Source organism: Ranitomeya variabilis, chromosome 1, assembly GCF_051348905.1.
Source record: "Ranitomeya variabilis isolate aRanVar5 chromosome 1, aRanVar5.hap1, whole genome shotgun sequence".
In the NCBI taxonomy this organism is placed as follows: Eukaryota; Metazoa; Chordata; class Amphibia; order Anura; family Dendrobatidae; genus Ranitomeya; species Ranitomeya variabilis.
The window spans coordinates 1,048,119,671-1,048,191,759 of record NC_135232.1 but is presented as its reverse complement, the minus strand read 5'-3'; the positions used below and the strand labels follow the sequence as shown (position 1 = coordinate 1,048,191,759).

The window sequence follows — 72,089 nt, the reverse complement described above, 5'->3', positions numbered from 1 at the left end:
CTGTCAAGAGTGCCTGTGGAGACTCCAGTGGGGGATCTTGATGAGCAACTCGAAGAGGAGGAAACCCCAGACTTTAATAAGTTTAAGCCCCCAATGGTTGCAGCCCAGTCAAGAAGGGAGGCCTGCGCATTAATCCGGTCCCTGGGGAGAACCAATGAGGAATGGGGACACGTTCAGGATGAAGACGAAGGGCTGAGACAGATGAAATGGTGGGTAACGCAAAAGTGGAAGCCTGGCAAACAAGAGAGAGATGATCTGGACTCTGAAATGAGGAGTGTGTTGCACCAGTGGGATAGACTGGAAGTGCGAGAGTCAGTGCTATATCGTAAGAGGCAACAGCCAAAAGATATGGAAGTAAGGTGGCAAGTGGTCATCCCAGGAAGAATGGCTCAAGAAGTAGCTAAAGAAGCCCACGAATTCGGAGCGCACTTCGGCCCCACAAAGACCTACCAATCGTTACAGCGGTATGTGTATTGCCCCCGGTTGGAGCTTGTGGTGGAAGAGGTTTGCCGGCAATGTCGAGTTTGTGACCTCATTAAGAGTACTGAACAGAGAGCACCCATCCAGACCATACAAACTAAGGAACCGCTAGAAGTCTTGATGATCGACTATCTCCTCATGGGACACTCGGCCCAGGGGCTGCAATACTGTTTGGTGATGACCGATCATTTCTCTAAGTTCGCAGTAGTCACTCCAACTAGAGATCAGACTGTGGAATCGGCGGCGCGAGCCATCTGTCAAGACTTCATCCGGGTGTATGGGTGCCCAAAGCGCATCCACTCCGACCAAGGCGCATGTTTCCAAGGCAAGGTGATGGAAGAATTGTATCGCATGTATGGCATCGAGCGGTCCCGGACCACCCCTTGCCACCCTCAAGGCAACGGAGCTTGTGAATACTTCAACAGAACCTTACTTCAAATGCTGAGAACGTTGGAGGAGGATAAGAAGGCGTGCTGGCCAGACTATCTGCCAGAATTGGTCTGGACCTACAACAATCGGGTCCACTCCACCACGGGTTATACCCCCTATCTACTGTTGTTTGGAAGAGCTGGACGAGAGATCATTAAGCTGAATTTGGAACAGCCAGAGGAGCTGATGGAGCGAACTATCACCTCATGGGTGAAAGAGCATCAGCAATGATTGCAAACGATACGGCGGGTGGCGGGTCAGCAACTGCAAGAAAAAGAACATACAGACCGCAAACCAACTCAAGGGTTACCGCTCCAACCTGGAGACCGAGTATTAGTCAGAGAGAAATGCCCTAAGGGAAAACTAAGTGAGAGATGGGAAGTACAGCCGTACAAGGTTATCGAGCAAGTGTATGCTAACGGCCCTGTCTACAAGGTACAGATTGAGAATGGGGCATCCGCCCCTAGAGTACTTCACAGAAATATGCTGCGGCCTTGCTGGTCTAAGGTCTGTTCTACGCCATTGTCGCCTGAAGGCGCCACTCCACTTCCTGAATCTGTCATGCCTGATGGTGAAATCGATGATGAGTGGTGGACCGTCCCTGACACAGTAGGGGGTCCTCAGCCGCACAGAGACGGTAATCCCATGGATGTACCAGTACCGCCATGCGAGGAAGAGACCAGACAAGAGCTCACAATGTCTCCTGCAACAAGTGTTCCTCTGGAAGATAGTCAAGCCTTGCCTGACAGCCAAGAGCTTCGGAGATCCCAGAGGTCTAATGCAGGGGTTCCACCAGTCCGATATGTAGAACAGTGTGCTCTGACTGTTTTTTACAACTTTATTGCCTCCTCTATAGGTGCTGTTTCCGCATTGAACGTTCCTCCATTACACTTTGACCCTGATGCTGTGATGGCCGAGGACGACCATCATTAAGAAGGGAGGCATGTAAGAGGGTGGTGCTGTTATGGACAGTAAGGAACATGCTGTCACTTTAAGAGGCTGCACCCCCTTGTCTGGCGTGATGGAATGTTCTGCTTCCCCCTGCATTAGTCGGCATGATGGACTAGTCTGGCAGAGTGCAGGTGTGGAGCTGTAGCAGCGTGTGTGACCTGAGGCTTCTGCAGAGAGGACTTTTTCGTGCTGATAAAGCTGCTAGAGAGAACTGTTTGCTACAAGAAAGGTCCCAGGCTGGGACAGAGTGTACTTGTGAAATTTGCAGGACTTTTCCGGGTTACAGCAAAGGTGGCTTTTCTGTGCTAGTTTGTGAAGCCACGAAGATACTGAGAAAGGGACTTACAGTTTCCGGGAGCATCCCTAGGATCCAGAAGCAAGGAGAAGACCACGCTTCACGGAGCTGACAGAAAGCCGTGCGCACCACCGTATAGACTGCTGGGGGCCCCCCTGGGTAGGCTTCGGTAGTCAGTACATGGCAGCCATGTGGCCTGCTTAGTAAGGGCCAGGGAGGTTATACGTAGAGTAGCATCATTATTTGTGTATTGTTTAAAGTTGCTTGTGAAATAAATTCTGAGTCTGTAATTGTTGGAGCACCGTGCTATTTTACGGACAAGATAACTCATGTACATTGTCTTTTGCTATTGTAAACCCCTGTTTGCATCTTCTTCGTTCCTTTCATTCCTTGCCTCCCAATAAATCTACCCTTTGTTGTTTGCACCTCATCTTGTGTACAGTAGTCTTCCTGCACAGTGGTGGTCTCCCGGCCATCGCTTCACTGGCATACATGTGCCAAGGTGAAGAAAGTTGTCCACTAAATACAAAAACAATATGAAATAACATTACCTTAAGACATGTCGTATATAAAGTGCAGGAGTGCAGGTGGATAACACAGGAGACTGACGTGCGTTTCACCACCTTGGCTTCATTAGGAGGCGTGGTTAATTAAAAGGGCAGGGAGTAATTATGAATTGGAGTGAGGACCATTAGCGAATTGGCGCACAGCCCAGCATGATGCCCCTTCCTCGTGCCGGTGGGTGCCGCTGCACGCTGCAAATGATGGGAAGGAGGACACACGTCATCCAATCCCATCACCACGGCAACGCGCACGGCCTACGACACCACAGCAGTACAGCACATGCGTGAGGTGCCTCTGTGCATAGTGTTTATAAAACATACCACTGTTGCGCATCCAGCACGATGCTCCTTCCCCGTGCCGGGACGCGGCGGCGCATGCTGCGAGTGACAGGAGGGAGGACACACGTCATCCTCTCCCATCACCATGGCAGGGCGCACGACCCATGATGACACAGTGGCATGGCAGCGCGTGCGTGAGGCGCATCAACGTGTAATATGGATAAGAAATACCATTAATGTCATGAAAATTAACCAATATTGCAGGAGATGAGTCAGCATCCTAGGTAAGCTATGAATAAGATACAAAAATACTACTAAATATGTCAGAATTCCCATATAATGAAAAAGGTAAAAATAATATGGTCACTCAAAGGTATAATTCAAATAATAAAGGGGTGCCAATTATATATAACTAACAATAAATCTGGGAATACTCAAAAGTTAACAGAATACGAAGAAAAAGAGTAAATAGCATACCAAAATTACCAAAGTGTATTTCTACAAAGGAAAGACAATTAGATTAAATACAGAATGATAAGAATATAATTAGGTGCGATAGGGAGGAGCCATCCATATGATGTAGTCTTGAACAAGTTTTAAATCCACAGAAATCCTGTTTGGCAGCAGAAGAATAGGCGCTGATTAGAGATTGAGGGGTCCATGGAAGTAAGGAGTGACAACACATGAAGGTCGACGTGGAGTCACGAAATAGGGGAAAATCTGAAACAATTTGAAAAGTACAAACAATAAGAAACATTTCTAAACAGTGTGCCCATTGAAATAAAAACTTGAAACTGATGGCTTCATTAAGACCTCTCGGTGATACCGTGTCTAAAGTGACCATCCAGCGTGTTTCTTTTTGTTTGAGATTCCCGCCATGAAGGCCTATGTAAACATGGTCGATACCACAAACTGCAAACCCCTTAATGTTACAGTTGTGGGTCTCAAAAAAAATGATTGGGGATTGATTTTAGCAGATGTGGCTCCGAACATTTGACTGTATTTTTAATATCTCTGATGTGCTCTTGCACTCATATTTTAAAAGGTCTTGTCGTCATAACAATGTAAATGCGACCACAGGGGCAGCTGCATGATAGAAAACTGCCTCTGTGTTACATGTGTAACACACTGTGTATTTACAGGCTGAGCAGTCACCACAGGGAAAGCAACCCCATGGGGGGCCTCGACTGCTAGTGAGGAAGTTATTATTTTTAGGAGGGACATAATGGCTGTTCCATAATACTGTATGTCATCTAATGTACAAGATTTACGCCAAGTGATGGAGGGGTAGGGGGTTAATTGATGGTGTTAGTCTTTGTTAAAAGGACAGACCAATGTTTTTTTTAAATATGTTATTGATCTGGCCCAGTTAGAGTTACAGGTGCTAATAAATCTGGGTGTGGAGTCCAAGGTCCTAGTTCTGGTTTTGGTCAAATTAATAAGAAGAGTAGATCTTTTAGTATTAATTGCTCGCACATAGCCCTTATTGATGTCATTTGTGCAGTTGTTTTGCTGAAAATATCTGTGCTGATGGTTCCATCAGCAAATTTAAGAATTAAGAGATCCAAGAAGTCAATTTGAGTCTCACATTATTTCCAGGTAAGTTTGATATTCATTTTAGTAGTATTAAGATGGTTGAGGAATGCATCAAGTTGCGACATGGGGCCTTGCCAGATGAAAAGGACATCATCGATATAGCGTAACCACGAGACAATGGAGCCATGGCCAGGTGTGTCAAGGACCGTATCCCTCTCCCACAGCCCCAGGAAAAAGTTGGTCCTTGTGGACCTTGGGATGCAAATAAAGGGTGGGAATAATAGGATGCTCTGGTAATAGGGCCTCCCTCATTTTATTAGAAATGGTGGAGCATTCCACACCCTCATCAAGAAGATGGCTCAAATCCTTTTGAGATGAGGGTAGGGGTATGGTATCCAATTTAATTTTCTGTAAGAATCAGGGGCCAGATCACCTCATTGCAACCCTTGTCCGCACACTTAAGGTACCGTCACATTAAGCGACGCTGCAGCGATATAGACAACGATGCCGATCGCTGCAGCGTCGCTGTTTCGTCGTTGTGTGGTCGCTGGAGAGCTGTCACACAGACAGCTCTCCAGCGACCAACGATGCCGAAGTCCCCGGGTAACCAGGGTAAACATCGGGTTACTAAGCGCAGGGCCGCGCTTAGTAACTCGATGTTTACCCTGGTTACCAGTGTAAATGTAAAAAAAACCAAACACTACATACTTACATTCCGGTGTCTGTCGGGTCCCCCGGCATCCGCTTCCCTGCACTGTGTAAGCGCCGGCCCTAAAGCAGAGCGGTGACGTCACCGCTGTGCTCTGCTTTACGGCTGGCACTGACACAGTGCAGGGAAGCGGACGCCGGGGGACCCGACAGACACCGGCCAGCGCACTGCTGAGGAGTGAGGTGAGATCAGAAGACACGCCCACACAGTGTGCAGAAGAGTGGGCGTGTCTACAACACAGGGATGGCCGCACGGCATTTGTACACGTTAGTACAGTGCCACTAGCCTTCTTCTAGGCAGCAAAGGGCCGGGCGTCCCGCAACTGCTGCCGGGGGGACCGGCCCGCAACTGCTGCTGGGGGAACAGGCCTGGGGGGCACTTGCCCCTCTGCCACCCGGCCCAGCCTGCCCCTGAACACAGCTCCGGAACTGCACTCATTTCCTCTCTTTGTGTTTTCCTCCTTGTCTTAAGCCCATTTTTTCTGCTTTCCATACAATTATAGCAAATTTCTCCTCTCTTCCCTGCAGAGTTGTGTGAAACACTCTCCCTGTTGCTATCTCTAAAAATGTGAGACGGGATGAGGAGCACTGAAAAAGCTGTCTAAACTGAGCAGGAGCTTGGATTAATTTGTGTCTGTTTTGCAGATCACTTAATCAGGGGTGAACCTAGCCTCTCTGCTGCCTGAGGCGAACGGAAAAATGGCGCCCCCCCACACACACACACACAGTCCCTGCCTCACTGCCTGTGCACACTCATCCCTCCACTGGACCCGGTAATCACCGCTCGCAGTAGCATACCGGCAGAGGTGTATCTTGGGTTTCTGGCACCAGGGACAAGAATTCATTTTGGTGCCCCCCCCCCCTCCGCCAAGGACATATGCGATTTGCACACTCAGTCATGTGCCCACGAGCCGCTCTCCCTAATGCTCTCAATGTTCAGTGAAAAACTGAGAGAAGCAGAAGAGAAGCTCGTTGTCACAGGACCATGAGTATGAAAATCACATATGAGTGAAGTGTCCATGTGACAACTACTGGAACCTGCACAGCTGAATCCTGACATCGCAGCTTCTGAATTCTCACAACGCATGCACTGCACACTTTTAGGATTTTCCCTTGCCGGTGGACGGTCATGTCAGCGCAAGCATGTGATTTGTATACTTCTGACCACATTCCGACCAGACGTGCCCGGCCTCGCTCAGTTCATTTTCATTTACTGAGGCCACACATGTCTAGTCAGCACATGACCGCATGTACAGTGGGGCAAAAAAGTATTTAGTCAGTCAGCAATAGTGCAAGTTCCACCACTTAAAAAGATGAGAGGCGTCTGTAATTTACATCATAGGTAGACCTCAACTATGGGAGACAAACTGAGAAAAAAAAATCCAGAAAATCACATTGTCTGTTTTTTTATCATTTTATTTGCATATTATGGTGGAAAATAAGTATTTGGTCAGAAACAAACAATCAAGATTTCTGGCTCTCACAGACCTGTAACTTCTTCTTTAAGAGTCTCCTCTTTCCTCCACTCATTACCTGTAGTAATGGCACCTGTTTAAACTTGTTATCAGTATAAAAAGACACCTGTTCACACCCTCAAACAGTCTGACTCCAAACTCCACTATGGTGAAGACCAAAGAGCTGTCAAAGGACACCAGAAACAAAATTGTAGCCCTGCACCAGGCTGGGAAGACTGAATCTGCAATAGCCAACCAGCTTGGAGTGAAGAAATCAACAGTGGGAGCAATAATTAGAAAATGGAAGACATTCAAGACCACTGATAATCTCCCTCGATCTGGGGCTCCACGCAAAATCCCACCCCGTGGGGTCAGAATGATCACAAGAACGGTGAGCAAAAATCCCAGAACCACGCGGGGGGACCTAGTGAATGAACTGCAGAGAGCTGGGACCAATGTAACAAGGCCTACCATAAGTAACACACTACGCCACCATGGACTCAGATCCTGCAGTGCCAGACGTGTCCCACTGCTTAAGCCAGTACATGTCCGGGCCCGTCTGAAGTTTGCTAGAGAGCATTTGGATGATCCAGAGGAGTTTTGGGAGAATGTCCTATGGTCTGATGAAACCAAACTGGAACTGTTTGGTAGAAACACAACTTGTCGTGTTTGGAGGAAAAAGAATACTGAGTTGCATCCATCAAACACCATACCTAATGTAAAGCATGGTGGTGGAAACATCATGCTTTGGGGCTGTTTCTCTACAAAGGGGCCAGGACGACTGATCCGGGTACATGAAAGAATGAATGGGGCCATGTATCGTGAGATTTTGAGTGCAAACCTCCTTCCATCAGCAAGGGCATTGAAGATGAAACGTGGCTGGGTCTTTCAACATGACAATGATCCAAAGCACACCGCCAGGGCAATGAAGGAGTGACTTCGTAAGAAGCATTTCAAGGTCCTGGAGTGGCCTAGCAGTCTCCAGATCTCAACCCTATAGAAAACCTTTGGAGGGAGTTGAAAGTCCGTGTTGCCAAGCGAAAAGCCAAAAACATCACTGCTCTAGAGGAGATCTGCATGGAGGAATGGGCCAACATACCAACAACAGTGTGTGGCAACCTTGTGAAGACTTACAGAAAACGTTTGACCTCTGTCATTGCCAACAAAGGATATATTACAAAGTATTGAGATGAAATTTTGTTTCTGACCAAATACTTATTTTCCACCATAATATGCAAATAAAATGATAAAAAAACAGACAATGTGATTTTCTGGATTTTTTTTTCTCAGTTTGTCTCCCATAGTTGAGGTCTACCTATGATGTAAATTACAGACGCCTCTCATCTTTTTAAGTGGTGGAACTTGCACTATTGCTGACTGACTAAATACTTTTTTGCCCCACTGTATGTAAATCCCCAGCATGAGAGAATCCTAACAGCGTGCAGTGCGCACTGTGAGAAGTCAGAAGTCTGCAGTCACAAAGAATGCAGTCTCCTCTCCAAATCCCACATCACCATTTGTGCACTTCACCCCATGCCATCCCACCTCCTCCTCAACCTCACCACCATTCTTATCCCAGCCCTTGCTCATCTCTTCATTCTATCATTCACCTCTGGTACCTCCCTTCTTCTTTCAAACATGCCATGATCGCACCTATCCTGAAGAAACTATCCCTTGATCCAACCTCTACATCCAGCTATCATCCAATATTGCTGCTCCCATTCGCCTCCAAACTCCTCAAACAGCATGTCCATGCTAAACTTTCCTCCAAACTTGAATCTAACTCACTCTTTGACAGCCTGCAATCTGGCTTCCATCCATACCAGTCCACCAAAACTGCCCTTTATCTTCTAGGTTTCACATTCTGATGTTACCACAGAAGAAAACAAACTACCGTATATACTCGTGTATAAGCTGAGATTTTCAGCACATTGTGTTGTGCTGAAAACACCCCCCTCGGCTTATACCCGAGTCATGGTCCAGAAAGCCGAAGGGGGAGGGGAGCAGTGGAGCAGCAACAGGAGCTGGCAGCTGTGACATCAAACTCACCCTCCTCGTGCCGTCACTGAACGTCTCTGCATCTCTGTTGTCCAGTTGCGGCAGCGCTTCCTGTGCTGAGTGGTCACGTGGTACCACTCATTAAGGTAATGAATATGCCCGTGTCTCCACTCCCATAGGCATGGCATGCATATTCATTACCTTAATGAGCGGTACCATGTGACCACTCAGCACAGGAGAGGAGAGCTGCCGGCACAAGGACGAGGAGGGTGAGTATGATGGGGAAGACGAGGGAGGATGGGGGAGGTCCAGCCATGCATGCAAGGAAGGGGGAGGACAGTGTGAGCCCAGCCATGCATACAAGGATGGGGGGAGCCCAGCCATACATACATGATGGGGGAGGACAGGGGAAGCCCAGCCAAGCATACAGGGATGGAGGAAGCCCAGCCATGCATACAAGGATGGGGGAGTCCAGCCATGCATACAAGGATAGGGGATCCCAGACATGCATACATGATGGGGGAGGAAGGAGGAGGACGAGAGAAGCCTAGCCATGTATATAAGGATGGGGAAGGATGGGGGAAGCCCAGCCATGCATACAATGACTGGGGGAGCCCAGCCATGCATACAAGGACGGGGGAGCCCAGCCATGCATACATGATGGGAGAAGTCCAGCCATGCATACAAGGATGGGGTAAGCCCAGCCATGCATACAAGGACAAGTGGTGCCGAGCCATGCATACAAGGATGGGGGAGGACGGGGGAGCCCAGCCATGCATACAGTGACGGGACGGGGAGCCACAGAGAGCAGGACTGGGATGAGGGGACAATGCATTCCTGGCTTATACTCGAGTCAATAAGCTTACCCAGTTTTCCGAGGCAAAATTAGGTGCCTCGGCTTATACTCGGGTCGGCTTATACTCGAGTATATACGGTATGAACAAGCCATTTCTTTATTGATAGTAAAATGTTCCTAGATTTTAAAACTTTTTCCAGTGACTTCATTGTTGATTTGCCCAAAGCTATTCTATTCTCCTATTGACTTCCAGTGTCTTCGCTTTATCTTGAGTAACCATTGATTCAAGTAGGTTGAAGTCCTTTCCAACTTCCAGCTCATTACTGTCCATCTCAAATGTGTCCCGGTCGTACCTGGCAGTAGTCAATATCTTTGTCTTCTTTGTGTTGAGAAGCAGTCCCATGTTCGAGCTGTCCATCGTGACACTCCATAATACAATAAGTCTTTCATTCCATCTACGCTTGTTGCTGTCAATGTTGTATTGTTTGTGTATTTAAGATTTTTGATGATTCGTCCAGAAATTTTTATTCTGTCTTCTTTTTTGGCAAATCCAGCCTTCCTGAAAATAGCTTCTGCATATAAATTGAAGAGGAACTGTGACAGGATGCAGCCTGACGAATCTCTTCTCTAAACCATCCTGTGTCAAAGTGTTTCATTCGGAATGTCACTTCTTGTTCGATGTAAAAGTTGCTAATGAGGCTGATCAGATGTTTGGCACACCCATATACTTCATGGTATTCCATAGTTTCCGGTGATCAACACTGTTGAAGGCTTTTCTGTAGTCAATGAAGAAAAAATAGATATCTTTTTAGTATTCTTTGGCCTTTTCCATTATCCATCTAATGTTAGCAATCACATCTCCTGTTCGTCTGCCTTTTCTGAAAGCTGATTGTTCCACTGACAGCTCAAAGTAAGGTTGTAACTGTCTTTAGTAATATTTTGCTGGCATGAGGTATGAGCGCAATAGTCCAATAGTTTTCACAGTAGGTAGCATCTCCCTTCTTTGGAATAGTGATAAATACCGATCTTGACCAGTCCTTGGGTGATTTACCAGTTGTCCATATCTGATGACATGGGCATGTGATGTCACCAGTTGCTGCTTCAGAAGACTTTATTAACTCTATTGCAATAGTCTCACATTCTGGCACTTTGTTGTTTGACAGAACCTTTATCATAGCCATGCCTTCGTCTTTCAGGGTATTCAGCTCTCTATCATTTCCAGGATCAGTTTCTGTCCACATGACTGAGGCGTTCTTGTAGAAGTACTCCATGTACTCTTTCCATCTTTCCTTTATCTGTTCTTCCTCAGTTAGTTTGTTTCTGTTGGTGTCTTTCAACATGCCCACTCTTGGTTGAAACCTTCGTTGTATCTCTTTGATCTTTAGGTATGCCTTACTTGTCTTGCCTGTCAGATATTTGCTTTCTATCTCTGTACATATCTTTTGGTAATAAATTTCTTAGTCTGCTCCATTGCACTTCAGGACAGGTCTTTCTAATCTACTATATAATTGTCTAAGGGTCACTTCCGTCTTTCTGTCCTTCTGTCCTTCTGTCTTTCTGTCACGGATATTCATTGGTCGCGGCCTCTGTCTGTCATGGAATCCAAGTCGCTGATTGGTCTAGCCAGCTGCCTGTCATGGCTGCCGCGACCAATCAGCGGCGGCCACAGTCCGGTTAGTCCCTCCCTTTTCCCCTGCAGTCAGTGCCCGGCACCCGCTCCATACTCCCCTCCAGTCACTGCTCACACAGGGTTAATGCCGGCGGTAACAGACCGCTCTGTTACCGCCACTATTAACCCTGTGTGACCAAGTTTTTACTATTGATGCTGCCTATGCAGCATCAATAGTACAAACATCTAATGTTTAAAAATAATTAAAAAAATAAAAAATCATTATATACTCACCTTTTCCGCTCCTCGCGATGCTCCGGTGACCGCTCCATGCAAGCGGCAGGTTCCGGTGGCAAGGATGGTCTGCGAGAAGGACCTGCCATGACGTCACGGTCATGTGACCGCGACGTCATCACAGGTCCTGCGCGCCTGCGCGAGAAGGAGGTGACAGGACTACAAGGGGAGGGGAGGACTACAAGGGGAGTATATGTTTATGCTGGGCAATATACTACGTAGCTGTGCAATATAGTACGTGACTGGCCAATATACTACGTGGCTCTGTGCTGTATACTACGTCGCTGTGCAATATACTACGTGGCTCTGTGCTGTATACTACGTCACTGGGCAATATACTATGAAACTGGGTAATATACTACGTGGCTGGGCAATATACTACGTAACTGGGTAATATACTACGTGGCTGGGCAATATACTACATCACTGGGCAATATACTACGTAACTGGGCAATATACTACGTGGCTCTGTGCTGTATACTATGTCACTGTGCAATATACTACGTCACTGTGCAATATACTACGTGGTTGGGCAATATACTACGTGGCTGGGCAATATGCTACGTAGCTGGGCAATATACTATGTGACTGGCCAATATGCCACGTGGCTGGGCAATATACTACATGGCTCTGTGCTGTATACTACGTCACTGGGCAATATACTACGTGGCTGGCCAATATACTACGTGGGCTGGGCAATATACTACATGGGCTGGGCAATATACTACGTTGGCTGGGCAATATACTACGTGGGCTGGGCAATATACTACATTGGCTGGGCAATATACTACGTGGACATGCATATTCTAGAATACCCGATACGTTAGAATCGGGCCACCATCTAGTAATACTTATATTTTTCAAAGGATCCTTGCAGCATTTTACCACACATACCTATTATGTTTGCACAATGCTGTATCTCTTTAGCATAAAACAAAGCCAACTAAACCATGCAAAGTAAAATTAAAGCCCTTTTTTGTGATTTTACAAAATTGCTATATGATAGTTAGGGATGGGGCATTAAAATGAAACAATACAAGTAGCAAAGCAATAATCTATAGATATGGTGTCGCACACTGGGGTCATAGCCACCAGAAGTGATGGATGCTATTTTGAAACCTTTTAAATGATGATGTCACTATTGACACCTGTCTTTAGGAGGTCATACTGTTGTGGTTGAAGCATCAGCCTCTTTTGGGTGCCGACAGTATGACACAGCTGGCACAGAATCCATATAGTGACAGTGCACGGCTACCAATCATATAAGGCAGCCAACAGAAGGGGTTAGAAAAGAGAGCAATGCTCTGTGTTCAAAAGAGTTGTCTGGGATCAAGAACAAAAAGAGTCCAATGGGGGTATAATGGAATAATAGTAAGGTAGGTAGGGAGGAAAAAACAAATTAGGGCCAGAAAAATTTTTTGAAGATAAAAATAAATTTTATTGAGACAAAGTGGTAAAAAGTGGCACTAAAAGCAAGAGAGTGCCTGCACTCATGTATAAAGCATAATGATGCACAGAAGTTATAATAAATATACTTACACAAGTACTGTGAAACAAAACGTCTTCAGCCAGATGAAAGATAACACAATCTGAAATTATGGAAAAAAAAAGTATGGATGTTATATATATACACACTTGTGGTAACCAACCAATTGCATCATTAAGGTGCACTGCAGATGTATAAGTAAATATACTGTATGTGCACAACACTCAAGAATGCAAGGTTATATCAGATGCAAAGGATATATGCAGGTGTCCGAAAGACAATAAGGTGGTTCATCAGAGATGGACATGTAAAATGTGCCTGAGAAAAGAGGATGATCAGATGGACCAAAGATAGCAGAGAAAGTAGTTGGAAGAAGGGGGGGAGAGGGGATGGAGAGAGGTGAAAGAGACTATGGGCACAGAGGTTATGCAGCTGTCTGACAAAGGTAGGTAAGTAATGACATATATAGTTGTAGCGCCCCCACTGCCGCAGGGCCGAGGGGTACCCGGTACCGGGCCTCTGTGTCTCGGTTCTGGGGTTGTCACAGTGGCTAGACCCAGTCCGTGACCCTGCTGAGGGGCGTCCAATGAAAGTTAAGAGAGATAATGATGTGCGGTGCAGGGTGCGATGAATAACGAGGACACAGAGTTGCAGTCTCTTTACCTCTTTACTGAAGGTCTCGAGGTACTCAATCCAGAGCGCTGTTAACAGGGCTGTCTGAGACCAGCCGGTCCGAAGGCACATCCGGAGCTCCCTTAACAGGTGGGAATCAGTGCCTACCTTCTAGCGCCTGTGTGTTGTAGTCCTTCCCTGCTGAGCACCCCGGGATAGTCCTCACAACTGCTGTGTCTGTCTCTGATGTTCGTTCTCTCCGTCCCCCAGATGATATGGTTAGGACGCACCCGTATGACGGGGTAGGCCTGGAGTTCTTCCGGGACCCTAGAGTCGCCCCTCTCCCACAGCTGCCTCGGTTGTCTGCTTAGGTGTTTAAGTGAGACAGCCAACCTATAATTGGCTGTCCTGCCGTAGTTTGAAGTAATGCTTAAAGTCTCTTACTTGCTCGGCGTTCCGGCCACCGACTTTTTGCGCCTCAGAAGGATGTTGCCTAGATCTTACAGCACGACTCCTTCTGGTCCTATCGCCTCTTTGCTGTATTCCCGTTTCTTACTTCTTGTCCTTTCTTAGAAATCTGCCAGGATCCCATCCCTGACAGGTCCTCTCACTAGCTCTTCCCAGTTACTTCTCCCTGTCTCCTGTCCAACCCCCAGTTTTACCAGAGTGTGAGGAGTGGCCTACTAGATAGAACCACTCCCCCTGGTGGCCGGAGTGTGAAGTGTAATGTGTGTGATACCTGGTCAGGTGAACTCCTTTAGTGCAATCAGACGTAACATCACTCCCCTTAGTGGCAGAGCGACATTACTCCAACGACCAGGACTCTGGGGCGCTGCACTGTTAATACAGGAGACAGCTGTGTAAGGTGCCCACAGCTAATAGGCTAAGTAGGGCCCCACTGATAACAGTGATAGCAGGCGCCGCTGTGGGGAGAATTAGTCTCTCATCAGCCGGCGCCTGTGCTTAAAGTGAAAAAAAATGTAAAAAAAATAAAACATGTTAAACAAGGAAATACATATTCAAACAAAACTGCAAAGCACATTATACTCACCTAATCTCAAATCCCCGATGCCCATGTCTCCTATAAACAATCAAAAATAATAAACAACCATATACTCTCCTGTCCGCCGTGGTCCACATAATCCAGAATGTCTCATGGCGATCTCACTTGTAGAACAGTCACTTCGGGAGATGTAACTGTCCTAACCGGCCGCCGGCTACACACTGACAGGAGCATCATCGCTCCCGCAGTGTATAGCACTGAGCTGTCATGAGAGAAGTCACACAAGTTCATCAGCAGATGAGCCCCGGTGATCTCACTTACAGCACCTCTGCGAGATCACCCGGGCTCATCACCTAATGAACTCCAGTGAGCTTTCTCACCGCAGCTCAGCGCTACACACTGCAGGAGTAATTTCACACTCCTGTGTCAGTGTGTGTCTTCTTGGCAAACAGGTGAGGAGATGTTGGCTTCAGTGGATTTTGTGATGACAAGAGTATAGTATAATTTAGAGTCAATAAAGAAGTCTGTGTCATTATTTCAATTAAAGGATTTTATTCTGGGTGTGTGTGTTTATACAATATACCTATGGGGTTAGTAAGGGGGGAGTCTTATAAATGCCTCTCCATTACTAACCTCTGAGCTTGATGTCACCTGAGAATACAAAGGTGACATCAACCCACTTGCCATCACACCAGGGCACGTGGGAAGAGTGAGGCTAAGTGCCAGTATTGGTGCATCTTATAGATGCGCCTTTTCTTGGGGCGGATGAGAGCTGATGTTTTTAGTCTGAGAGGGGGCCAATATCCATGGCCCCTTCCTAGGCTATTAATATCAGCCTGCAGATGTGCGCCTAGCCTTTGTTGGTTAGACTTTATGGTAGGACCCTACATCAATTTTCTTCTTGGGTCCCCCTGTAAACTAGCCAGTAAAGGCTAAGCAAACAGCTGTGAGTTGATACAAATAGCTTGGGAACTATTATGGTGATTGGCTCCTTCCCAAAATATTAACATCAGCCCTCAGCCATCGCTTTTCCTCTGCTGGATATGAAAATTACACAGGAGTCCACGCAATTTTTTTTTCCATTTTTTTAAATGAACAGGCAGGTTCCTGCCTATGTAGGTTCATTATGTTAACGTTGCTTGTGACAATATGTGTTTGTGTTTATTTAACTCTTTTCTTAAGGCCCCGTCTCACATAGCGATTTACCAACGATCACGACCAGCGATACGACCTGGCCGCGTGATCGTTGGTAAGTCGTTGTGTGGTCGCTGGGGAGCTGTCACACAGACCGCTCTCCCCAGCGACCAACGATCAGGGGAACGACTTCGGCATCGTTGAAACTGTCTTCAACGATGCCGAAGTCCCCCTGCAGCACCCGGGTAACCAGGGTAAACATCGGGTTACTAAGCGCAGGGCCGCACTTAGTAACCCGATGTTTACCCTGGTTACCAAAAAAAACAAACAGTACATACTCGCCTTTCGGTGTCCAGGTCCCTTGCTGTCTGCTTCCTGCTCTGACTGAGATCCGGCCGTACAGTGAGAGCAGAGCGCAGCGGTGACGTCAGCGGTGCTGCGCTCTGCTCTCACTGTACGGCCGCACTCAGTCAGAGCAGGAAGCAGACGGCGAGGGACCTGGACACCGAAAGGCGAGTATGTAGTGTTTGTTTTTTTGGGTAACCAGGGTAAACATCGGGTTACTAAGCGCGGCCCTGCGCTTAGTAACCCGATGTTTACCCTTGTTACCAGTGAAGACATCGCTGGATCGGTGTCACACACACCGATTCAGCGATGTCAGCGGGACCTCAACGACCAAAAAAAGGTCCAGGCCATTCCAACACGACCAGCGATCTCACAGCAGGGGCCTGATCGCTGGTACGTGTCACACATAGGGAGATCGCTACTGAGGTCGCTGTTGCGTCACAAAACTTGTGACTCAGCAGCGATCTCGCTAGCGATCTCGCTATGTGAGACGGGGCCTTTACTGGTTTAGTAATTAGGGTGTCTGGGTGACACATCTTGATTACTAAACCTAGTGCTTGGTCAGGCCCTAATCTCATTACCTTGATGCCACTGCATCAGATTGAAAAAGAAGGTCTTTGTACCTTAGCACATCTTGGCCATTTTCTTGGGGTCCAAAATATTTATTTTATAATCAAATTCTTGTTAAACTTCTTATGTTTAGATAAATGTATTCTACTTGTCTGAATAAGTTTTACTGAACTTGAGGACATACAGATCTGAACTATGTGGCAGAAAAACAACACCCACTAAAACCATTACCCAGAAATTATAGCTTCCTTATCTCCTCCGTGTTACCCAACACTCTGGGATTAAGATGTGGCCAAGATACTAGCAAAAAAAGTTTTCTTTGGATGTCTGGTAAATGTGTCAGATAATGTAAAAGGCTTATTTTAGCATCAGTAACTTCCAGGAGATAGGTCATTATTTGGTTATCCATTAACTACAGGGAAGCTGATGTTAATGATGTTATTACTGGAGGCTTGGACAAGACTTCCAGGGGGAATTTCACCTTCCTCCTTCAATGTTTGCTTTCTTCTGATTCCTGGATCTTCCATGATACAGTATTAAGAGGTTTTTCCTTTTCTTTCTAGCACAGAGAATGTTTCCTTATTAAAGCTGACATTCATTTACATTCTCTGTTATCATTTTTCTTCCTAGATCTATTACAGGCCTAGCACACAGTAAGAGGATAAATGTGGAGGTTCAACACAAGTCAATGATAGAGAATTTCTACCAAACTTATTCTGCCGCACTGCTCCCTGTGGAGTATTTCCTCTGCAGAATCTGCATGTGTTGACGCCCCCTCCTATAACTGCTCAAGGGAGTTAAGTAGTCTTTATGTGGTTTCTTATATGTGATTCATACTTACAGTAGCATACTGCAAACTTCTAAATTCTTACAGCGCGTGCACTGCACACTTTCAGGATTCTCTGGTGCTGGTGCCGGGATGGGAGTGGGCTCTCATATGTGTGCAATTTGCATAATTCTGGCCACATTTCAACTAGACATATTGAGCAAGGCTACGCATGTCTAGTTGGCACATCACAGCATGTATGCAAATTGCATACTTGTGGTTAAATGACCTCTCGCTCTAACTGCAGCACCAGAGAATGCTGACAGCATGCGGTGTGTGTGCTGTGAAGATTCAGAGGTCTACAGTCACAATTTTGGACAAGCACTTTAATGTTACTAACATAAGTAAAACTGTAGTAATCCTTAAGTTGTCAGATGGCACAACACTTTATTAACATAACCATGTAACATAACCATGTAACATTCCCATAGAATGTAAGTCCGCAAGGACAGGGTTCTCTCCCCTCTGTACCAGTGTGTCACTGTAAACCTGTTTACTGTAAATGATAGCTATAACCCTGTATGTAACCCCTTTCTCATGTACAGCACCATGGAATTAATGGTGCTATATAAATAAATAATAATAATAAATAATAATAATAATGTATCATATAATCTTACAAGTTATGGTTTGTTATATGTGTACAGGATCAGAACCAATAACAGCACAATAATACATCACCAAAACCATTAGCAGTATAGAAACATAGCATTACAACTCCCATCAGAACAGAAATACACTAGAACCCTCATCAGTAGAGAAATACATCACAAGAACCTACAAAAGTACATGAATACATCACCAGAACGACCATCAGTACATGAATATATCACAAGAACCAACATCAGTACAGGAATGCATCACCAGAACCACCTATCAGTACATTAATAAATCTCCAGAACCACCATCAGTACATGAATACAGCACCAGAACCACCATTAGAACATGAATACATCACCCGAAGCTCTATTAATACATGAAAACATCATCAAGAAGAGACAGACAGTGGGCAGGGAATATGAAGTGAGGCAGGAGAACTATAAGATCAGTGCCTGCCCACTGCACTTGCAACTCATTAGCATGCAATTTCAATTATGGATTTCTCTAAAACAGCAAAATGGACTTCTACAATCAAGATAAGGATGTATTCAGCATTAAAGCACAAGGGTAGATTTATGCAACATATCTGACCCAAAAATCTGTATGTGTAACATACAGGTTTTTCTGTGGACTTTGTTGGTGATTTGAAATTGTCATACATTTCACCCTTTGCATTGGTAAAATCAGTAGTGAAACCCACACAAAAAATAGATATTTGAAGTTCTGTGAAATTTTGATATTGTAGTAATTAAGCTGTGAATATTCTACACATAAATCTAAGGCAAATATGGAACATGCACACATACCCTAAGGGTATATTCCCTCATAACGTACTTGAAAAGTATTAGATAAGTAGATGAGATTTCAGAAACCCCTTCCGTAAAATATATTGATTTTTAAAGGTAATTCCTAAATTAACATGGTATTTGAATTTATCCAGTTGAATTCAGAAGGCTGTTAAGCTACATGGTATAAATGTGACTATATACTCTAGGCCTGGTTTATGTTGTGTGTTACATTCAGTTTATTATGATTTTATGATTTATCTGATTTATGCATCTACAGATTGGAGGATTGCTCATGCTCATGCACAGATCTCTATGAATGGCAAATGAACAGACATAAATATGGGCCTATCGATGTCAGTAGATAAATATACAACCACACCTACATTTACCTTTCTGTCGCCGTGTGCCCCAGATCAGATGAGGGCCACATTTTAGCATATGTATATACCTATATATGGAGCAAGTTAGTCTAGGTCTAGTAGTACCCTATGCGCCCATCCATATTTGATCATGTTTGATTAAAGTCCCTCTAATCAAACTACATGAGATCCTTTAGTTAATGCAGATACAGTACACTCTTTATAAAAAATATATACAAAGAAAATTTTTAGACTTAAACAAAAACATTGCAGAAAGTTATAGACATAGACACCAACATTTTTTTTTACTCATTTAAAAAAAAAAAAAAAAAAAGCTCTTTCAAAGGTTACAGAGGAGAAAACTAGGACACTGCAGGGATTTACCGGATGTCAGGTCAGTAGGAGAGAATGATGAGTAATATGTAAAAAATGTTAGGCGCTACAAAAAAAGTTAACACCATCATGCAACCACTAAGTATTAACTGTCATGTTTAGTATATTATGTAGTTATAATTCTGCCATTAGAGGGACTTAGAGAATGTGTATAGTCAGATATTCCTGTAATTTCTCTACAGGGCCCCATACACATTCAATATATGGAGGTCTCCCAACTCTCCCCTGACAGATAAAATTGTGGGAGAAAAGGCTTATGTCTGATTTCAGACTGATGATTTTTTTTTGTTCTCTAAAAGATAAGTCTCTGCCAGAGATGTTTAGCAGCGGCTCTCTCATAGACAGCCCAAGAACGCTAAGCAGTGCAAGCGCCATTGTGTTAGGCAAAGTCTAGCAAGATAGCTGCCGATCTAACGATCAGCTGAACCGAACTTATTTAAGTGTATGGGGGGCTTAACTTTTGTAGCGGACAGAACCTGCCTGGCATGCTCTCTTCTTATCCTGCTTATCTTATCTTCCTCAGCTGCCACAGACTAGTTTGGATAAATGTGGAGGTCAGACACCCAGTTTTCAGATATTTAGAATAATGCGATCAGCAGTCCAAAATTGGACATGCGCAATCAACATCTCTCCCGACCGTCAGTCGGCTGGAGCTTCCATACACATTAGACCGTTGGACGAGCCCGTCGATATTTGCAGGTTGGGATGACATTAGTCTAATATGTATAGACGGGTGCTTTAGCTTGCAGCTTTTGAACCCCAATGCAAATCTTCAAAAGCCCCCCTAATTATCGTGGGTCTTTAATAGTACTGGTCTTCTCATATGGACCAAAATGAATCTTTTGGGCATCTCAAGGTTCCAGAGCCTGAAAGCAACTGCAACTTATGCACTCACTGTCCTTACATTCCTGGCACCATTGGAAAGGAGTATACTTCTGGACACTTGGCAACTTTTAAATTAGTGCACAGACTAAAAAAAACTTTTCCCTTTTCTACGTTCTTCAAAAAAACATCTAGTGTTACCTCTTTTAGGGTTTCCTCCCTAAGCTGTTTTGGAAGTTTTACTACAAATACAGCTCTGGCAAAGATTAACCCCTTTCTGCCATTGGACGTACTATTCCATCCATGTGGGGCGGGCCCTATTTCCCAAGGACGGAATAGTACGTCCAGCGCGATCGGTGGCGCTCACGGGGGGAGCGCGGCCGATCGCGGCCGGGTGTCAGCTGACTATTGCAGCTGACATCCGGCACTATGTGCCAGGAGCGGTCACGGACCGCCCCCGGCACATTAACCCCCGGCACACCACGATCAAACATGTTCGCAGTGTTCCGGCGGTACAGGGAAGCATCGCGCAGGGAGGGGGCTCCCTGCGTGCTTCCCTGAGACGATCGGTACAAGGCGATGTGCTCACCTTGTACCGAGCGTCTCCTCCCTGCAAGCCCCGGATCCAAAATGGCCGCGGGGCTGCATCCGGGTCCTGCAGGGAGGTGGCTTCACTGTGCCTGCTCAGAGCAGGCGCCGTCAAGCCTCCCTACTGTGCACGTCAGATCGCCGATCTGACACAGTGCACAGCAAAGTGTCAGATCGGCGATCTGTCACTTTACTGTGATGCCCCCCCTGGGGCAATGTAAAAATGTAAAAAAAGAAAAAAAAATTACATGTGCAAAAAAAAAAAAAAATCCTAAATAAATAATTTAAAGAAAAATATATTGTTCTAATAAATACATTCCTTTAGCTAAATTAAAAAAAAAACAATAAGAGTACACATATTTAGTATCACTGCGTCCGTAACGACCCGACCTATAAAACTGTCCCACTAGTTAACCCCTTCAGTGAACAACGTAAAAAAAAAAAACCGAGGCAAAAAACAACGCTTTATTATCATACTGCCGAACAAAAAGTGGAATAACACGCGATCAAAAAGACGAATATAAATAACCATGGTACTGCTGAAAACGTCATCTTGTCCTGCAAAAAATGAGTCGCCATACAGCATCATCAGCGAAAAAAATAAAAAAGTTATAGTCCTCAGAATAAAGCGATGCAAAAATAATTATTTTTTCTATAAAATAGTTTTTATCGTAAAAAAGCGCCAAAACATAAAAAAATGATATAAATGAGGTATCGCTGTAATCGTACTGACCCGAAGAATAAAACTGCTTTATCCATTTTACCAAACGCGGAACGGTATAAACGCTCCCCCAAAAAGAAATTCATGAATAGCTGGTTTTTGGTCCTTCTGCCTCACAAAAATTGGAATAAAAAGCGATCAAAAAATGTCACGTGCCCGAAAATGATACAAATAAAAACGTCAACTCGTCCCGCAAAAAACAAGACCTCACATGACTCTGTGGACCAAAATATGGAAAAATTATAGCACTCAAAATGTGGTAACGCAAAAAACATTTTTTGCAATAAAAAGAGTCTTTTAGTGTGTGACGGGTGCCAATCAAAAATCCGCTAGAAAATGTGCTATAAATAGTAAATCAAACCCCCCTTCATCACCCCCTTAGTTACAAAAAATTTAAAAAATGTATTTATTTCCATTTTCCCATTAGGGTTAGGGCTAGGGTTACGGCTAGGGTTAGGGTTAGGGCTAGGGTTAGGGTTAGGGTTGGGGCTAAAATTAGGGTTGGGGCTAAAGTTAGGGTTGGGGCTAAAGTTAGGGTTGGGGTTTGGATTACATTTACGGTTGGGAATAGGGTTGGGATTAGGGTTAGGGGTGTGTCAGGGTTAGGGGTGTGGTTATGGTTACAGTTGAGACGGGTTAGGGGTGTGTTTGGATTAGGGTTTCCATTAGAATTGGGGGTTTCCACTGTTTAGGCACATCAGGGGCTCTCCAAATGTGACATTGCGCCCGATCTCAATTCCAGCCAATTCTGCGTTGAAAAAGTAAAACAGTGCTCCTTCCCTTCCGAGCTCTCCCGTGTGCACAAACAGGGGTTTACCCCAACATATGGGGTATCAGTGTACTCAGGACACATTGGACAACTACTTTTGGGGTCCAATTTCTCCTGTTACCCTTGGGAAAATACAAAACTGGGGGCTAAAAATAATTTTTGTGTAAAAAAAAAATATTTTTTTATTTTCACGGCTCTGCGTTATAAACTGTAGTGAAACACTTGGGGGTTCAAATTTCTCACAACACATCTAGATAAGTTCCTTGGGGGGTCTAGTTTCCAATATGGGGTCACTTGTGGGGGGTTTCTACGGTTTAGGTACATTAGAGGCTCTGCAAATGCAACGTGACGCCTGCAGACCATTCCATCTAAGTCTGCATTCCAAATGGCGCTCCTTCCCTTCCGAGCTCTCCCATGCACCCAAACGGTGGTTCCTCCCCACATATGGGGTATCAGCGTACTCAGGACAAATTGGACAACAACGTTTGCGGTCCAATTTCTCCTGCTACCCTTGGGAAAATACAAAACTGGGGGCTAAAAAATAATTTTTGTAGGGAAAAAAAGAATTTTTATTTTCACGGCTCTGCGTTATAAACTGTAGTGAAACACTTGGGGGTTCAAAGCTCTCACAACATATCTAGATGAATTCCTTAGGGGGTCTACTTTCCAAAATGGTGTCACTTGTGGGGGGTTTCAATGTTTAGGCATATCAGTGGCTCTCCAAACGCAACATGGTGTCCCATCTCAATTCCAGTCAATTTTGCATTGAAAAGTCAAATGGCGCTCCTTCCCTTCCGAGCTCTGCCATGCGCCCAAACAGTGGTTTACCCCCACATATGAGGTATCAGCGTACTAAGGACAAATTGGACAACAACTTTTGGGGTCCAATTTCTTCTCTTACCCTTGGAAAAATAAAAAATTGGGGGAGAAAAAAATCATTTTTGTGAAAAATATGATTTTTTATTTTTACGGCTCTGCATTATAAACTTCTGTGAAGCACTTGGTGGGTCAAAGTGCTCACCACACATCTAGATAAGTTCCTTAGGGGGTCCACTTTCCAAAATGGTGTAACTTGTGGGGGGTTTCAATGTTTAGGCACATCAGGGGCTCTCCAAACGCAACATGGCGTCCCATCTCAATTCCAGTCAATTTTGCATTGAAAAGTCAAATGGCGCTCCTTCCCTTCCGAGCTCTGCCATGCGCCCAAACAGTGGTTTACCCCCACATATGGGGTAACGGCGTACTCAGTACAAATTGTACAACAACTTTTGGGGTCCATTTTCTCCTGATACCCTTGGTAAAATAAAACAAATTGGAGCTGAATTAAATTTTTTTGTGTAAAAAAGTTAAATGTTCATTTTTATTTAAACATTCCAAAAATTCCTGTGAAACACCTGAAGGGTTAATAAACTTCTTGAATGTGGTTTTGAGCACCTTGAGGGGTGCAGTTTTTAGAATGGTGTCACACTTGGGTATTTTCCATCATATAGACCCCTCAAAATGACTTCAAATGAGATGTGGTCCCTAAAAAAAAATGGTGTTGTAAAAATGAGAAATTGCTGGTCAAATTTTAACCCTTACAACTCCCTAACAAAAAAAAATTTTAGTTCCAAAATTGTGCTGATGTAAAGTAGACATGTGGGAAATGTTACTTATTAAGTATTTTGTGTGACATATCTCTGTGAGTTAATTGTATAAAACTTCAAAGGTGGAAAATTGCAAAATTTTCAAAATTTTCACCAAATTTCCATTTTTTTCACAAATAAACGCAGGTAATATCAAAGAAATTTTACCACTAACATGAAGTACAATATGTCACGAGAAAACAATGTCAGAATCACCATGATCCGTTGAAACGTTCCAGAGTTATAACCTCATAAAGGGACAGTGGTCAGAATTGTAAAAATTGGCCCGGTAATTAACATGCAAACCACCCTTGGAGGTAAAGGGGTTAAGAGACCACCACATCAAAACTGTCATGGACAGCTCAATCTCCAGACCTGAACCCCATTGAAAACCTCTGGAATGTAATCAAGAGGATGATGGATAGTCACAAGCCATCAAACAAAGAACAACTGCTTAAATGTTTGTGCCAGAAGCAGTGTGAAAGACTGGTGGAAAGCATGCCAAGACGCATGAAAGCTGTGATTAAAAATCATGGTTATGCCACAAAATGTTGATTTCTGAACTCTTCCTGAGTTAAAACATTAGTATTGTTGTTTCTAAATGATTATGAACTTGTTTTCTTTGCATTATTTGAGGTCTGAAAGCCCTGTTTTTTTGTTTTTTAAATGTTGACCATTTTTCTTTGTCAGAAACAAAATACTAAATTTATTGCTTGGAAATTTGCAGACATGTTATCAGAAGCTTATAGAATAAAAGAACAATTTACATTTTACTCAAAAATATATCTATAAAGAGAAAAATCAGACAAGCTGAACAATTTTGCAGTGGTCTCTTAATTTTTGCCAGAGCTGTATATCAATAGTTGAGTCCGTTTCAAGTTCTCAATCTGAGTTCCATACATTTCGTTTGTTATGAGCAGAATAGAGGCATTAAGGTTCTGTTGCACTAATGCTGCAATCTTTTGGTTTTACGGGGATAGAACAACTATATAGTGTCTGTACATGGAATTTCTTAAAGCCATGGCCAGTGAATGGCAAACTATACTAAGGTGAATGCTCTGCGGGGTGTTCATCTATGAGCCAAAGAACACCTAGTAGAGCGGGACAATTTTCCCACACATTGCCTCCTGTTTATATAATGTTCAGCTCCAGGCTTAGGGAAACTGTTTAGTCAGATGTGTGTCCTACTGTTAATGTGACTGCTCAGAAACCTCCAAGTATATACAGAGTCAGCACATCCAGGTTGGTAATAGGGCTTTACCCTGGACACTGCTGCCAGTTTGTTTATTTAATAGGGCTTTGAGGTGCATGTGAAATTCCCCTGGCGCCCATAAATGTCAGGTCGGCTATTATCTCTAAAGCATGAGTTCTCCTGCCAGTAATTTACACAAAGGATGATCACTGGTAATTTAATTTGGAAAATACTCTACTGTATGTACCTCTAACAAAACAGACAAATATCTATTTTTAGACTTTAAGACAATCCAAACTAAATATGAAAAAAGAGAAAAGTATAAAACACAATCTTTTCTGGAAGTGACCATAGAAATAAAATTCTGTTCATGATCAGATGTTACATGTTGCACTTAATTGTAGATATTAAGAACCTTGAAAAAAGAATAACATATAAGCATATCCAATATACGTTACAAATAATATACTATAGATTACATTGGTCACCAGACGCACACATTATTTTACTGCAAGTTAGAGAAATTTGCAATTTAATTTGCACAAATTGCCTAAAATTTCACACATTGCAGAAGAACACTTCAGCCAGAGTAGGCAGACATGACATTCAGTGCAGCCAAGTGGGCTTCTCTATAATTCTCTCTCTATATATATATAGCCACACACACATACATGTATATATATATATTGCATAGTCTCCTTTATTATTTATATTGCCATCCCTTATTATACAGTGCCCTTTCTTGTTATGTACAGTACCGTTCCTTACATATTGGATTATATAGAACCCTGTTTTTTATTACATACCATCCTGTCTTGTTAGCTGTATAATGCAATGATGGCTGATGGAGCATGGGAAAGCTTCTTTTCTAATGGAGGAGCTGATGGACTGGTCGCCTGGTCACCGGCTCCTCCATCAGCAGTCATTTTATATCTAAAAACAGAGGGGACTATGTAATAAAAGAGGGAGCTGTGAATAACAAAATTAACAAGAATACACTATGTAAGAGACAGTACTGTACATAACAGCAGAGGAAGTTATATACTAAGGGATGGCACCATATATAACTAGAGATGATGGTCAGTAATAAAGGACAGTGTTATACATAATAAAAAAGGAAACTATGTAACTAAGGACGGCGCTATACATAATAAGTGAGTACACTATATACTAAGGGACTGTGTTATACATAATAAGTAGGTACATTCTATACTAAGGAACTGTGGTAGACATAATAAACGATAATAATGTCTTTCTCCACCTCCCCCTGTTCCTAAGTCCATTATAAGTCCCTGTTCCTCCTGTCCCAATCCACCACGCCCCTCATTGTCCTCCTCCCCCCGCATCCCATTATTCTCCTCTCCCCCACCCCATTATTGCCCTCTCCACCACCTTCATCATTGCTTTCTCCCCCACCACCCCATATCATTGCCCATTTCACCACCTTCATCATTTCCTCCTCCCCCACCACCCCCATTATTGCCCTTTCCACCACCATCATTGTCCTTTCCATCACCATCACCATCATTGCATTCTCCCCCACCACCCCATCATTGTTCTTTCCACCACCTCCATCATTTCTTTTCCCCCACCACCCCATCATTGCCCTTTCCACCACCTCCATCATTTCTATTTTCCCCACCACCCCATCATTGCCCTTTCCACCACCTCCATCATTTCCTCCTCCCCCTCCACCCCCAATATTGCCCTTTCCACCACCACCATCATTGTTCATTCCACCACCTCCATCATTGCTTTCTCCCCTACCACCCCATCATTACCTCATCATTACCCTCTCCATCACCCCATCATTGCCCTTTCCACCACTTCCATCACAGCCTTCTCCTCAACTACCCCATCATTGCCTCCTTACCCACCACTCCCATCAGTCTTTTTCACTCCCACCATCATTGCCCCCCCACCCCCATCATTGCCTTCTCCCCACCTCCATCATTTCCTCCTCCCCCACCAGCCCCATCATTGCCCTTTCTACCACATCCATCATTTCCTCCCCCTTCCACCCCCCCATCATTGGCCATTCCACCACCTCCATCATTTCCTCCTCCCCCACCATCCCCATCATTGCCTTTTCTGCCACATCCATCATTTTGTCCTCCCCCACAATCCCCATCCTTGCCCATTCCACCACTTCCATCATTTCCTTCTCCCCCACCATCCCCATCACTCCCCTCTTCATCACCCCATCATTGCCTTCTCCCCATCAGCCCCATCATTGCCCTCTCCTCCCCATACACACATACAGACTCACAAAACACCATTGACCTCTCTGCACATTCCTATGCACCACTACACATGTACGCATGCACACACATACTCACAACACATGTACACACACAGCACCTCTCACCTTTCCTCACTCTCTGCCGCAGCATCACCATCACCATCGCCTTCCTCTCTCTGGCACAGCCAGCCGCTGAATGATGATGTCATCCAGCAGTGCTACTGCTTGTGTGAGAGGAAGCGTGGGCAGGAAGCAGGACAGATCGCTGCAGCTCCGCTGTTATTTTCTCTTGTATCCAGCAGAGCTGCATGGATCTCTCCCTGCCCGCTGCCAGGGGCCAGATTGCCCTTATTATTAGACACCCTGCAGGCCCCCCCCCTCCTGGACACAGTGCAGCCGCACAGGCTGCACATGCAATATGTCCGCCCATGGAACTATCCATGACAAACATAGATAGCCCTTGTACGAGAAAAATTGTTGTCGGAATGAGTTCTTGGATGTGATTGCTTTGAAGAGGGAGGACTAGAACTCTAGTGCCACCTATGAAGAGTTTGAAAGTGATGATAATGTCTGTAAAGCGCTGTGGAACTATTGGCACTATATAAGTGATTACAATAAATAAAGGGGTTGGATACAGTCTCAGGTGACCTCAAAGTGTCATACATGTCTTTTTAGGGCAAGTGAAGACTTTAAATATCAAATGATTTGCTCATCTCTGAAATCCCATACTTTTGCCTCCGCCAGCCCCCCCCAGCTGACACTCCAGTGATTCTTGGCGGTCTCTGCTCACTTCCAGAAGTATCATCCATTGCTATCCTTGATGATTGTGCTCCCATCCCCATGTACGTCACATGACCATTGAGCCTGATGTAGAATAAAACCTGTTACTTCTGTATCTTATATTATTTCCTCCTTTTGACCATTTTTCTTAAAACCTCTTTAAGATGAAGAAACAGAAAAGAGCACACAAGGGAGTATACAGTATAGCATCAAACTAATTACATAGCGTGAAACATCTAATTATCAGTCCAGGAAACTGTTCATCTATCTTCCACCATGGCCTGAACTAAAGCCTGGCTTCTAGTTACAAGATAAATAGTGAATGTTTTATGGGTAAAACAGAGTTTCTTTGATAAAGTCCAGGGATAAGTCATTTGAGATACCATTAGTAGCCATATGGAGGCCATGTCGTGCTGAGACTCCTGGTGATTAAGGTGTCTCTAACCAGAATCCAGAGGTCCTAATGATAAAAATAAGAAGAGACAGGGGCCAAAAACAAACATAGTGATGCCTCTAATGTGAGCATCAAAAAGTGTTGACAACAAGCAGTAATTTATCCTGTACCCAAACAGTAGAACACCGAGCAAGTAGAAAGTTATTAGGTTGGCATCTAGTCAATCTATTAATTCCATTTGCCCGTGTTGTCAGTCTGGAAACTGTATCTGCCTGGACTCATAATAAACTCATCAACACCTTGGCTGATGATCCAACTTCTTTAGAGCCAAGGCTTACACCTCATTTACAAAATAAATAATTTGTAGTCTTTTCAGAGATGAATGCACCACAGTTTCTTCAGTCAACCTTGCAGTGGTGCAGATAGACCAAAAACTGGTGAAACATCTGCTCTTCTCAGGGTTCTTGAAGTGCTTGTAATATAAGGAGAAGAAAGATGAACACCAGCAACTTAAGGTACCTTCACACGAAACGATATCGCTAGCGATCCGTGACGTTGCAGCGTCCTGGCTAGCGATATCGTTTCGTTTGACACGCAGCAGCGATCAGGATCCTGCTGTGATGTCGCTGGTCGCTGAATAAAGTCCAGAACTTTATTTGGTCGTCCGATCGCCGTGTATCGTTGTGTTTGAAAGCAAACGCAACGATACCAGCGATATTTTACACTGGTAACCAGGGTAAACATCGGGTTGCTAAGCGCAGGGCCGCGCTTAGTAACCCGATGTTTACCCTGGTTACCAGCGTAAAAGTAAAAAAAACAAACAGTACATGCTCACCTGCGCGTCCCCCAGCCTCTACTTCCTGACACTGACTGAGCTCCGGCCCTAAAGTGAAAGTGAAAGCACAGCGGTGACGTCACCGCTCTGCTGTTAGGGCCGGAGCTCAGTCAGTGTCAGGAAGCGGACGCTGGGGGACGCGCAGGTGAGCATGTAATGTTTGTTTTTTTTACTTTTACGCTGGTAACCAGGGTAAACATCGGGTTACTAAGCGCGGCCCTGCGCTTAGCAACCCGATGTTTACCCTGGTTACCTGGGGACCTCGGCATCGTTGGTCGCTGGAGAGCTGTCTGTGTGACAGCTCTCCAGCGATCAAACAGCGACGCTGCAGCGATCGGCATCGTTGTCGCTATCGCTGCAGCGTCGCTTCGTGTGAAGGTACCTTTAGACACAAGCACGATCACATGATTGTTAAAACTTTAACCCCTTCCCGATGTGGCCAACTTCCATTTTGGCGTTTTTGTTTCTTCCAACCCTTCTTCCTAGAGCCGTACCTATTTTATGTCCACGTGGATATATGGTGGTTTAATTTTTCCGTGACGAGTTGTACTTTTGAATTACGCTATTCATTTTACTACATAATATACTGGAAAGCGGGAAAAAAAATTCAAGTGCAGTGAAATTGAGAAAAAAAATCCCTCAATTTTGCCGTTGTTTTTTGGGAATTGTTTTTACAGGTACACCTTTTCATGGATAACGTTTTGAGATAGATATGATATTTTGATTGCCTGCTAAAGCACTTTTTGTAGTATTGCAGTGTCCAAAAAAGCATAATATTGGCACTCTTAAAATGTTTCCTTTTATGCTGTTTACCGATCGTATTAATTGTTTTATATTTTGATAGATCAGACATTTCTGAATGTGGCGATACCAAATATGTATTGTATTATTATTATTATGTGGAAAGGGCTGTGATTTGACCTTCTATGCTTTTTTATTTTTTTCATATTTTTTTAAACTTTTTTTTTACTTTTCACTGTTACTGTTAGCCCCCTTAGGGGACTTGAAGGTGCAATCGTCTGAATGCTTGCGTTATATACAGCAATGCCACAGCATAGCTGCATATAGTGAAAATCACGGTTTCTGCATATGGGTAGAGCTAACCCTCTCCATACACCCGCTAGTACTTGTGGCATATATTTACAGTGGATGTTGGTAAGGGGTTATCTAATACAATTAATTTTTTTGTAACTTGCATTTTATTGAATTTCCCCCCCAAAATGGACAAAATGCAATGAGGCAAAGTCATTACATAAAGGTATTTGCATCACCTGATTATAATAAAAGTAAAATTACAGTTCAAGAGGAAGAAAACAAAGGAGGGCTACATGAGGCTCACAAAGGACAACTTTGAATTTTCATGCCCTTAAATCACAGAGATATGTCACACAAATTAGTTAATAAATAATATTTCCCACATGTCTCCTTTACATCAGCACAATTTTGGAACAAATATTTTTTTTGTCGGGAAGTTAGAAGGGTTAAAGTTTACCAGTGATTTTTCATTTTTCCAACAAAATTTACAAAACCATTTTTTTTAGGGACCACATCACCACATCACATCTGAAGTCACTTTGAGGGGTCTACATAATAGAAACTACCCAAAAGTGACAACATTCTAAAAACTGCACCCCTCAAGGTGCTCAAAATCACATTCAAGAAGTTTATTAAACCTTCTGATATTTCGCGGGAATTTTTTGAAAAAAAATTTTTTCTTGTGAAATTCTCAATAAGTTTGATGTGTCACATGACCCTCTTCCCATTGGAAAAAATTAAGTTGGTTCCAAAATGGCCGTTTTTATATATATATACCCTCCAGGGGTAACTGTTTCTCAGTCCATTCACTTAGTGCATGGGCATTACCAGTCTAGGATACCCACTCCTTAATAATGGGAAACAAATTTCTGAGACACTCCACTACGGCTTTTCAAAGGGGTATTGCAGTGCCTCCTTTTAATTTTTGGCATCCCTTGCACTTAGTGCATACGCTTTACTAGTGTAGGAGGCCCACTCCTTAATAATGGGAAAAAAATGCAATTCTGTGGATCCAAATCATGTTTGAGCCAAACATTTAAATCAAAACAGCCAATAATCGTCACAAAAGGAGTTTTCACAGTGCATACAAGATTTCACAGCTGGGACAGGAGAGTTTGTACAATAAGTACAGAAAATCGTGGTCTCCTCCATATCAGGCTGAGTAGATGCAAAACGCCCCACTATATTCCCCAGCAAGGTTGATGAAAAAAGTCCTTGATGTTGCTACATTAAACTAATTGCTTTTTCCAGGGCTAATTCAAATATATTCTATTCTGTCATAATAATACCACTGTTATCTGCAATTCCTGTAGGGTGAGGTGTGGCACAAAGGAATAGTGCATGACAGGCATCTAGTCAGGAATTATTTCCTTATACATTGTAAGCCTTGCTGTTTTTTTCCATTCATTCATTTGCCGATTCTTGTTTTTTACATTCATCTGTACTCAGAAATTCAACAAAGCTGACAGTGTTACTAGAACAACAAAGTTCCAAAGTACAACATTGGTGGCGCATAAATATCACCAAGTAATTAATAGTATATATCCAAGTGAATGCACCACCCATGTATGGACAATAGGGATAACTGCCAACACACAATAAACTAGAAGCAAGAAAAATGCAGTCATAGAATCCAATAAAATCACCTTTTATTAACGATCAATAAAAATATACACACAAAGGACCGGACAATGTGTTATGAGGCTGGCAGATGACAACAAAATGCCAATAGCAACATGAAAAAAGTAGTCACCCAAGGTTTGGTGGCCCCAACGGTAGCCCAGATGCAGCACAAAGGTATACAAAAGAATACAACATGTCATAGAAAACAATACACAGCAGGTAAGAAGTAGCCACAACATCTATATCTTTATATCTCCCATACCATTAGGCACTAGTGTGGCCACAGACATGAAGAGGCAATGTAATATGCATATTACCTAATGTGGAGGACCTGGACCAACGCAGGGGACACCGGACCACCCTGACGCGCGTTTCAGTATGTGTACCTTCCTCAGGGGGCGCATGGCGACATATGGGCATAACAGCACTATTTATGAAGGACCCTTTGATGAAAACAAAGCTCAGCTGCGCAGCGCAGCCCACGCCAGCCCTGCATGACAGATCGGCCGACAACCGGAAGCACATGGGGCCCCACGTGACCCGGGAGTACGTGATCAGCAGCCGGAGCCGGCCAGGGCAGAACAGCGTCTGCGCAGATGAGCTTAGAATGTGTGGCGGCCATATTTGGAAAGGGCAAAGAAGAGGGCAGGAACGCCAGAACAGGTAAAGGCCAAAGATACGTGTTAACTAAGAACATATATATAGAAAACAGCCTATATCCAAATGGGAGGACGCAAATTGCAACTATACCAAGTGGAAAGCACAAGAACAATTTAGATATATATGGCCAAATAAGCCCATGGATGGATCATATAGATGGTCCTACCACATAGCGGCATGGACAAATATATAATAATTCGGGGATATAGATGTATATAGAAACATATATTCATATTTACACATATACATATATAGAACATCGCGGATGGAACATACGATAATAAAAAACACATGCCCAGGATAGAAAAAATGACCAGTTTGTATATAACGGGAATCCCATAAATAACCTAGTGGTATAAAGTTGAAGTAGAATTATGGTCAAAGAATATAAATAGACATGTGCAAAACAAATACACGCCATATGGAACATAGTACAGACACCCCATATTGGATAGACAGAAGGATGGACACATATATCAAGTAGAAAAAAGTCATATAGGCATTCCCACAGGATTTTTGATCCATTTCTGGTTCCACATGTCTTCCCTCTTGATCTTGCCCGTCAAATTCAGGCGGTCAACATTCGGTATACCAATATATAAGAGAATACGGGTCCTAAATAGCAAAAAATTATAAAATAGTAGAAATTAAAATCAAATAAAAACACCATGATGCGGAAATGCAACTTAAGACACAGCAGTGTGACGACTACAGAAAAGGAGCATAGCTCCTACATGTTCCTCCATGTTGCTACATTAAACTAATTGCTTTTTCCAGGGCTAATTCAAATATATTCTATTCTGTCATAATAATACCGCTGTTATCTGCAATTCCTGTAGGGTGAGGTGTGGCACAAAGGAATAGTGCATGACAGGTATCTAGTCAGGAATTATTTCCTTATACATTGTAAGCCTTGCTGCTGTTTTTTTCCATTCATTTGCCGATTCTTGTTTTTTACATTCATCTGTACTCAGAAATTCAACAAAGCTGACAGTGTTACTAGCATTACTACACAGTTTGTTGCTGCCACATACAAGAAAAAAAATGTCAGGGCCGATGCAAATCCCTTCTATATTCTGTAATCATACCAATCTTGTCTACAATTTGTCAACTGTGAGGTATGGCAGCAGGAATAGTGTATGGCAGGCTTCTAATCAGGAATTATTGCCTTATAAATTTTAAGCATTGCTGCTCGTTTCTCCCATGCACTCATTGACTGATTCATGTTTTTTAGGTTCATCTGTACGCAGAAATTCATCAAAATAGGCAAAAGTAAATGATTTAATGTGTGCATTCACAGTTTCTCTTTAGCATCTGTATGTAAGAGGTAGTGGTGGGAGACTTTACGGTACTGGAACTGGAATTACCACTTTTGAACTCTCCCATGCTTTGTTTCCATCTATTTATTGATGCTTTTTTAAGTATGTTTGGGGACACTGTCCTACTGGAAGACCCATGACCTATTCGGATGCAAACCTAGCTTTCTGACACAGGGCACTACATTATGACCCCAAATCATTTGGGAATCTTCACATTTCGAAGCCCCCAGGGCCATAGGCAGCAAAATAGCCTCAAAATATCTTTTAACCTCCACCATATTTGACTGTAACTACTGTGTTGTTTATGTGTAGGCTTCTTTGCATTTGCACTAAACAGTAGAATGATGTGCTTTACAAAAAAAACCTTGGTTTCATCTGTCCACAAGACACCTGCTGGCTCTGAAACAATAGAAAGGGCTGCTTGAGGGCCCTCTACAAATAGTGATGGCCTGCTGATGGCCATGGAAAAAAAATGATTTTCAATGTGTCTGATCATGTCTCACACCACATGGCCAAATAAGGTATTAAAATGATAAAATTACATTTCCTCTAGAATATTTTTTCCACCATTGAAAGCCATGCAAACATGCAAAAACACTGCATGTGAACTTAGCCCAAAGTGCGGAGGAGCATTTTTTTCTCTTATCTATTTTGCCTTATATACTCATTATCCTGGAAATAATGTTTCTACATTTTTTTCCAGTCAAATCCATGTTAAATGTTTTGTAGATTTAATTGTCAGTCCGTAAAAGTGGTGTAATACTCTGACAACATTGTTCTCAGCACTGACCTGGGATTCAGAGATGTATCAGGGGTCTTCCCCATGCTATTCCCATGCCATTTCATCGCTGTTTACATCATTTTCAACAATTTTTAGACCCCCTCCATACTTCCGGGGAAGAGCCACAAGAAAAATGCTCAAGTTTCCCTTTAGCGCTAAACATAAGAGAAAAAAGTTGTGAAGTGCGCTACACTCTGCCAATTTTGCATCTGCAGATGTGCTTGAGAGCACCTATCTGTTAATCACGTGACCTATCACATGATCCCTAAAAAAAATCATGTTACATGTCACGTAATATATTGGGTGCTTTGGGAGCTCACACCCTCTAAACTGCCCGGGGGCCTCGCTACTCCTAAAAGGCCCCTGATGGTGGTGTATAGGGTAGCCCAATGAGTGGCAATGGAGATTAACTTTCTTCCTCTTTGAGTAACATTAATGCACTTGCCCTAAAAATATAAATGTTGTAGCAGGTCTCCAGAAAGTAGTATGAGCATAGATTTGCCATGGGCAGCTATAAGACACTTTATTATATAACATCTTATTTTTAAACAGTCTTGTATTTCAGACCTAATGTCCGAATGCCCTTGATTGGATCATATGTGTCCTTAAAAACCTTGTTTTGATACTTCCACCATCCAAAAATCCATCTGCAGACCTTTATCTACATTAATTACGCGATAGTATCTACCAAGTAAGTACTACATAATTAGAAACACCACTGTTCACAAATATGAATGAGCAAAGCAACCTGCACGGTCGCACCATGCAGATGTTGAGGCTCAGATGTTTGGAGAAGGCTTGGGATGAAAATAGACAAGCAAAGAGTACAAATCCAATCAGTATGTGTGGTCTCTAAATAGGACTCCGGCTTCTGTTTCTGTGCCAGAATAACAAGCCGCTGATAAAGCAAAAGAAATGAAAGATAAAATCCTTGTTCTCATCTGAACTAAATCAAATCTCAGTAAGATGATCCTAAATTGTATTGAAGATTATATTTAGCATTTCTTATGTCTCAGGCTGCTCACAACAGCATGGATTATAGAACAGGCAGCCTGACAGTCTTCAGGACACATATGGAGAAACATCTGTCTGTCTATATATAGATGAAGATGTGGTAAGTATGAAACACAGAAATGTGTGTGATGTGATAACACTGCAGTTTAATATGAATTGGATGGTCCAGGGTTGATCTGTGCTGTCCTCCATGTGGACACCAGGAACAGAAGGACCTGTCAGATATACCAAATCCTTAATATCAGGTCACTTCAATAGAAAAGAGAAAACCACCCACTGAAACCAAATAAGATACAAGAAATCTGCTGTTTTATCTGTTTTCTGATCCATTTTGGTTTTTGATTCAAATCAGCAACTTGTCAAAACAGATAGAAAACAGATGACAGTGAATTACTGATGATTAGTGTCAGACTGGTGTTTCTTGAGCCAATAATAAAAACCTGAGCTCCATTTCCCTTAAAGGATAATTTCCTGGGTGTGTGACTGTTGATATCCCTGGAGATCCCAATACCAGGGCTTGGGCACCTCAAGAATGGGACTCTGAAGCCACTTCTTGAATGGAGCATAGGTGGGTATGTTTGGCCGTCACTGTGATGCAGAATTGCCAATAGAATTGCTCTGTGCTGGAGACGTTGAGCATGTGAACCCTCACTTCATTCAAGATGGGGATGCAAAGCCCTGTTCTCAAGTTTCCAGAGCCCCTATTTTGGGATCACTATGGATCCCTGCAGTAAGAACTCAAGTAAGTTATACTCTATCCTATGGATAAAGCTTTTTTTTGTGTGTGAGGGGAGGAATAACCTTTTAATTGTATAGTAATCTTGGTTGTTGTCATGATGTAAAGTTGCCAAGAGCTGTAGTCATGACTGAGCTGCTGTCCAGTTACGCTCTGGAAGGAAAGCAGTGTCCCGGTCTCAGTGTGCTGACAGGTTTGGGGTGCATCACACTCACTTGTAGGTCACAGGCCTCTGCTGTCTCCAGACCTCATCCTCAGGAGCCACTGCACACAGTTCATGGGACACAAAGTTCATTGCAACAGGCAAACTTTTACTGGCCAGTTCAGGTTCATCAAGGTATAATATGTGGGATAGGGCACAACACTTCATGTTACTTACTTAGTCCTGAACTATCCCTAAGCCCCTAAGCCCACTGACTCTGTCAGCCTCGGGAATTTCCTGTCCACTTCAGCAGTGCACTCCGGACAGGTCACCTGCCTTTCACGCGATTCCACATCCACAGACCTCGAGACGTCAGAAGAGCAGGCACTTGCTCTATTACCTGGATCAAACCCTTGGCTGCAGACGTTGAAGGAATGTCCACAAAGGATATCAATACAGCCTTCTACTGCATTTAATGATCGGCCCATGCTGGCCCCAGTAGCCCACTGTTCTTGAACCTGACCCGGTACTTCCCTATCTGATTTACTGCCCACTTTTTACTAACACCAAGGGTTAATTCTATCCATTACCTATACTCTAACCTATATAATAAACCTATGGTCTTTATCTTATGCCCTATGCTGCTGCTAAGCCACTTAACTCTATGAACAGTACTCATACTATCCCAAGTCTAACCCTGTGCTTATGCTGCACTATGGACTACTAACATTACACATTAACACTTTACATTCTTATACGCTGTACATTACCACCATATAATATAAAAGAAGCACATCACTATTCACGTTACATGTTAAACCGCATCATGCATGACACGGTACAGTGCGACTGTTGCTTTCAGGGGCAGGAATGTACCAGAGAACTCCATCACTCTTACATTTGGTGCACATGGAACATACCAAATATCAGATACGTTATCTTTTTCAGTTCTGAGGATTTAAACTCACTTATTGGCAGTATTCCACATCTAATCTAAGCTTGTAAAGTATGTTCGACTATTATTTACAGTAGGTACAGTGTGTGGGACTATTATATTCAGGGGTTACAGCATGTGACAGTATTCTTTTTACAGGGCACAGTATATGGCACTGTCACGAATCCCTCCATGCTGCCGCTATTTTGTCACGTACCCGGCCTGAGCACGCGACTTGGGGTTGTGCCTGCAAGGGTTAATCTATTTCCCCTCTCTCAGTCCAGCATTCAACCTCTGTCCTATGCTGTATTGCGAGCAGAAATCACACACCAACCCAGGCCACATACCCGCTCATACATGCTGCCACCACTCACCGGACACACTGGCGATGAGTCCCGGAAATATTGCTACTACTGTCTGCCAATCATAAGGCTCACACACCTTAGGCTATGGATTCTTTAGAACATGCAAGGTTCAATTTATTAAAGTATTATGCTTTAATATAAAAGGTACAGTGCTTACAAATAAAAAAGAATATAAAAATATGGTAATAAAAAGACATACAGATATGCAAAACAGTTATAAAATAAACAGGAGAAAACTTACAGAAATAGCTAACTTGTAGTCTGCTTCTGCTCCCTGAGGGGGGGGTGAATATGGACTGGATCACATCAGCTAGGCTGCCCCTCAATCTGTGAACAACTTTGCACATATACAAGCCTAATTTATAGAGTTACTCTGGAGGTAAAATTTCTAGAACAGCCTCTCATGTTAATATTATAATTGCTTGTTTTTTGTTTGGGCCATGGCCCCTCCCCCAATGAATGTTATTTTCCTCTGAACACTCTTTGCCTAAAGGTTTTCACGGATAGATAGTATCAGGCTGTAATTGACATCTTTCTTCAAAAGAGCTGAAGGTGTGAAGCGCGTCCTCTCCTTCCTGGTTCTTAGGAGACCCCTAAGAACCAGGAAGGAGACTGCTTTCTCAGGATAATACATATTAACACCTTGGCGAGACCTGCAGCCATCAGGACAGATGTTAAATTACTGCTGGTTACACATATAAAACTATACATATTTCACTACACCTCCCTCCTTATGAACGTGCATAGGGTTGACTTACAGGTCAGCTCCCGAGCGCGTATCTAGTTCTGCCCCCCTTGGCGAGATAGGCCATCAGCATTGCCATGATCGGTTCCTTTTTTATGCTGAATTGTGAAATCATATTGTTGTAATATCAGACTCCATCTAAGCAATTTCCCATTGTCCCCAACTACTCTGTTGAGCCAACTCAATGGGTTATGACCTGTGATCATGGTGAAGTTGCGCCCATAGAGGTATGGTTGCAGCTTCTGCAGAGCCCACACAATTGCCAAACATTCCTTTTCAATGGTGGCATAAGCCACTTCCCTGGGCAGGAGTTTCCTGCTTAGGTACAGAATTGGGTGCTCCTCACCTTGTTGGTTCACCTGGCTGAGAACCGCACCTAGCCCATAGGTGCTGGCATCTGTCTGCACTGCAAACCTGCAAGTGAAATCTGGGGCCTGAAGGACGGGTGAACTAACCAATGCTGACTTTAGGGCAGAAAATGATTCCTCGCACTGAGGACTCCAGGAGACAATTTTGGGAAGCTTCCTCCTGGTCAGATCAGTTAACGGCTTGGCCAGAGCTCTGTGGTTTGGTACAAACCTCAAATAGTAGCCAGCCGTATTCAAGAAGGACAGTACCTGCTTCGTGGTTCATGGGGTGGGCCAGGCTGTAATGGCTTCTACCTTCCCTGGCTCAGGTTTTAGCAGTCCTCCCCCCACCCGGTGTCTGAGGTATTGTACTTCCCGCATGGCTACCTGACACTTCCCAAGCTTAACAGTAAGACCTGCAGTTTTAAGCCTTTGCAACACCTGAGAAAGATGTACGAGGTGTTCCTCACAAGAATTACTAAAAGTGGCTATGTCATTGAGATAAGCGACGGCAAAACCATCACATCCTTCCAATAAGTGATTGACCGACCTCTGGAAGGTCGCAGGGGCATTCTTCATACCAAATGGTATCACCAGAAACTCAAACAGCCCGAATGGCATTATAAAGGCAGACGTTTGCTAAGCTTCTCTGGTCAGGGGTATCTGCCAATATCCCCTACTTAGGTCCATGATGATGAGGTACGATGCCTTAGCTAGTTGCTCTAACAGCTCATCTATCCTTGGCATGGGGTAGACCTCACATGTAGTCAGTAAAATTAACTTCCTGTAGTCTACACAGAACCGGATAGTACGGTCCTTTTTCGGGACGAGAACCATAAGCGAGGCCCAGGCACTCTGTGACTTTTGTATTACCTTGAGGTTCAGCATCTCCTCTACCTGTTCCCTCATGTGTGCCTTCACCTCTGTTGACACCCGGTATGCAGACTGCCGTACTGGGATTAGTACCAGTGTCCACGATGTGAGCTGCTAAGTGCGTCCTCCCAGGTTCCCCTGCGAAGACTTCGATGAACTCGCTGAGCGCCCCATCAGTTCAGACCTCTGACTGTGGGATAGCTCAGGGTTAAACTCTGCAGACTTCAGGGACTCCATGTACTGAGTCCCAGCCCCCACATCTAGTAACAGATCAGCCTCCCCCTCTTCAGGCAGGCTACAGGCAGGTAAGACACAAGTCTCCCTGTCATGATGAGCCTTCAACATATCTACATGAAAAACTTTCTGACGTTTTGCATGCTCATCTAGGATTACCACATAATTAACATCATTTAGCCGCTTATGTACACTGTATGGTCCCTCCCATGCAGCGTGTAATTTATTCTAAACAACATATGGGAACCTCAGTCTGAATTAACCACGAAGCCCAATGAAGAGAACCAAATAATACCGAAAAATATCTTATTTTATTGGCAAAGATTAAAAGATAAAAGGCATGATACATAAAATACAAAAAACACCCAAGGGAGACCAGAATAACACCCGAAATCACATTACATAAATGTATGTCTGAAATCACAGCAAAAATCAAAGCATAATACTTAATGGAATGAGCTTATGCTATTACATACTAAGCCATTACCAGATATGCCAAGTATGTGAGATGGCAATTAACTATCCAATAGTGCCCTTAGGCTGGGTTCACACTGCTTAGTTTGACCCGTTTAACGGACTACGTTACACCGCGGCATAACGCGGTGTAACGTAGTCCGTTAACGCCGCCATTGAATGCAATGGCGGACGCATCGCTAGCGCACGCCCACGCGCATTTCGCCCTTAGCTTCTTCATATCATGCTTCAAACATAAAGCTACCAAATGTAGAATCAACAACAAGTGGAACACAATTGTGAAGTTGAATGAAATTTATTGGCTATTTAAAATTTTTGTGAAAATTAAAAAACTGAAAAGTGGGGCGTGCAATATTATTCAGCCCCTTTACGTTCAGTGCAGCAAACTCACTCCAGAAGTTCATTCTGGATCTCTGAATGATCCAATGTTGTCCTAAATGCCTAATGATGATAAAAATAATCCAGCTGTGTGTAATCAAGTCTCCGTATAAATGCTCCTGCTCTGTGATAGGCCGGCCCTGCCGATTGCACTGCGGAGCGGAGCATGCGGCTCCATGTATTGCTATGCGACTGCACACTCCGCTCTGGAGTGCAGGCGACTTGGCCGGGTATTAACATGCAAGTCTCGGCCATATTTCTCGCATGTATGATCCCGGCCATAGTCTCAGGGTTCTATTTGAAGCACAGAGAGCATCATGAAGACCAAGGAACAAAACAGGCAGGTCTGTGATACAGTTGTGGAGAACTGGAGAAGCCAGATTTGGATACAAAATAATTTCCAAAACTTTAAATATCCCAAGGAGCACTGTGCAAGCGATCATATTGAAATGGAAGTGGAGCACCCCCACGTTAGGGCAATGGGGTATTGGTACCGGGTCCTTCTCAGTTCTGGGGATGTCACGGTGGCCCAACCCGGCCCGTGGCCCTATGAGGGACGTCCAATAAAAGGGGTTTGACAATTTATATGAAGAATGTTCGTGACGCCACCTGTGGTACTCGGTCAGAATGACCGACGCTGCTTAGGGGTCCGCTGGGGTGATGGAATGGCAGCTAGATGGTTTACCTTCCCACAGGTAAAGTGTACCACCAGGGCTTCCCAAAAGTGTAGGTGGTGATGGTGGATGATGTAAAGCGCCGTGAATAACGAAGACACAAAGGTTGCAGTCTCTTTACCTTTTACTGAAGACTTCAGCATCCACAGTCCAGAGTACAGATCACAGGTCAGGCAGAGTCCGGCCGGTCCAAAGACAAAATCCAGAGTTCTCTTATCCAGGTGGAAATCAGTAGCCTTCCTACTAGTGCCTGTGTGTTGTAGTACCTCCCTGCTGAGCACCACGGGATAGTCCTCACAACCTTTGTAGATGTTCTAGATGATATTTCTTCCTCTCTGTCCCCCAGATGGTATGGATAGGACATACCCGTATGATGGCCTGAGGCTTGTTTATAGGGACCCTAGAGACGCCCCGACCCCCACAATTTGCCACTGTGTCTTCTTAGGTTTTAAGGTCGGGCAGCCAACTTGGAATTGACTGCTCTGCCAGTCTCTGAAGTAATGCGTAGAGTCAATTACTCCCTCGGTGTTCCGGCCACCGGCTACGCGCCTCGGAAGGAGGCAGCCTTTACAGGGCAGAACTCCTCCCGGTGTTTTCTCCTTGTGCTGTGACTTCGTTTCTCACTCTCCACAATACAATTCCTTTCTTGTCCTTTCTTAGGATGCTGCCGCACGTGGGGCAGGCACAGCTCTGTATCTTTCTGCCTCGTGCTAGGCCTCTGTCAGGATCCCACCCCTGACAAGGGCACTCTGTCTGCAGCTCAGATGTTCCTCCTTTCCCCCTGTCTGCCTGACAGGTGTTGCCTGGGCAGAGCCCAGTCAGCTTCTAGCTTCCTATCCAACCCACCAGTTTTACCCTACAGTGAGGAGTGCCCTAATAGATAGGAGCAAGGTGTGTTTTGTGATACCTGGTAAGGTGAACTCCTTTAGTGCCATCAGACGTAATATCACTCCCCCTGGTGGAAGAATGACATTGCTGCAGCAACCAGGACTCTGGGGCGCTGCCTCCCCCCCCCCCCCCGTTAAATCCAGTACTCCCGGACTGGGAAAAGAAAACAACAATTACAGGTTAGCAAAAGACATGCAAAATTTTTGGAATGCTATAAAACAAATTAATTTAACAGTGCTTCCCTTTATGGGAGGTGAGGACACTTTGACGTTGCAAACAAGAACATATTTACATTGTGCATAAGGCAAATGGGAAAAAGTTATTATCTATCTATGAAACACAATTACCCATACAGGTATTCTATCTAATAAGTGCATTTATACAACAATAAATTAACATTTTCTTTACTCAAGCATAAAACCGTTATTCTTCTCTAAGTGCAAAGTCTTTTAATTAAATTCCTAAGGCTCTCTAGAGGTCTCACTAACCCCTACGGGTTCACTTTATTGAAATGCAGAGCAGATTTCACCCCCACTACGGGCTCACCGTATCTTTCTTCCAATTTCTTTTGTCCTCAATTTTATTCAAAGTGCATCATTAAACATTTCACTCTCAACATTTCTCAAACATTTTACTATTCTTGGCTACATACTATCACTATGTAAAACATTATGGCTATCTAATTTTTTTTTTTTTAAACAACATTATCCAAGTGCAATAAGTAAACATTCCCTTTAAGTGGAAACTCCAAGTTTTTTCAGAGGTAGTGCAAATAATCGCATCACCACTACTCAAGTCTGTTTAAAGGTGACGTGATGCAAGATGAGGGACCCGTTACGAACCCCCGAACGTTGGTCTTGGGTGGGCTACAAGACGTGTAATCCTGACCCGGAATTCTTTCGCACCAACGGGTTTTTCTTCTGGTCTGTAAGGCAAATCAGTTATTTTTACAGCATAATTAACAGCAGTTTCTGTTAAGAGGCAGTCTCTGTAAAAGCCTCCTATGTAAAACCAGTAGAGAGCACCCTTAAGAAGGTGCAAACTATTTACAGGAACAGTTTGTGAATCATTCACCGTCCATGATTCGGCAGTTCTTTTGGTAAAACAATGATGAACTTGTGCAAAACTAGAAACAACAGGGATCCCGGGTAAACAAAGGGATCCCTTTAAGAAGAATAACCCTGGACGGGTTCAAGCAGCAAAGAAACAGTTAACTATTTACATTGTCGTGGTTCTGAGGTTTATTGTAGTTCTGGAGGTCTCCACCAGGGTTTTACCCGACACGAAGCCCTCTGTGGCTTAGGATGGCTCGAATCCAGATTCACTCCCGGCGCCAGGTACACTCCATGAGTTTGTTTTTCCTGCACGGTCAGGTCGTTCGCGGCAATAAAAGTCTGAGTGGCTTGATGAATGATGTAAGTTACGGCGGGTTTTGCCGCAGCCGCCTCAGCGGTAAGCTCTTCCTCCAGGGTCCTGGATACCGCCAAGAGGGCTGTGCATCTCTGCACATCCCGGTCCCACCAGCTGTTTCCTTTTTGGTACCGGTGATAGATCACTGCATCCCCAGGGTTCAAGGCTGAATCCGTGTTGTCTCCGCACAGGCAGGACTCCACCTCATCCCAGGCAACATGGACTCTCACCGATGACCCGATTTCTTGTATGAATCCCTTTCCTTTCTGAGGTTGATAGACCACCACAACACCCCAGTTCGGCGGCGAGTCATCTAGCGATCCACCTTGTGCTTCCCGTTCCACTTCCCGCTGGTATTCCGCGATCAGATGCCGCCGGTATTCTCCCCAGGGAAAGGGCCCAAGGTCATGCCCTCCGGGTGGTCTGGGGTCAGGTGGCAGGGACGCCGGGGCTCCAGCAGTCGAGGTGGTGCACGGAGCAATTGCGGAGGGAAGGAGGACTCCCTGGAAGCCACGGCACCAAGTACCTGCACGTGAGGTGACTCTTTCTGCGCCACTCCACTCTTCTTGGGAAGGTGCCAGGGCTGGCGATGGTGCGGGCAGTGGAACTTCCATAGACAGCTCCCAGGGGTCCACGCTCTCCAACGGTGGCATGTTGGAGTAATCCTCCGGTGACGGGGGTCTGTGCGGGGCCACTCTTTTTCGAGGGTCCCTTCTGATCTCCAGCTCCATTCCTTCCTCCCCTGGGGAGCGGTTTCATTTTCGTTATCTACGCCTGCCATGGAGAATCAGGAGGCGGACCTCTGCTGCTGACGGACACGTCCTCAAGATACAGAAATATTTAGACTGGGCGGCCATTGTTTTTCGCGCTTCTCAGTTCGTTCCACAACTCTACGCCCTTCTTCTCCTGCGCTCCTCGTGGCGCGGTAATGGCGGCGGTTTTGGTGGGAATTTTGGCAGCAAATGGCAATACACAGTCCTTAAGCAAATCACAGTTCCAATCACAATTCTGACACAGTTCTTAGGCACACATGACCCGATTCTTCAGGCTTAAGTAGATCCTGTTCGTGATGCCAAGATTTGAAGCGCCCCTCAGTTCTGGGGATGTCACGGTGGCCCGACCCGGCCCGTGGCCCTATGAGGGACGTCCAATAAAAGGGGTTTGACAGTTTATATGAAGAATGTTCGTGACGCCACCTGTGGTACTCGGTCAGAATGATCGACGCTGCTTAGGGGTCCGCTGTGGTGATGGAATGGCAGCTAGATGGTATACCTTCCCACAGGTGAAGTGTACCCCCAGGGCTTCCCAAAAGTGTAGGTGATGATGGTGGATGATGTAAAGCGCCGTGAATAATGAAGACACAAAGGTTGCAGTCTCTTTACCTTTTACTGAAGGCTTCAGCATCCACAGTCCAGAGTACAGATCACAGGGCAGGCAGAGTCCGGCCGGTCCAAAGGCAAAATCCAGAGTTCTCTTATCCAGGTGGAAATCAGTAGCCTTCCTACTAGCGCCTGTGTGTTGTAGTACCTCCCTGCTGAGCACCACGGGATAGTCCTCACAACCTTTGTAGATGTTCTAGATGATATTTCTTCCTCTCTGTCCCCCAGATGGTATGGATAGGACATACCCGTATGACTGATGGCCTGAGGCCTGTTTATAGGGACCCTAGAGACGCCCCGACCCCCACAATTTGCCACTGTGTCTTCTTAGGTTTTAAGGTCTGGCAGCCAACTTGGAATTGACTGTCCTTCCGGTCTCTGAAGTAATGTGTAGAGTCAATTACTCCCTCGGTTTTCCAGCCACCGGCTACGCGCCTCGGAAGGAGGCAGCCTTTACAGGGCAGAACTCCTCCCGGTGTTTTCTCCTTGTGCTGTGACTTCGTTTCTCACTCTCCACAATACAATTCCTTTCTTGTCCTTTCTTAGGATGCTGCCACACGTGTGGCAGGCGCAGCTCCGTATCTTTCTGTCTTGTGCTAGGCCTCTGTCAGGATCCCACCCCTGACAAGGGCCCTGTGTCTGCAGCTCAGACGTTCCTCCTTTCCCCCTGTCTGCCTGACAGGTGTTGCCTGGGCAGAGCCCTGTCAGCTTCTGACTATTTTCCTATCCAACCCACCAGTTTTACCCTACTGTGAGGAGTGCCCTAATAGATAGGAGCAAGGCTCCCCCTGGTGGACTGGAGTGTGAAGTGTAATGTGTGTTTTGTGATACCTGGTAAGGTGAACTCTTTTAGTGCCATCAGACGTAATATCACTCCCCCTGGTGGAAGAATGACATTACTGCAACAAGCGGGACTCTGAGGCGCTGCAGAAGGAGTATCATACCACTGCAAATCTACCAAGACTCAGCCGTCCCCCTAAACTTTCATCTCAAACAAAGAGAAGACTGATCAGAGATGCAGCAAAGAGGCCCATGATCACTCTGGATGAATTGCCGAGATCTGCAGCTAAGGTGGGACAGTCTGTCCATAAGACAACAATCAGTCGTACACTGCACAAATCTGGGTTTTATGGAAGAGTGGCAAGAAGAAAGCCATTTCTCAAAGATATCCATAAAAAGTGTCACTTAAAGTTTGCAACAAGCCACCTGGGAGACACACCAAACATGTGGTCTGGTCAGATGAAACCAAAATCGAACTTTTTGGCAACAATGCCAAACGATATTTTTGGCGTAAAGGCAACACAGCTCATCACCGTGAACACACCATCCCCACTGTCAAACATGGTGGTGGCAGTATCATTGTTTGAGCCTGCTTTTCTTCAGCAGGGACAGTGAAGATGGTTAAAATTGATGGGAAGATGGATAGAGCTTGATACAGGACCATTCTTGAAGAAAACCTGTTGGAGTCTGCAAAAGACCTGAGACTGGGACGGAGATTTGTCTTCCAACAAGACAATGATCCCAAACATAAAGCAAAATCTACAATGGAATGGTTCACAAATAAACGTATCTAGGTGTTAGAATGGCCAAGTCAAAGTCCAGACCTCAATCTAATTAAGAATCTGTGGAAAGAGCTGAAAACTGCTGTTCACAAACAATCTCCATCAAACCTCACTGAGCTCGAACTGTTTGCCAAGGAAGAATGGGCAAGAATTTCAGTCTCTCGATGTACAAAACTGATAGAGACATACCCCAAGGGACTTGCATCTGTAATTGCAGCAAAAGGTGGCCCAACAAAGTATTAAGTTAAAGGGGCCGAATAATATTGCACGCCCCACTTTTTAGTTTTTGAATTTCCACAAAAATTTAAAATAACCAATAAATTTTGTTCAACTTCACAATTGTGTTCCACTTGTTGTCGATTCTTCATCAAAAATTTACATTTGGTATCTTTATGTTTGAAGCATGATATGTGGGAAAAGGTTGAAAAGTTCAAGGGGGCTGAATACTTTCGCAAGGCACTGTATGATTTACTTTGAAATGCTGCTGCAATTCAGAGAATACATACTTTGAAAAGCCGTCCGGGGTCCAAGTGTTTTGGCTAACTAGTCCAAGGTCAGTCCCCAGGAGATACATGGGAAGATACCTGTGAGTCATAGGGTTTAGGGCAAAGAGAAGCTGCCAGGGACTGGCCTAGGACTAGTCAGTTGAGACACATAGTCCGTCACTGGTTTTTCAAAATATGCTTTTGTAAGAAGGTGGCGGGGACCCCCCAGTTGCTCCCTCTCTCCTTTATGCAGGGCATGTGTCCCCATGCGGTGTCCTGATAGTTTGGCTACGTATTAACATATTACTGTTATGAACTACTGTTTTATTAATGTGTCTGTATGTCTGATATTGTACTCTTGTAAGTGTACTGTATTCTGCAACCTGTATGTAATTAGTTCAAGTTTAGAACAGGTTAACCAAAGGGGGCTGGATTAGCAGCCTTGAGGAAACAGGAAGCTTCTGCTTCCTGAGCAGAACCCCGGTAGGCTAGCTCCTCTGATGGGAGCATAATATACCCCGGAGGCAAGAAAGTGCTGCAAAAGGACTGCTGGGCAGCTGGAACGGGCACTAGGACTGTGCAACTGCCCAGTAAAGGACTGTTTGCTCCCCGGAACCGGACGGGAGCTGATGAGACAGAATATCTGGATCGGGGCAGCGCAGGAACTATTAACTCCTCTTCTTCTTTTTTTCATCGTTATTAATGTTTTCCCACTGTTGGAACTGTAGTGTGTTGCGTGGTGCATCCAGAGACTCTGTTACTGTGTGGAGAACAACCGTGTGCTGGAGGTAATTGACTGGTCCGCAGGGCTGGGACTTTATCTGTCTTTTTAATGCGCAAGGGGCCTGTGTGCTTATGGAATGTTGCTTTAATGGAGTTGGTCATGACTACCACCCCATGCCACCTTGTTACACATTCCCTGAACAATACAATGTTTTAGAGGAAAATGTGAATGGTTACAATTGCGCAGCCGGAGTCTGATGATACATGCTGCCCACACCATGAATCTGATGACAAGTTTCCTTTAAAGGCATTCTAAGCTGCAATTAGTCCTTGGTATGGGCAGCATGAATCTGATGACATGTACCTTTTAATTGAATAATATTAATGAAACCCAGTAATTAAATGCCTTCCAGTCTGCTAAAACAACAATAAAGTACATCATAAAAGGAGCACTCCCATCAATGTTTGTAGCCTCTTAGTATACTGCAATCATCATATTATATAGCACTGTGTACTTACCATTTCTCATTTTACCTTCTACCCAGCTAATTCTTCTTTTCTCCATTAGGTCTATGACATCACGTGATTAAAATCAGACCAGCTGAATCCTTCTATGCTCTACATAGAAACAGGAAGTCTCATTTACCTGCATGACTCATCATCACTGTAAAAGTCCCTGCAAGGGGGAAAGAGCAAGCAGCTGGGTATGGATGTGAAAAATAGAATGATAAATGCAGGGAAAAAAGATTTCCTGTTTCTACATAGAGCAGAGAAAACAGAATATTTACCTGGGTAGAAAGGTAAAATGAGCAATTGTAAGGACACAGTGCTATATACTATGATGACTGCAATAAATTAAAAGGATAAAAACTTTGATGAGAGTGCTTCTTTACATTGCTAGAATGCATAGCCTATAATCAGCATTCACTTGTCCCATAGAAGAGAAAAGCATATTTTTTTTACTGTTTTTCATTTTTGCGCCCAATTGTATAAATCTGTTTTCAGTTAACATATACCATCTGGTCTGCTTTGCTTTTCCAAGAACAGCCCAATGATTTTTGTATATACGCTGTATATATTAGATCTGGCTGTTTACTTGCTAGAATTTCTATGTTACATATGGGATTATTTAGCTAAATAAAAAACACACATAATGTGCCCCATCCAATGCATTTACTTCAACAAGACATTGTGACAGCTGGCCTTTGGAATATGTGACCTGTGTGTTTGTAGAGGCCGTCATCAAGAATGTGGGTGTCCTTTAGTTGCGTGTCAGCATGATGACATGGTCTGATACCGGGAGGCCTCTCTGAAATTTAAGGTGTTTTATGCGTTTGGAGAAAGGGAGACATGGAAAAATGTTTATGAAAATAGTTGCTAATAAAAAGATATTGTTCACATTATCCAACCAGATTCTGATCATCATTTCTCTAACAGACGGGCAGCACACATACAGTTGTTGTAGGTGTTTTTGAAGCCATTTTTATAGCCAAAGCCAGAAATGAATTCAAATAGGATGGCAAATATAAAGTAAAGATTAATTTCTCCTTCCTGCTGAATCCACTTCTGACTTTTGCTCCAAAAACAGCATAAAAAATTGCACCACAAGCTAAATGGAAAAACTGCATGCACATTCTATTTTTACAAGATTTATGACAGATATGTTAGAATGTATTATGACCCACTTGGATAAGTTATTAATTGGTGTAAATTTACGGAATAAAGTGCTGACCCATAAATTCTTACCAATGACTTCATGCGGGGCTGGTTTAGGTTAGCTTGCCAAACAAATGGGTAAACGAATGTTGACTCCTCAGGCACCTGCTCAACAGAGATGAGTAAGACCCTGGTCTAATGGCTACTTTAGCATTCCAGGGAAGATTGACCAGAGTACTGTGAACTTCCTACTACTTGCTGGCATCTTGGGTGCATCTTCTTACAGGAAGGCATCCGCTATGCCATTTTTTACGTAATGCTGTGACATCATGGGGCCTACTAATAAGAAGAGGCAAACAGAATTACAGCAGGCAGTAGGCACTCTGCAGCGCTCTGGTCCTGCTGCAACAAAATAACAGCGTAGCCATTGGACCAGGGTTCTGCAAATCGTTTTGCTCCAGTTCCCAAAGAGTCTACTCCGAACTCCAGTTCCCAATGAGTCTATATTCACTGACAAACAGCAATAAAAATTAGAGTATAAAACAATAAATATAAAATAATAATGCACTTAGTGGTCTTTTGTGAGCATTGAGTGATGGAAGTTGACATACAAGAAAACAAGTACACCTAACATAACTACTAGCCCATATCCTTTTATCCTTAAGGGGTTATTCAGAGCTAAATTTTTTTTTTTACAAAATTAGCCAAAAAAACTAAAAAGCAGATAGTTCAGATAGTTGCTAACTATTTAGCAATTACCTGCCTCTTCTATTTGGCACCGGCTCAGAGTGGTCATTGACAGTTCCTGCTAGCGATTCAACTGTTCCACGTCACCAGAGCAGCTCTTCTTCTTCCAGGCTGCTCTGTCAATGGGGTGTGACTGCTGAAGTCATGCTGATTGACAGCCAGCTCCCTGCACTTAGGCAGCGGGGAGCCGGCTGTCAAGCAGCATGATATTGGCAGTGAAGCCCCGTCAACAGAGCGGAAGAGAAGTGGAAGTGACATCAATGGAAGATGCAGAATCGACATCAGGCACTGTGAGTGATCACTCTGTGCCGGCAGAGATCTGAACTGGACAGAACAGGCACGTAGGTAGCAATTACCTGCCTGTTAGTTCTTAGGCCCACAATGAAAAATTAATATAGTCCTGGATAACCCCTTTAACTGGGCACGAGATTCAACAAAATATGAAAAGACACAAATGATAAATACAAATGAAAAGTCTACTTTAGAGAAAACTACTTTATTTTTTACCGAGAAATTAACCAAAATGTAAAAAAAACTAAATTATTTTTCAAATATAGGAATTAAAAATATAAGCATAAAAATAAACTAAAAAAATGTGTATATAAAAGCTAGAGGATATTAATTTTACATTATTTGGGGTAAAAAAAAATCTGCAAAAATCACAAATAAAGCTAAGTTAGAGAAAGCCTAAAATACCGGGTAAATGAGTCAGCTAAATGTTTTTCCAATTGACTTTTAATGAGCCTGTTGGTTTCTGTCAAGTTTTTTACTGGACAAAATAACCATCATGCTATGTCATTCTGACCATATAAAAGATACCAACCTGACAAAAATAAAGTATTAAGAGAGGCTTACTTAACATGCCTGAGAGCAGAGTCGGGGACGTAACCACAGCCATATGAGGAAAGTTAGAATAGAACCACTAGGAATGTATGACGGCCCGTTACAGATTTTCCATCAAGGCCCAGAAGCTTCAATTTACACTTCTGAGCACAATGCAGGTAAACTGATGAGTGTTTCCAGAGGTGTGCAACACAAAATTGAAACCAACAATTATGGCTGTCGATGTATAAATGTCTCAAAATCAGCGCTCAAAATCAGAATACAAATAACTTGAAAAAATACTCATCTTTGATGTACCGTATTTTTCGGACTATAAGACGCACCGGACCATAAGACGCACCCCAAATTTGGGGTGAAGATTGCAGAAAAAAATATTTTTTTATAAGATGGGGTCCGTCTTATTGTCTGAATTTACAGTATCTTACCTGAGGGCTGGCGGTGGCAGAGCAGGGTCACAGGAGGCATGGTGTCGGCAGAGGTGGGGTGATGCGGTACGGCGTGCACCTGAGCAGGGTCCCGTCCTGACGCCATGGCCTGATGTGCTGGGATGAGGAGGCGCTGGGATGAGGAGGCGCTGGGATGAGGAGGTCCTGGGATGAGGAGGTCCTGGGATGAGGAGGTCCTGGGATGAGGAGGCGCTGGGATGAGGAGGCGCTGGAATGAGGAGGTATAGTGTAAGAGGGGTCCCTTTCCCCGGTGAGGTGATGCAGCAGCCCGGTAATGCAGCAGAGCTGGGTGAATCCTGTTATTAATAACATCAAACTTAGATGCCGCGCTACAAGGGGATGCTACTACTTCGTAGAGCAACACAAATAATGCAATAAACAAATCCTAAGGTGAGTTACCTTGTGGCCGTCACTGATGTGTCCCCGTAAGGCAGTGGGCTATTGTAATAACTGTGTTCTCCGTGCTGATGAGAGCAACGTTCCTCAGACAACACAGACAAGGGAGCGTCCTCCCAGTCTGTAGAAACCCCTGCGCGCACGCTGCTGATAGTGCCGGCACAGTTATCACAGTAGCCCACTGCCTTATGGGGACACATCAGTGACGGCCACAAGGTAACTCACCTTAGGATTTGTTTATTGCATTATTTGCGTTGCTCTACGAAGTAGTAGCATACCCTTGTAGCGCGGCATCTAAGTTTGATGTTATTAGTCTTTATTCAGAAATAGCAGGTGTACACACACCACCTGCATAGGTGCCTGCAGCTTGGGGGGGGGGGCACAGTCTCACTTTAGCGCCGGTGTTCATTCTGAGTATCTGAATCCTGTTATCACCGGTGGTGGCGGCCATCTTGCGGAGGCCGCGAGTGCGCAGATGGAGCCTCTGCTGCCCGGGGCTTCAGGAAAATGGCCGCCGTGATCCCCATCTGCGCACGCGCGGCATCCCGCGGCCATTTTCCTGAAGCCCCGGGCTGCAGAGGCTCCATCTGCGCACGCGCGGCCTCCGCAAGATGGCCGCCACCACCGGTAATAACAGGATTCACCCGGCTCTGCTGCATTACCGGGCTGCTGCATCACCTTACCGGGGAAAGGGACCCCTCTCACTGCGCCTCCTCATCTCCGCATGCCTGCCGCCGCACCTCTGCCACCGCACCTCTGCCGGAACGGGTAAGCCTGCATTTCGACTATTAGACGCACCCCCCATTTTCCCCCCTTTTTTGGGGGGGAAAAGGTGCGTCTAATAGTCCGAAAAATACGGTAGTTTTTAAACCGCAGAATTTTCGTTTAATAAGGGTATAAAATAATAACCTTATTTGTTCAAGATACTTAATATACAATACTTTAAATATAGAAAAACAACGAAAAACCCAGACAAGAAAGTCCAAAATAAGGTGTGAAATAACAGTATTTATTTGTAAAATAAAATAAACAGTGGAACGGTAGGAAGAAATACCAAGACAGCACAAAACCAGGGACATATAAATAGTACAAAAATAAGTACAATCACGTATGAAGATGATATACGTATTAATAACCTTTTTAAGAGACCATATAGCGGTGTAAAAATTAATTAATATGTTGTAAAGTGCATGTGCAAGAGTATAGACAAAGGGCTGGAACAGACAAAGTGTAAATATAGATAGAAACAAAAATATATAAGATACTAATACCAGCAAATGCTGTTAGCAGACTTAGGTAAAGGCCAAAAATACCAAGAAGCCAAATAAGTATAAAGCTACTAGTGGCAAGTGCTAAAATAGATTAAAGTGCTGATATTGTAGGGCAGAACCAGCCATAGGTATTACCTGCTATATGGTGAATATGTCCCAGGGATGTGCCGAACCCCGACGCGCGTTTCGGCGTCTGCCTTCGTCAGGGGGTGGCTACATCCAAGGAAAGCTGGGTATTTATGAAAGGAGCAGCCAATGGGAGGGGGAGCGGGTGTAGAGCGACGCGCGCCGACATAGGAGGTCAGCAGGAAGCGCCGGCCCACAAACCCATGCAACCCCGGCGACGCGGTCAGCTGACGCGGCGCAGGGGAACATGGGAAAGGGGGCGGAGCCGCCCGGGACACAATGCCGGCGTGCGTTCCACCCGGCCCACTGCCATTGGATAAAAGAAAACATATGGTGCAAAAGGTCCTAGAAGGGAAATAATATGCAAAACTACATAACGAAAAAACATGTGACTGCAGGTCCTGACTGAGAAAAAATAACAATAACAGCCGCAAAAGACTAGAAGAAAATATAGATAGTGATAAATGAGAAATAAAAAGGGGGAAAGGAAATATGAAGTGAGATGTGCAAAAATTCAAATAATAATAATGATAACAACAACAATAATATTAATAAATGTGTTAATATGAATAATATTAGTATAAGGTAAGTAAACCAAAATAGTGTAGTGAAAAAACAAAATAATAAAAAAATAATATAAAGCAATAATAATACAATTAGTAAAATAGTGATATTAATTATTTTCTCCGCTTCACAGTCAGGCCTTTTCAATCTTGACCTGCATCGACCAAGAAGACAGCACAGTACGGAAAAGACTCAAGGGCAATTGGAAAAAGATTTGCAGACACAACAAACTCCAGAATAATTGACGGAGAACAAAGGTAACTAAAATGGAAAAACAAATGCAATAAATAACAAATAAATAAACAAACAAACAAACAGTGAATACATATAATATCATATATAAATAAAAATAAAAATAAATATAAAGATAAAGATAAAATAAAACCAAGACACAAAGACCAAAGGACCCAAAAAAAGGAAATAAACAAAATTATAGCTCACATTAAAACCATGATAAATAGACATTATTTATTACACATAAGATAGAGAACAATTAAAATACAATTAAAATAATGCTAAAACCTTGGATTATCAGGTGAACGGATAGCTTTATAAAATTAGAACTATAAAAAGGGAACAAAACTGATATTTTCATTCAAACCTAGAGGATGCATAGTATTGAGTGTCCATATCCATCTAGTCTCAGTTTGTGCTAATTCCTGACTGATGTTACCTCCACGTAAGGATGATGTTATTCTATCAATACCTCTGATCCTCAATAGGGATGGATCACAATTGTGAAATAACTAACTAAATTTATTTCACAATTGTGATCCATCCCTATTGAGGATCAGAGGTATTGATAGAATAACATCATCCTTACGTGGAGGTAACATCAGTCAGAAATTAGCACAAACTGAGACTAGATGGATATGGACACTCAATACTATGCATCCTCTAGGTTTGAATGAAAATATCAGTTTTGTTCCCTTTTTATAGTTCTAATTTTATAAAGCTATCCGTTCACCTGATAATCCAAGGTTTTAGCATTATTTTAATTGTATTTTAATTGTTCTCTATCTTATGTGTAATAAATAATGTCTATTTATCATGGTTTTAATGTGAGCTATAATTTTGTTTATTTCCTTTTTTTGGGTCCTTTGGTCTTTGTGTCTTGGTTTTATTTTATCTTTATCTTTATATTTATTTTTATTTTTATTTATATATGATATGTATTCACTGTTTGTTTGTTTATTTATTTGTTATTTATTGCATTTGTTTTTCCATTTTAGTTACCTTTGTTCTCCGTCAATTATTCTGGAGTTTGTTGTGTCTGCGAATCTTTTTCCAATTGCCCTTGAGTCTTTTCCGTACTGTGCTGTCTTCTTGGTCGATGCAGGTCAAGATTGAAAAGGCCTGACTGTGAAGCGGAGAAAATAATTAATATCACTATTTTACTAATTGTATTATTATTGCTTTATATTATTTTTTTATTATTTTGTTTTTTCACTACACTATTTTGGTTTACTTACCTTATACTAATATTATTCATATTAACACATTTATTAATATTATTGTTGTTGTTATCATTATTATTATTTGAATTTTTGCACATCTCACTTCATATTTCCTTTCCCCCTTTTTATTTCTCATTTATCACTATCTATATTTTCTTCTAGTCTTTTGCGGCTGTTATTGTTATTTTTTCTCAGTCAGGACCTGCAGTCACATGTTTTTTCGTTATGTAGTTTTGCATATTATTTCCCTTCTAGGACCTTTTGCACCATATGTTTTCTTTTATCCAATGGCAGTGGGCCGGGTGGAACGCACGCCGGCATTGTGTCCCGGGCGGCTCCGCCCCCTTTCCCATGTTCCCCTGCGCCGCGTCAGCTGACTGCGTCGCCGGGGTTGCATGGGCTTGTGGGCCGGCGCTTCCTGCTGACCTCCTATGTCGGCGCGCGTCGCTCTACACCCGCTCCCCCTCCCATTGGCTGCTCCTTTCATAAATACCCAGCTTTCCTTGGATGTAGCCACCCCCTGACGAAGGCAGACGCCGAAACGCGCGTCGGGGTTCGGCACATCCCTGGGACATATTCACCATATAGCAGGTAATACCTATGGCTGGTTCTGCCCTACAATATCAGCACTTTAATCTATTTTAGCACTTGCCACTAGTAGCTTTATACTTATTTGGCTTCTTGGTATCTTTGGCCTTTACCTAAGTCTGCTAACAGCATTTGCTGGTATTAGTATCTTATATATTTTTGTTTCTATCTATATTTACACTTTGTCTGTTCCAGCCCTTTGTCTATACTCTTGCACATGCACTTTACAACATATTAATTAATTTTTACACCGCTATATGGTCTCTTAAAAAGGTTATTAATACGTATATCATCTTCATACGTGATTGTACTTATTTTTGTACTATTTATATGTCCCTGGTTTTGTGCTGTCTTGGTATTTCTTCCTACCGTTCCACTGTTTATTTTATTTTACAAATAAATACTGTTATTTCACACCTTATTTTGGACTTTCTTGTCTGGGTTTTTCGTTGTTTTTCTATAGTAATTCCAGATTTGTCCATTACCTTTTCCATTGGTGCACATTGGCGGATATGTATATAAGTGTCCTCCTTCTTATTTTGTGCATTTTGCCTTGAGGTTTATTTATTTAATACATTAAATATGACTTGTCCAATATACTGTATTATATAATTATCCATTGATAAAGTGTTTTTCTTTTTTAATTTAGATGAACACAAAACAAAGAAAAATCCAGATCTGCGACAGAACCCTTAGCTGAATTACATCACTGGTTTATGCAGGTGTAGGAATGAGATCAACATTTGGAGAGTTCTACAAGGAAAGGATGAAGTATACACGCCAGTGGATGTGGGATTGGGAAGAAAACGGGACTTTGGTATCCATAGACTTATGAACACTCACAGACAAAAACACAGTTATAAACTCTGAATGATATCTTACACAAATAAAATAGCACTGATACCATTCGGGAGCAAGTTTATTTAGGTTTATTACACTAAAAAACTTATTCACTTTGAAGGCATACCACAACATGGAACACCTTCAAGTACAGTAATCTATGCTCATCAAAAGGTGACACAACTCTATGTATTTATAAGAAGAATGAATAATGAGTACTAACACTGGAGATGAGCGGATCTTTTGAAATTCAAAATCGCTAACTTTGCCAAAATTTCCCCAAATATTCTATTCTCAGTAGATACATTTGCACAAATCTCAATACTAGAAAGCTTGTAATTGCTAGGAAAATACACATTGGGAGGAAGAGAGAGAAAACCCAGTTGACCATAAAAGCTTACGCTCTACCGGAAAGAGAGACCCCTTGGTCTGTAAGAGCTTGTACTCTACATTAGAGAGAAGCCCTCACTGATAATAGGTAGTGATGGGCGAACCCCCCCGATGTTCAGGATCGGCCTGTTCGCCCGAGTTCGGGGCCAGACATGACACGAACTTGCATCCGAACCCCAAACTCGGACTTTACAGATATGGGATGGGGCGGGGGGCTGTAAAAAAAAAGCTGAAAATTAATAATAAACATTAGAATTATACTTACCTGTCCAGCGATGCATCCCGCTGTCTCCCAGCCGCATCTGCTTCCAGGGCCGCTCATTAACTGCCGGCAGTATTCAGTGCACTCGGCAGTCTTTGGCTTTTTCCGGCAGAGTTCATGCGGTGACGTCACCGCACTAATACTGCTGGAAAAAGCCGGAGACTGCCGAGTGCAGTGAATACTGGCAGAAGGTAAAGAGCGGCCCCGGAAGCAGATGCGGCTGGGAGACAGCTGGAGTGTCCCCAAGGGCAGTGGCAAAAACCATCAAGCGCTACAAAGAAACTGGCTAACATGAGGACCGCCCCAGGAAAGGAACACCAAGAGTCACCTCTGCTTCTGAGGATAAGTTTATCTGAGTCACTAGCCTCAGAAATTGCAGGTTAACAGCAGCCCAGATTAGAGACCAGGTCAATGCCACACAGAGCTCTAGCAGCAGACACATCTCTACAACAACTGTTAAGAGGAGACTTTGTGCAGCAGGCCTCCATGGTAAAATAGCTGCTAAGAAACCACTGCTAAGGACAGGCAACAAGCAGAAGAGACTTGTTTGGGCTAAAGAACATAAGGAATGGACATTAGACCAGTGGAAATCTGTGCTTTGGTCTGATGAGTTCAAATTTGCGATCTTTGGTTCCAACTACCGTGTCTTTGTGCGATGCAAAAAAGGTGAACAGATCGACTCTACATGCCTGGTTCCCACTGTGAATCATGGAGGAGGAGGTGTGATGGTGTTGGGGTGCTTTGCTGGTGACACTGTTGGGGATTTATTCAAAATTGAAGGCATACTGAACCAGCATGGTTACCACAGCATCTTGCAGCGGCATGCTATTCCATCTGGTTTGCGTTTAGTTGGACCATCATTTATTTTTCAACAGATCAATAACCCTAAACACACCTCCAGGCTGTGTAAGGGCTATTTGACCAAGAAAGAGTGATTGGAGGCCAGGTCATCTGGCGCAGCACCCCCAGTCACCAGACCTGAACCCAATCGAGATGGTTTGGGGTGAGCTGGACCGCAGAGTGAAGGCAAAAGGGTCAACAAGTGCTAAGCATCTCTGGGAACTCCTTCAAGATTGTTGGAAGACCATTCCCGGTGACTACCTCTAGAAGCTCATCAAGAGAATGCCAAGAGTGTGCAAAGCAGTCATCAAAGCAAAAGGTGGCTACTTTGAAGAACCTAGAATATAAGACATAATTTCAGTTGTTTCACACTTTTTTGTTAAGTATATAATTCCACATGTGTTAATTCATAGTTTTGATGCCTTCAGTGTGAATGCACAATTTTCATTGTCATGAAAATACTGAAAAATCTTTAAATGAGAAGGTGTGTCCAAACTTTAGGTCTGTAATGTATTTGTGAACACAAAATCTATCATAATTGCTGAGTAAACTGTAATAAAAAGTAAAAAAAAAATAAAAAATTATTTACAAAAGTGAAGGTTCTTAGCTCATAAATCGGCCAATTCATGTGAGCCCATCAACAGCAACAAGGTGACACTTTTCTGATGGGTCCTATCATCTAAAACATGCCTCTATTGTGCTATAAGTCTTAAAATTTTAAAATGAGTTTTAAATTTAGTTTAAAAAGTTTAAAATTAGGTAAAAAGGAGCATTTGGTTCACTTTGGTGAGACTTCATCAGATTATTAGGTACATAGCTGTGGTATAAGTAGATGCATGTATATTGCATACCTGTGATATCCAGAGGTTTATTGGTCTGTCTCTATAGGCAAAAAAAGAAATTGTAAACATGATGCCCTTAATAGAAATAATAGGATGTAAAGAAAAATTGCTGGTCATTAAACAGCACAGACATGCAAACTTGCTCTCAATGTTGCTAAATTCTGAGATTTCAGAAATTGCTCATGATTTAATGGACACCTCGAAACTGGTTTGTCCAACTTTAAGGACTTTTATTCTATTTTTTCAAGCTTAACGAGGTGTTTTCAAGTTATTAACCCCTTAGTGACAGAGCCAATTTGGTACTTAATGACCAGGCCAATTTTTACAATTCTGACCACTGTCAATTTATGAGGTTATAACTCTGGAACGCTTCAACGGATCCTGCTGATTCTGAGACTGTTTTTTCGTGACATATTGTACTTCATGATAGTGGTAACATTTCTTCAATATTACTTGCGATTATTTATGAAAAAAACAAATATGGCAAAAAAATTTAAAATTTTGCAGTTTTCAAACTTTGTATTTTTATGCCCTTAAATCAGAGAGATATGTCACAAAAAATAGTTAATAAATAACATTTCCCACATGTCTACTTTACATCAGCACAATGTTGGAAACAAAATTTTTTTTTTTTGTTAGTGAGTTATAAGGGTTAAAAGTTGACCAGCAATTTCTCATTTTTACAACACCATTTTTTTTTAGGGACCACATCACATTTGAAGTCATTTTGAGGGGTCTATATGATAGAAAATAACCAAGTGTGACACCATTCTAAAAACTGCACCCCTCAAGGTGCTCTAAACCACATTCAAGAAGTTTATTAACCCTTTACGTGCTTCACAGGAACTGAAACAATGTGGAAAGCAAAAATGAACATTTAACTTTTTTTTGCAAACATTTTACTTCAGAACCATTTTTTTTATTTTCACAAGTGTAAAAACAGAATTTTAACCATAAATGTTGTTGGGCAATTTCTCCTGAATACACAGATACCCCATATGTGGGGGTAAACCACTGTCTGGGTGCACCACAGAGCTTGGAAGAGAAGGAGCGCCGTTTGACTTTTTCAATGCAGAATTGGCTGGAATTGAGATTGGATGCCATGTCACGTTTAGAGAGCCCCTGATGTGCCTAAACAGTGGAAACCCCCCACAAGTGACACCATTTTGGAAACTAGACCACTTAAGGAACTTATCTAGATGTGTGGTGAGCACTTTAAACCCCCAGGTGCTTCACGGAAGTTTATAGCATAGAGCCGTGAAAATAAAAAGTCGCATTTTTTCTACAAAAATGATCTTTTTGCCCCCAAATTTTTATTTTGACAATGGTAACAGGAGAAATTAGACCACAAAAGTTGTTGTGCAATTTCTCCTGAGTACCTCGATACCCTATATGTGGGGGTAAACCACTGTTTGGGCGCACTGCTGAGCTTGGAAGAGAAGGAGTGCCGTTTTACTTTTTCAATGTAGAATTGGCTGGAATTGAGATCGGACACCATGTCGCGTTTGGAGAGCCCCTGATGTGCCTAAACAGTGGAATCCCCTCACAAGTGACCCCATTTTGGAAACTAGACCACTTAAGGAACTTATCTAGATGTGTGGTGAGCACTTTAAACCCCCAAGTGCTTCACAGAAATTTATAAAGTAGAGCCGTGAAAATAAAAAATCCTTTTTTTTTTTCCTCAAAAATGATTTTTTAGCCTGCAATTTTTTATTTTCTCAAGGGTAACAGGAGAAATTGTACCACAAAATTTATTGTGCAATTTATGCTGAGTAGGCTGATACCCCATATGTTGGGGTAAACCACTGTTTGGGCGCATGGCAGAGCTCGGAAGGGAAGGAGCGCCGTTTTGGAATGCAGACTTTGATAGAATGGTCTGCGGGCGTTATGTTGCGTTTGCAGAGCCCTCGATGTACCTAAACAGTAGAAACCCCCCACAAGTGACCCAATTTTGGAAACTAGACCCCCCAAGGAACTTATCTAGATGTGTGGTGAGAACTTTGAATGCCAAAGTGCTTCACAGAAGTTTATAATGCAGAGTCGTGAAAATAAAAATAATTTTTTTTTTCCACAAAAAAGATTTTTAAGCCCCCCAAATTTTTATTTTGACAAGGGTAACAAGAGAAATTGGACCCCAAAAGTTATTGTCCAATTTGTCCTGAGTACACTGATACCCAATGTGTGGGGGGGACCACTGTTTGAGCGCATGGCAGAGCTCGGAAGGGAAGGAACGCCATTTTGGAATGCAGACTTTGATAGAATGGTCTGCGGGCATTATTTTGCGTTTGCAGAGACCCTGATGTACCTAAACAGTAGAAACCCCCCATAAGTGACCCCATTTTGGAAACTAGACCCCAAGGAACTTATCGAGATGTGTGGTGAGAACTTTGAATGCCCAAGTGCTTCACAGAAGTTTATAATGCAGAGTTGTGAAAATAAAAAATATTTTTTTTTTCCACAAAAAAGATTTTTTAGCCCCCAAGTTTTTATTTTCACAAGGGTAACAGGAGAAATTGGACTCCAAAAGTTGTTGTTCAATTTATCCCGAGTACGCTGATGCCCCATATGTGGGGGGTAAACCACTGTTTGGGGCACGGCAGAGCTCGGAAGGGAGGGAGCACCATTTGACTTTTTGAGCGCAAAATTGGCTGTGGCATTTAGAGACCCCCTGATGTACCTAAACAGTGGAAACCCCCCAAATCTAACTCCAACCCTAACCGTAACACACCACTAACCCTAATGCCAACCCGATCCAAAATCGTAATCACAACCCTAAGGATAATTGCAACCCTAACCCCAAAACAACCATAACCCTAATCAGAACCCTAAATCCAACACACCCCTAATCCTAATCTCAACCCTAACCTCAAACCTAACCCTAATCCCAATACACCCCTAATCCCAACCCTAACCTTAACCCTAATCCCAAACCTAACCCTAATCCCAAACGTAACCCTGCCAACCCTAATCCAAACCCTAATCCCAACTCTAACCCTAACGTTAGCCGCAACCCTAGTCCTAACTTTAGCCCCAACCCTAGCCCTAACTTTAGCCCCAACCCTAACCCTAACTTTAGCCCCAACCCTAACCCTAAATTTAGCCCCAACTCTAACTCTAGCCCTAACTTTAGCCCCAACCCTAACCCTAGCCCTAAATTTAGCCCAAGCCCTAACCCTAAATTTAGCCCCAACCCTGACCCTAGCCCTAACCGTAGCCCTAACCCTAGCCCTAGCCCTAACCCTAACCCTAACCCTAGCCCTAACCCTAAATTTAGCCCCAACTCCTCTACCTGCCGGCCGGCAGATCATGGCGGGCGCACTGCGCATGCACCCACCATTTTCTTACAGAAGGAAGAAGCCGGCCGCCAGAAGAGGACACAGGAGGACCCAGGGACACCGGTAAGTATGATAGGGTCCCCGAATCCCCCTATTTCTTTGTCCTCTGATGTGTGATCACATCAGAGGACAGAGAATTACACATCGCTTTTTTTTTTTTTTTTTTTGCGGTCGCCGGTAAACAATTACCGGCAATCGCAAAACAGGGGTCGGTAAAAACCGACCCGATCATGTTCTTTGGGGTCTCGGCTACCCCCGGCAGCCGAGACCCCAAAGATCTCCCGGGTGCTGGCCGGCGGGCGAACTGCGCATGCGCCCGCCATTTTTTTGCCGAAAGAAGATGGCGGCGCCCATCGGGAGCCACGAGGAGCACCGGGGGAGACAGGTGAGTATTGGGGGGTGATCGGGGACCCCATTTCTCTGTCCTCTGATGTGCGATCACATCGGAGGACAGAGAAATTAAATTAAATGGCACATCAAGTTTTTTTGTTTTTTTTTGCGATCGCCGGTAAACGGTTAATTACCGGCGATCGCAACTCGGGGGTCGGTAAAAAACCCCCGAATCATGTTCTCTGGGGTCTCGGCTACCCCCTTTAACCGAGACCCCAGAGAAAATCCGACTCTGGAGGGCGCTATTCACTTTTTCCACAGCGCCGTTAATTAACGGCGCTGTGGTTTAAGTACCCTTAGCGGCCGCCGTTAAAAGGCGTATCGGCGGTCGTTAAAGGGTTAAATTGCTTTAAATGCACGGAACAAAAATACAGTATAAAAACACTGTTTTTGCTCCAATTTTTCGCAAGCTGAACTCAAAGATCTAAGACTTTTTCCATGTTCACAAAAGGCCTTTTACTTTCAACTATTGTTCACAAATTTGTCTAAATCTGTCTTAGTGAGCACTTCTCTTTTGCCAAGATAATCCATGCATCTGATATGCTGTCTAATCAGCATCTTGATATGCCACACCTGTGAGGTGGATGGATTATCTCGGCAAAGGAGACGTGCTCACTAAAGGCCCCGTCTCACATAGCGAGATCGCTAGCGAGATCGCTGCTGAGTCACAAGTTTTGTGACGCAACAGCGACCTCCATAGTGATCTCGCTATGTGTGACACGTACCAGCGATCAGGCCCCTGCTGTGAGATCGCTGGTCGTGTCGGAATGGCCTGGACCTTTTTTTGGTCGTTGAGGCCCCGCTGACATCGCTGAATCGGTGTGTGTGACACCGATCCAGCGATGTCTTCACTGGTAACCAGGGTAAACATCGGGTTACTAAGCGCAGGGCCGCGCTTAGTAACCCGATGTTTACCCTGGTTACCCAAAAAAACAAACAGTACATACTCGCCTTTCGGTGTCCAGGTCCCTTGCCGTCTGCTTCCTGCTCTCACTGACTGCCGCCGTACACTGAGAGCAGAGCGCAGCGGTGACGTCACTGCTGTGCTCTCACTTCTCACTGTACGGCCGGCAGTCAGTGAGAGCAGGAAGCAGACGGCAAGGGACCTGGACACCGAAAGGCGAGTATGTACTGTTTGTTTTTTTTTACATTTACGCTGGTAACCAGGGTAAACATCGGGTTACTAAGCGCGGCCCTGCGCTTAGTAACCCGATGTTTACCCTGGTTACCCGGGTGCTGCAGGGGGACTTCGGCATCGTTGAAGACAGTTTCAACGATGCCGAAGTCGTTCCCCTGATCGTTGGTCGCTGGAGAGCGGTCTGTGTGACAGCTCCCCAGCGACCACACAGCGACTTACCAACGATCACGGCCAGGTCGTATCGCTGGTCGTGATCGTTGGTAAATCGCTTAGTGAGACGGGGCCTTAATACAGATTAAGGGTATGTGCACACGTCCGGATTTCTTGCAGAAATTTCCTGAAGAAAACCGGAAATTTTCTGCAAGAAATCCGCATTTTTTTTTTTGCGTTTTTTTTCCGTTTTTTTCGCGTTTTTTTTAGCATTCTGCAAGCGTAATTAGCTTGCAGAATGCTAAAGTTTTCCAAGCGATCTGTAGCATCGCTTGGAAAACTGACTGACAGGTTGGTCACACTTGTCAAACATAGCGTTTGACAAGTGTGGCCAACTTTTTACTATAGATGCTGCTTTTGCAGCATCTATAGTAAAAGATAGAATGTTTAAAAATAATAAAAAAAATTAAAAAAATGCTTATACTCACCCGCAGACAGCTGATCTCCTCAGCGGCGTCTGTTCCGTATAGCTGGTGTGTGCGCGCAGGACCTTCCATGACGTCGCGGTCACGTGAGCGGTCACATGACCGGTCTCGACCAATCACAAGACGGCGACGTCATCGGCAGCTCCTTCACCACACACCAGCTACAGGAACCGAAGCGACAGCGTGCAGTGGAGAGGCGGGAAGACATCGAAGGTGAGTACAGGACTATTTTTTATTTTAATTCTTTTATTTTTGACCAATTATATGGTGCCCAGTCCGTGGAGGAGAGTCTCCTCTCCTCCACCCTGGGTACCAACCGCACATAATCTGCTTACTTCCCGCATGGTGTGCACAGCCCCGTGCGGGAAGTAAGCAGATCAATGGACTCCCAGGTGTGCGGAATCCCCTGCAATTCCGCATTTTAATGAACATGTTGCTTTTTTTTCCGCGATGCGATTTTTTCGCGGAAAAAAAGGCTACATTTGCACAAAAAATGCGGAATACACTGAAAATAATCGGAGGCATATGTAAGCGTTTTTTTCGCGTTTTTATCACGTTTTTATAGCGAAAAAACGCGAAAAATACTGAACGTGTGCACATGGCCTAAGACAAATTTGTGAACAATATTTGAGAGAAAAGGGCCTTTTGTGTACATAAAAAAGTCTTAGATCTTTGAGTTCAAAAAAATACTGCTCAAAAAAATAAAGGGAACACTAAAATCCCACATCCTAGATATCGCTGAATTGAATATTCCAGTTGTAAATATTTATTCATTACATAGTGGAATGTGTTGAGAACAATAAAACATAAAAATTATCAACGTAAATCACAACTAATATCCCACGGAGGTCTGGAGTTGGAATAATGCTCAAAATCAAAGTGGAAAATGAAGTTACAGGCTGATCCAACTTCAGTGGAAATGCCTCAAGACAAGGAAATAATGCTCAGTAGTGTGTGTGGCCTTCACGTGCCTGTATGACCTCCCTACAATGCCTGGGCATGCTCTTGATGAGGCGGTGGATGGTCTCCTGAGGGATCTCCTCCCAAACCTGGACTAAAGCATCAGCCAACTCCTGGACAGTCTGTGGTGCAACGTGACGTTGGTGGATGGTGTGACACATGATGTCCCAGAATTATTCAATCGGATTCAGGTCTGGGGAACGGGCAGGCCAGTCCATAGCTTCAATGCCTTCATCTTGCAGGAACTGCTGACACACTCCAGTCACATGAGGTCTGGCATTGTCCTGCATTAGGAGGAACCCAGGGCCAACCGCACCAGCATATGGTCTCACAAGGGGTCTGGGGATCTCATCTCGGTACATAATGGCAGACAGGCTACCTCTGGCGAGCACATGGAGGGCTGTGCGGCCCTCCAAAGAAATGCCTCCCCACACCATTACTGACCCAATGCCAAACCGGTCATGCTGAAGGAAGTTGTAGGCAGCAGATTGCTCTCCACGGCATCTCCAGACTGTCACATCTGTCACATGTGCTCAGTGTGAACCTGCTTTCATCTGTGAAGAACACAGGGTGCCAGTGGGGAATTTTCTCTGCAATTTTCTTAAACAGCAGAGGGAAAGTCGATGACTGGAGGATGATATTTATAGCCTGGGAAAGGGGTAATACCCATGGAGCTTCCCAGGCTATTAATATCAGCTCACGGCTGTATGCGTAGCCTTTACTGGCTATTAAAATGGGGGATCCTAAAAAAAATTACGTAGGGTCCTCCTACAATTAATAACATGCAGACAGCTGAGGGCTGATATTAATAGTCTAGGAAGGGGCCATGGATACTGGCCCCCCAAGCTGAAAGCATCAGTTGCCCCAAAAAAGGCACATCTCTAAGATGCGTCACGTGTGTTCCCTTCACTGTGAGCCGGGGCGATAAATTGCACTGACCTCAATGAGATCACCGCGGGCACCATGAGAAAATTCTCATGGTGTTCAAGGTGATCTCATTGAGGTCACCACAGTTCATCGTCCCGGCTTAGAGTGAACTGTGCTCACAGCAGCTCATTGTGTCCTGGTTTTCAACCTGGATGGTCGCATCATGGCACCATTCAGGTTGTAAACCAGTTATCGCAGAGATGGATTACGGCATGGGACAGTATTGCTAATATTCACAGGTGAGGGATATGGTTAATTATTATTTTTGTTTCTTTTACAGGGGACAAGGACTTCAATGGATTAGGCATAAGATTAGTATAACTTTGCTTTTTTATTTTTATGTCAAATAAAGGAGTTTGTATCTTTCTTTCAATTAAAGGACTTTATTCTTGCCGTGTCTTTTCAAAATCTAACTCTGGGGTTAGTAATGGAAGTGTTTTATAGACATCTCTCCATTACTAACCTGTGGACTTGATGTCAGCGGCCATAAAACAGCTGACATCAACCCCACAACCATTATCCCATTTGCCACTGCACCAGGGCAAGTCTGAAGAGTCAGGCAAAGCACCAGAATTGGCGCATCTAATAGAGTTGCCTTTTCTGGGGTGAGCATACAAACTCCTTGCAGATGTTGTCCTTGGGGGGATTGAACTCAAGAACCCAGTGCTGCAAAGCTACAATGCTGACCACTGAGCCACCATGCTGCCCTTCTATAGCTAGCTGCAAAATTAGTTAACTTTGAATCCTTCAGTGAGCTCTTTCTGGCAGTCTTAAAGGGAACCTGTCACCTGAATTTGGCGGGACCAGTTTTGGGTCATATAGGCGGGGTTTTGGGTTTTTGATTCACCCTTTCCTTACCCGCTGGCTGCATGCTGGCCGCAATATTGGATTGAAGTTCATTCTCTGTCCTCCGGAGTACATGCCTGTGCAAGGCAATATTGCGGCCAGCATGCAGCCAGCTGGTAAGGAAAGGGTGAATCAAACACCCGAAAACCCCGCCCATATGACCCAAAACTGGTCCCGCCAAATTCAGGTGACAGGTTCCCTTTAAGTTATGTGCACACTACATATTTGGGAGCCAGATTCTACTTCAAAAACTGCCAGCAAAAGAACTAACTAAATGCTCATAAGAATAAACATGTGCATGTTTATGTAACAAGTGCCGCAGGTTTCCAAAGAGGTGAACTAACCATTTCCACTCTGAACACGCTCTATACTTCATAATGGAATGGAAGTCAATTGGAAGCCTGAAAAGACAACACTAGGTGTTTCTTCATTGTTCAATGCAGTAAAAAAAAAAACATTAAAAAGGACTACAAAAAAATGATGGGAAAAAACAATATAAAATATTGAAAGGTGCTCAGCAAACTACCGAAAATGCTAAAAAAAAGGATTAAAAAACATGGTGAAAAAGACATCATTTCTACATACTCTTACAGACAGGGCTGCCACTAGGAATTTCGGGGCCCCATACTGGCAACATTTTTGGGGCCCCCTTGAGACTCCGCCCAGGCTCCACCCCAGCTCCACCTCCACCCCTCGAACCTTCCACAGTCTCATCACCCACTCTTGGAAAAACTCCCTTCTGCACCACATCCTCACCAATCACAAAGTTCCCATCACCAGATCACATACATAGCCTACAGTTTTTGTAGACTCTTTTGGCCGGGCTCTGCTCTACTGTTACTTATTAAACATTTATTAAAAAATCCAATACAATTTAGGTATATTTTTATTTAATTTTCAGTTTTTAAAATGACCAATAATATCACATACAAGGGACAAATACCACCACACCATGACCAGATCACATATTACCACCACATAGTGACCGATTACTACAATACTGATCATCAGTTAAAAATACACAATACTAATATCACCATAAGTGTGACTATACACAGGAGCTCTGTACTTAGTATACAGTGTCTGTGTACAGGTAATACAGTGATCAACGGTGACATTATACACAGGTGCTCTGTATATAGTGTCAGTGTACAGGTAATACAGGGATCACTTGTGACATTATACACAGGACCTCTGTATATAGTGCATAGAGTATAGAGTACAGGTAATACAGTGATCACCAGTGACATTTTTTTTCCCAAATTCTACACTACACCAGATAAAGAAAAAAAGGCAACATAGTGTCACTCTGTACAGTAACAGGACCCCCCACATTGAAAACAGTATCTTCCAAAAATAAAATACATCACTTTAGTAATAATATCCCTTAATTAGCCTCTACAGTATTAATATTCCCCTTTATGGCCCCCCTTGTGTCTCATTCCTGGCTCCAGCCATATGTTCTCCCATCCTGCCCCCATATGAGCTCCCATCCTGTCCCCATATGAGCTCCCATCCTGCCCCCATATGAGCTCCCATCCTGCCCCCATATGAGCTCCCATCCTGTCCACATATGGGCTCCCATCCTGTCCCCATATGAGCTTCCATCCTGTCCCCATATGAGCTGCCATCCTGCCCCATATGAGCTCCCATCCTGTCCCCATATGAGCTCCCATCCTACCCCATATGAGCTCCCATCCTGTCCCCATATGAGCTCCCATCCTGCCCCATATGTTCTCCCATCCTGTCCCATATGAACTCCCATCCTGTCCACATATGATCTCCCATCCTGTCCACATATGAGCTCCCATCCTGTCCCCATATGAGCTCCCATCCTGTCCCCATATGAGCTCCCATCCTACCCATATGAGCTCTTATCCTGTTCCCATATGAGCTCCCATCCTGCCCCATATGAACTCCCATCCTGTCCCCATATGATCTCCCATCCTGTCCACATATGATCTCCCATCCTGTCCACATATGAGCTCCCATCCTGCCCCATATGAGCTCCCATCCTGCCCCATATGAGCTCCCATCCTGCCCCATATGAACTCCCATCCTGTCCCCATATGATCTCCCATCCTGTCCACATATGATCTCCCATCCTGTCCCCATATGAGCTCCCATCCTACCCATATGAGCTCTTATCCTGTTCCCATATGAGCTCCCATCCTGCCCCATATGAACTCCCATCCTGTCCCCATATGATCTCCCATCCTGTCCACATATGAGCTACCATCCTGCCCCATATGAGCTCCCATCCTGCCCCATATGAACTCCCATCCTGTCCCCATATGATCTCCCATCCTGTCCACATATGATCTCCCATCCTATCCATATATGAGCTCCCATCCTGTTCCCATATGAGCTCCCATCCTGTCCCCATATGAGCTCCCATCCTGTCCCCATATGAGCTCCCATCCTGCCCCCATATGAGCTCCCATCCTGCCCCCATATGAACTCCCATCCTGTCCCCATTGTATCTCCCATCCTGTCCACATATGATCTCCCATCCTGTCCACATATGAGCTCCCATCCTGTCCCCATATGAGCTCCCATCCTGCCCCCATATGAGCTCCCATACTGTCCCCATATGAGCTCCCATCCTGTCCCCATATGATCTCCCATCCTGTCCACATATGAGCTCCCATCCTGTCCCCATATGAGCTCCCATCCTGCTCCCATATGAGCTCCCATCCTGTCCCCATATGAGCTCCGATCCTGTCCACATATGATCTCCCATCCTGTCCCCATATGAGCTCCCATCCTACCCATATGAGCTCTTATCCTGCCCCATATGAACTCCCATCCTGTCCCCATATGATCTCCCATCCTGTCCACATATGATCTCCCATCCTGTCCACATATGAGCTACCATCCTGCCCCATATGAGCTCCCATCCTGCCCCATATGAACTCCCATCCTGTCCCCATATGATCTCCCATCCTGTCCACATATGATCTCCCATCCTGTCCACATATGAGCTCCCATCCTGTTCCCATATGAGCTCCCATCCTGTCCCCATATGAGCTCCCATCCTGTCCCCATATGAGCTCCCATCCTGCCCCCATATGAGCTCCCATCCTGCCCCCATATGAACTCCCATCCTGTCCCCATATGATCTCCCATCCTGTCCACATATGATCTCCCATCCTGTCCACATATGAGCTCCCATCCTGTCCCCATATGAGCTCCCATCCTGCCCCCATATGAGCTCCCATCCTGTCCCCATATGAGCTCCCATCCTGCCCCCATATGAGCTCCCATACTGTCCCCATATGAGCTCCCATCCTGTGGCTTTCAGTTCAAAAAGAAAGTTAAAAAAAAATTCTTCTTACCTGGACTCGCCCAGCGGTGCCCACTCCCTCATTTAATTGAGGTGCAGACATGCAAGCACATGAGAGTAACATCATACGCCGGAGACAGTAACATCATACCCTGGTAACTATTGCTGTGCAGAAAGTTGGTGGCTTTCTGTACCGCAATATATTGCAACTGAATGTGCGTCCACAGATTTAGTTGTAAATTACCGGCCAGGAAACCGGATTGCGGCACCGCTTCTTGTTGGTTCAGGCAACCAACTGCTATTTTCTACAAGCAGTGTCACTGAACTGGTGAGAGCCCCTTGAATACCACCACTACAGCCATTGCCTTATATATAACCTTCTCACCTGTGTCTTGCCTCTCTATTGTGCTTTCTGTCTCTCTCTACTCACTTCTTCCATCTTTTCTCTCTCCCACTCTTAGGGCTCATACTCACCTGCGAGAAACTTGGATGAGTCTCGCACGTCAATACCCGGCACTGCACCTGGCAAAGAGGAGCGGAGTGTGCGGCTGCATGTATTCCTATGCGGCCGCACGCTCCGATCTGAGTGCCAGCAGCAGCACCGGGTATTGCCGTGCGGGACTCATCTGAGTCTCGCGCAAGTGAGTATGAGCCCTAATTTATATATTTATTTCTGCCTCCTTTTCCCTGGTTGTGGCTCCACCCCCGCCATTTAACCCCGCCCCTCCATGTCTCTTCATAGTCTGATAGCTGTGATGCTGCTGGAGGGGAAGGATGGGATGCTCAGCTCCTGGCTCTGCTGCTGACTGCAGGCGTGGGGGGTGAGTTCTGTCACAGTGTGTGTGACTGCGCGTCCTTCTACTGCAGCCGGGAACTCTCTGCATGGCCACGAGCACCACCTGTCCTCTGCTCCTCACTATGCAGAGTGTGAAGGAACGGAGAACTAGTGCGCGCGGCGGCGCTGATACCCAGCATTCCAGCACCTCGGCTTAGTACCAGGTGAGCAGAAGCAAAAAGTGAGGGGCTCGCTCCGGACCCCTCTCTGCT

The 72,089-nt window shown here is 44.0% G+C and overlaps 1 long non-coding RNA gene across 4 annotated transcripts; it reads left to right on the top strand.

The window, feature by feature from the left end:
- Window positions 1–29,561: 29,561 nt before the first annotated feature.
- Window positions 29,562–57,568, top strand: LOC143785270 (uncharacterized). 4 transcript variants are annotated; one of them, XR_013217972.1, is made up of 6 exons: window positions 29,575–29,621; window positions 32,403–32,797; window positions 35,447–35,585; window positions 35,911–36,008; window positions 48,263–48,322; window positions 57,001–57,568. It is a non-coding gene; the product is annotated as an uncharacterized LOC143785270 (long non-coding RNA). The 4 variants fall into 4 exon arrangements; XR_013217968.1 differs by lacking the exon at window positions 48,263–48,322; XR_013217977.1 differs by lacking the exons at window positions 29,575–29,621; window positions 48,263–48,322 and adding an exon at window positions 34,029–34,066 and having other exon boundaries at window positions 32,761–32,797.
- Window positions 57,569–72,089: the final 14,521 nt, after the last annotated feature.